This window comes from Thamnophis elegans, chromosome 14 (assembly GCF_009769535.1).
Source record: "Thamnophis elegans isolate rThaEle1 chromosome 14, rThaEle1.pri, whole genome shotgun sequence".
In the NCBI taxonomy this organism is placed as follows: domain Eukaryota; kingdom Metazoa; phylum Chordata; class Lepidosauria; order Squamata; family Colubridae; genus Thamnophis; species Thamnophis elegans.
Genome location: NC_045554.1, coordinates 37,984,333 through 38,056,421, shown reverse-complemented (window position 1 = coordinate 38,056,421; position 72,089 = coordinate 37,984,333).

Here is a 72,089-nt window from a genome sequence, read left to right as displayed (position 1 = left end):
AGGGCTAATGATTTGCCATCATTCTTATTTAATAGCCTTTTATTAAACAGCGTGCATTGAGTTCCTTGCCGTAACTCATGTTGCTTTGTTTAAAGCCCAATTCTGGGCAATAATTCCAGCAAAGAGCCATAGGTCAAATCAAACTAGTGTGTGGCCTCCAATATTTACACAATTTAAAATGCTATTTTTTTTATTAAAAAAAAGGTCTTAAATGAGAATTTTAATAACGCATTTGTAATATTATGAAATACTATCTAATATAATTTGTTAGTGTCGGGGGAAAAAAGGAAGAATGCAGGGAGATTTTCTGTTGCACAAACAATGCACAAACTCTCCTATTTATACCTCATTTTCGAATACATACCTTTGCTTTTCTTTTTTTTTTTCCTTCCTGCCCTGTTCTTTGTTTTTGTTTTTGCCTTAAGAGGTTGTTGTAATGCATGTTAAACCACAAAAGGCAATTTTAACTCTAATCTCAGAAAAGAAATATTATGTTAGTCTGGAAAACAGTAAAGAAATGAGGGATGTCGGATCTGCTACACACAAACCAGAACCGCTGCTCCGCTCAAAAGCGCCACCTACAGGCAGAAAGGATATCAAGTCATTTGCCAAAATTTTTTTAAAAAAAATCCTCTTGCGGTGGGGGGGGTTGGTATTTGAGCAGGATCTGAGTGTAAAAAATGAGCGTGCTTCAGGAGTTGACAGAAGGTTTTGATTGAAGTGACTGATCTTCACAGTTGCACCTGCAAAAAATTGATGATAATGCTGTCTAAACCATTCATTACAATTTGGAATTTTATTCCGAGCAACACGTGATTTACAGGGGTGTTGTAGATAATAAGACAAAGTACTGTTTTTGTATAAAAAATTCTTTTGACCTAATTCTCTCAGACACTCATACACAGACACACACACACACACACACACACCCTACTCCAGACAAATTGGAGAATGCTTGCCATTTATCTCTAACAGCTTTTTCAAAGAGCTCTTGGGATAGAGATGATAGATAGATAGATAGATAGATAGATAGATAGATAGATAGATAGATAGATAGATAGATAGATAGATAGATAGATAGATAGATAGATAGATAGATGATAGATAGATAGATAGATAGATAGATAGATAGATAGATAGATGATAGGTAGGTAGGTAGGTAGGTAGGTAGGTAGGTAGGTAGGTAGGTAGATAGATAGATAGATAGATAGATAGATAGATAGATAGATAGATAGATAGATAGATAGATAGATAGATAGATAGATAGATAGATAGATGATAGGTAGGTAGGTAGGTAGATAGATAGATAGATAGATAGATAGATAGATAGGACGATAGACGATAGATAGATAGATAGATATAGATATAGATAGAAGATAGATAGATAGATAGATAGATAGATAGATAGATAGATAGATAGATAGATAGAATACAGATAGATAGATAGATAGATGATAGATAGATAGATAGATAGATAGATAGATAGACGATAGATAGATAGATAGATAGATAGATAGATAGATAGATAGATAGATAGATAGATAGATAGATAGGCAGGCAGGCAGGCAGGCAGGCAGGCAGGCAGGCAGGCAGGCAGGCAGGCAGGCAGGCAGGCAGGCAGGCAGGCAGGCAGATGGTGGACAATGGATATTAAAACAGGCAAATAAGCAGAAAGAGAGAGGTAGGCAGGCAGGCAGAGGATGAAAATACAGATAGGCAGAGGGGGCGGACAGGCAGACAGAGGATGGATATACAAACAGGCAGATAAGCAGAAAGAGAGACAGACAGACAGACAGACAGACAGAGGATGGATATACAGGTAGGCAGAGAGAGGGGGGGCAGGCAGGCTGATAGATGATGGACAGATAGATGGACAGACAGCTGCATACAAACAAACAGGCAGATGGATGGGTGGATGGATGGATGGATGGATGGATGGATATACAGATAGGCAGATAGAATGGATGGATTGGCAAGCAGGCAGCCAGGCAGTTGACACCTTGTTGAAGAGCCAGACACCAGCAGGAAGCAATTGCTCTAAAGTCCCTCCAGCTGGCTGCTCTGCCTAAGGATGACTAGAGTCTGAATCTCCTTGCTACTCCTCTAGCACCTTAACCATGACACCACACAGGCTCCCTCTGCTATATACAATACAGGAAATTGCATTGATATTTATTTATTTAGTATAGCCTTTATTGTCATTGTACATCATGTATACAACAAAATTGGTTTTGCTGCTCATCTGCCTCAAGGGGATTCAACTATGCCTTTTGCTGTCCTACGTTTCAGCCCCACAATCTTTGTCTGCATTAACATGTTGTTGTTTTTTCCTTCCTGGTGTTTTCCCACAAGTTCAAGGAACTGAGCGTTGATCAACTGGTTGCAACAGGAATGGGCTGACTGGTTTGCCACCTGAGCCAGACATCTCAGGCTGAGAGAGATGGACGGGTTCAAAGTCACCCAAAGGGAATTGACTCATTCTCAAGGGGAATTGACTCATTCCCAAAGGGAATTGACTCATTCCCAACTGATTTCAAAAGTTTTGTTGGAGGGATATTGCAAAATGAGAGAGATGCTAATGGAAGCCACTCTGTGTTTCACAAGAAAGTGGAACCTTATTATTGTTGCTATCATCATCATCATTTGTTTTTAGCATCACCCTAATTGTGAGCACAATGACATGGTGTTATGTTAAGCAAACATGCTTCATATTGGCAAGCATTTACCTGCTACTCATTTCTAAGATATTGGCGGTCTGAGCCAGTGATGGCGAACCTTATCAGCACCAAGTGCCCAAACCGTGTGTGCATGTCCGTGGGTGCATACATGCTGAAAACCCCAAGACCAGCTGTCCAGCCAGCTAGTCTTCACACATGACAGAGCACCAGAAACCTGAAGCTGGCCAGCGCGTGTATGCCTGTTTTTTGGCAGTTTTTCAGGCTGTTTTTTGGGGGGGCTTTTCCAGGGCCATTTCCTGGGCCATTTTCAGGCTGTTTTTCAGGCTGTTTTTGGCCTGAAAAATGGCCTGAAAGTAGCCCAGAAAATGTCCTGGGAAAAAAGCTCAGAAAATGGCCTGTTTTGGGTTATTTTTGGACATTTTGGGGGCTGTTTTTCAGCTTTCGGTGCACCCGTGAAGACCAGCCAAGCAGCCAGAAGAGCAGCTGGCAATGGCACACATGCCCACAGAGAGGGCTCTGCGTTCCACCTCTGGCACGCGTGCCATAGATTCGCCATCATGGGTCTATGCTGAGGCTTCTACCTATCATTTTCTTATTATGCTGTTCTTGGAGCGCAAATAACCAGGAGCGTTTGTTTAATTCAAAGCACTGCAGAGTTTATTATTGCTACCTACACACAAGAAACTAGTCAACTAACAATCCACGCTAAACCGATGTGGGATAAGGATCAATAGAATTCACAGGAAGCTGGACTGTCATGTGGCAATGCAATGACTCCAGACTGATGACGTGGTTCACTCCGCCTTACAGCTCAGCCGCCTCTTCTCCTGCAGATTCTCATTGATCATGCTGCAGTAAGGTGATTGAAAAATCATGTGACTCGGCTCAGCCAATGGTCATCATTGCATTATCTTTTGATAGAAGCACATCACTAAAATTGGCACTGTTTTCACACCCACCTAGCTGAAGAGGTCCTCTGGGCAAATTTAGAAAACTAAGGTTACTAGCAGAGGTGGGTCTTACCAGTTCGCACCTATTCGGTAGAACCGGTTCATCAAATCTACTGAACCGGTTAGAAGAGGTTCCACCAGTGGACCCGGAAAACAGCATGACTACTGTGTTTGTGGTGCAATCAGAACATTGCGTGTGTTGAAGTTGTTTTAACGCAAACCAAAGGTGCCTTTTAAAAAACAAGTTTACATCATATTCTTATGCATGCCAGTGCTGTGTGTGAGGTAATTTAAGGTGGTTCTGACAAGTGTTGTCGGCATCTTCATATCCGTTCACATGGGCGGCAAACCACTCCCATCTGGTCACATGGGCAGCAAGCCACTCCCACAAAGGAGGCCACACCCACAGAGTAGGTTCAAACAATTTTTGTCTGCACCACAAACGCAGTAGTCATCCTTACCTTTCACAGAGGCACTGAGTTTGATAAATATGAGCATGATAGTGTAGAATAATCATATCCAAGGACCAGTGGTGGGTTTCAAAAATTTTGGAACCTCTTCTGTAGGTGTGGCCTGCTTTCCAGGTCCACTGGTGGGACCTCTTCTAACCGGTTCGGTAGATTTGACGAACCAGTTCTACCAAATAGGTGCGAACTGGTAGGAACCCACCTCTGTTGTGCATGCATTGTATTATGAGTGGATGCACTTTTGACACAAAAAGATTAGCCATCACTGGATTAGGGTATCACAGGTCCCTAATCCAAATTCTCAACCGTGCCACAAAACTCTCAAAGGCTAAATTTCAAATATTTAGGAAGGGTGTGTTGTAAATCTTAGTGACCTGCAACTTCCTATGATCTCCTTGAACAGAAAGCTTATCATCTCTCCTTTTCTCCCTCTGTACGTTCCAAATAATAGGTGTTATTACCCGTAACTTTTTTATTTTATTTAAAGGAATCGTGTAGCCAGGAAAATGAATGAATTTAATTACCAATGCGGTGGGGGGGGGGGGAGAAGGAGAAAAAAATCATTAGAGCAGGAGTCCGGAACACCAGATATTAAAAATAAACAAAGGCTATTAAAAACAGTTTCAAAAAAGAATGTCAGTTTTTCTTCCCCTTCAGTTCTAAAAATGTAAATATAAAATATAAAAGGGGACAGCGTATGTAAACATCCAGGAGTTACAGAAGAAATTGCTTTGAAAGAAAATGTTAAATGAAGGACTGGATCATTTAACTTTAAATCTATACTTTATGTGGCAATACAGGCAGGTCATTCAATTGCTATGCATAGAAAAATTAGAAGTGTAATAAGATCAGAAAGTTCCACCTTCATAAGAAGAAAAATTTCATTAGAAAATTATATTTAAGGGGCGATGCCTAGAATGCCTCCCTGATTGTGTAGTGGGCCTTTGGCAAAGATTATAGACTTTTTCAAAGGAAGTGTGTGGTACCTTCCCACTGAATTGTCGGGATGAGGACAATAGGATGCAGAAGTGACACCCCAATGCATATTTATTCTTCTTGACTATTGCTCCTCATTTCTTTTTGCATGGACCATCTGATGACATTATTATTGTAATAGGTTTTTTTTTTAATCTGGGGTGTTTTGTTTTGCTTTGTCTGTGCTTTTAATTGCTTTAATTTTGCATTTTGTAAGCAGAGTCTGTTGGAGTAGATAACTCAGGAAGGAAAGGAAAGGAAAGGAAAGGAGGAAGGAAGGAAGGAAGGAAGGAAAGGAAGGAAGGAACGAAAGGAAGGAAGGAAGGAAGAGGAAGGAAGGAAAGGAAAGGAAAGGGAAGGGAAGGGAAGGGAAGGGAGGGAGGGAGGGAGGGAGGGAGGGAGGGAGGAAGGAAGGAAGGAAGGAAGGAAGGAAGGAAGGAAGGAAGGAAGGAAGGAAGGAAGGAAGGGTCAGACTCCTATTTTTTTTTTCCTCTGTTTCTTTCCCAAACTGAGAATTCAATAAAAATCACCAGATGATCAGTGGAGAGTCAAAGAAAATATTATTCAATCCAAAGATTAAGTAGCTTTGAATGGGTAGCTGTGACGGAATAGCTTCTTCATGCCTTTTTTTTTGGTAAGTCTTTTAATTTAAAAATTTAGCCAATCATTACCAATATAAAGGAAACGTGTTAGCTTATTACAATTGTAATGTCTTTCTCCAGTTCCTTTCTTTCATATTCTGCTAAAACAGATGTTTCCTTGCCTTAGAATTACAGCAGATGCTTCCTTATGTATAGTGAAGCAGATGTCTCTTTATCTAGAGCTAAAACAATGGCCATTTTACCTTTCATTTACATGTGTTTTTTCTGTACATCTTCTATGCCTTCCTTTACACAGATTTTGCTACGTGATAAATTCACCTATTTATACTGAGAGAAACCAGCATTGCTATCTTTTCTATACAAGCTTTCTTTAGGAAGGGAAGAAAGATGGGAGGGAGGGAAGGAGGGAAGGAAGGACTGCAAAGAACTGTGAGATTACCACCATTGCCACTACAAAAAGAGATCCAGTTTGGCACAATCTCTCAGATAACTTTAAGGCGAAGACTTCCAGGTTTTGTGGCCTGAAGAGAAACTTTCTCTATCCTCTAAAAATTGTCTGAATTGGCTTAGGTGAAAATGAAATACTGTATCCATCCAGAGAGTGGGGAAATGAAAGATTGTCCATGGTTGAGGAAAGACCTCAATCTGGGTCTCTCCAGACACAATCCAACATCTTAGTCTCTTAGCAATTAATCAAACTATGGCTAGGTTCATTTATGCCACTAAGAAAGCTGGCTGGATTCTGGTGGTGGTGGTGTTTTCTCTCTTTAAGTCACAGTTGATGTGTTATAACACATTAAGCCACCAATTGTGGTTAATAAACCCAGGGGTGGGCTTCAAAAATTTTAGTGAGGGATTCTCTGCCTGGTTGCTGGGTGGGCGTGGCCTAGTTGGCATCCTGCACCGTGGCCGCGGGAGGTCTTTTTGCTGTCTCCAGGCTCCAGAGGCTTTCCTTGAGCCTCAGGGAGGGCAAAAATAGCCTCCCCAAGCTCCAGAGGCCTTCCAAACTTCCAGTAAGCCCATTTTTCATCCTCCCTGAGCCTCTGCATTTGCCCTGCACTTAACCTGCATCCCAACCGGGCCACGTGGGGACTCCTGGGAGGGGCGGGGCGGGCAGGGCCAGCCAGGAGTAGGATTTGGGGGTTCTCTGAACTGCACAGAATCTTAGCTGGAGGTTCCCACGAACCCCTACAAACCACTAGCAGCCCACTCCTGAATAAACCCACATCTTTATTACTTTTAGTACAACGTGTGAACCCTATTACATTGAGGTGTGGAACTAGTTGAGTTCAAAGCTGCGGACAGGTTTGAATGGTGGGTAGAAAGTTGCAGGTTGAGCATAAGAACTGGACTACTTAAAACCTAGTTTAAACCATGTAGCCCTTCATTAAATACAGCCCTTAATTTCAAACATACAGTTTTACATGTGTCAATAAAGGAGAATATTTGTAGCTCAGGGTTGAAATGAGGGTCCCTTGGTGCTTTCTGAGCTTTCCGTGTAAATATTCTCATTCAGTTAAGATAATGATGTTGAATGTGTTTTGAACTCATTTTACTTCTTCTTGATGGAAAACTTAAGTCAATCCTGCTCTTTGGCCTAAACAGAGATGGCCATTCTTCTGTCCTGGGTCTTCAAGGGGTCTCTAAGAAAACCCGCCTATGGCCCCTGGAGTTTCCTCTGAATGTGTTCTGACCCAGGCATCCTTAGAAAGCAAGAAGCAAAGTCTTGGTCCCAACAAAACCTCTTTTATTTACATGACTGTGAATTCCTTTCATTCACAGTCAGCAAAGCTTTAGCAAACAGTCTTTCAGAGGAATGTTTATCCACATGCACCTTATCTTGCTTAGAGCACTGCCAGATAACTAGTTTCCACACACAGGGCAAAGCAAAACTTGGCACAGAGTTTCTTATGATCACAAACAAAACTTTCCGGACCGAAGGAACAAATTGTTTCCTGCAAAAGCTTACTCCCCATTCATTCCTCTTTCGTTTCCTATGGGAAGGGCCAATCACCTCTAAGGTGTGGTTTTACTCTTAAGTTGACTCTGCTTTCTTAGTTGTTCTTATCTTCTGGACGCTCTGCACATGCGCACCCTGGGAACAGGCTCCAGCTGTTCTTCTGCCTCACTGCTGTCTAGCTCCCTCTCTGCCTCTGCTGCAGAGCCCTCATCTGAGCTTTCCTCAGCCCCCAGGATTGGCTCAGTTCCTTCCCAACCTCCTCACTGTCTGACTCTGCTGCCAGCTCCGCGGACTGCCGGCGGGCCACAACAGTAAATTACTATATACAAATGTTATTAAACCCTCACCTTCTTTAGGCAACTATTGTCCTAAGGAAGGACAGACGTCCATACTCCAGATATTTATGCCAGGTTTGGATAGACACAATCCAGACACTTAGCATTGCCTGCCAATTACCTGAGCCAGTTCTCAACGGTGAAGAAACCACGGCAAGTCAATAGGCTTGAGTCACGGAGGCCCTGACATTACGCAGGAATTAGCCACATACTTTGAGGCCGTCGTAACAAACCAAACTACCCTTTAATTTCTTTCTTCCCATTTCTGACGAACTGGAATCTCTTGGTTTGTTTCAGTCGCAGGCGTGCCAATAAGAGCATTTTTTCCCCCTCTACAGCTCTGCGAGTTCACTCCAAAATTACTGATAGAAAAACAGCAGACTGATCTACAACAGTGAATAAACAGGGGGGACAGGAAAGAGCTGTTCACAGTTTAATTGGATCAATTAATGTCTAGGAGAGGAAACAGGGAAATATCTGGACAATGCTGCTTTGGGGTACGAGAGCCTTGGCAGCTGAACAATTCCGAACATATTTCAAATGTCTATGTGCTTCTCGCCCTGCGCTGTGCGGAAGCTAAAATCTTTCTTCCTTAATCACTGCCGCGCATGGCTAGAGAGTCCTTTTAAAAGCGAAATCTTTTGCCACCTTGATGATTGAATAAAAAGACCAGAGAAACGTTTTTCAGAGGCAAGATTACCTATCTTAATTAGCCATGATGCCATTTGATCGGGTTTGGCGTCACATCCTATGTGAATCAGCCATTGTAGTTTGCAAGCCGTGATTTATAGTTTAGCGGAATGCATGAATCCATCAAGTGCAGTTTAGTCTATAACCACCGTTAAACCAAGATTTAGTAGAAAAAGGAAAGGAAAAGTGACTCCTGGATGCCTTACACAGTTCTCTTCTCTCTCCTCCCTTGAGCTCCTCTACCCCAACCTACAATCCCCGAAATGTCAATACTTTTAATTCAAACATTATGGAATAATGCTGCCATGCAAAATTTTCTGCATTTTTTTTAAATTTTCAGCCATCGGCTTTTGTAAGAAAGAAATTGCTTTCTTCTGTTCATTTTAGGAATAGTGTTTCAGTGCAATTGCCAGGGATGTGCATTTGCATAGTCCTCATTTTACAACTGGGACCGGCTTGTTGGAATCGGTTGTTAAAGAGAAGTAGTGGCTAAGTGAAACCGTGACTGTGCCTACAAATATTACTTCTTCTTTCCTTCCCTTTGCAGACCTTCACAGGTCATAAATACAAGGATCGGTCATAAAACTACTTTTTCATCACCATTGTAATTGCAAACCGTTGCTAGGCGAGGCATTGATAAATATTCATATTTGTATTTATTTATTTAGGAGAGTGATATGGCTGCCCAATTGAGTCACAGTGACTCCAGGTGGCTTACCGTTACTTGATTACCATTAGTTGATTAACATGATGGTTTAATTTACTACATACAAGATAATGGCTGGACAATGCATACCTAGAAAATACTGGATCTATATTACCATATTCTAGCATGTTATGTCAATGTGGGCGTTATTAATCTTTCAGGGCAAGATGTGGTCAATATTATTTAGAACTCTTCCTCCAAAATTAATGCCCCCCCCCCCGTGCAATATCAAAGGAGCCCAGCGCATTGATAGATGAGCTGCTTTCATATCTTTTATTTGTGGATCCCAACATGAAATACCTTCTCCCTTAAAAGCCGTATGCAAAAGCTAGCTTTTAGCCTCATATTTGCATAATAACTGGTCAGAAAGGATTAAAAACAGCTCATTAATATGTCAAGAGGTGTTAATTTGAACCCTGCCCATAAGCTATTGTAAATTTCATTTAGCAAATGTGAAAATGTAATGCAGTGCAAATTAGGGGGATTAAACCATTAAAAAAAAGTTTAGGGGAAAATAACCGGAAAGGATGTTTTCCCCCCCCCTCCCCTATCTTTGATTAACTAATAAATTCCAGAACATGCCTTGAATCTCAAGGCTGAGAACAAAACGTAAAAGAAATAGTGTGTGCTACGTTTCAGAAAAGTGACAAAAACATGTTTTAGTCTAAGTATTATGGACTGCTTCCTATTGACAAGCCTGAAAGTATTGAAGTGTGTTAATGTTGTTGTGCAACAGTCACACCTAAGTGATAAACATCCACATCCACCCTTTGCCAAAAACATTGATTGCAGCTGCTGGGACATTTTTCCATCACATCCTGATCTTTTAAACATTTTAATCTTCTCCAAAAAATACCTGCCTACTAGCGATAGATAAGATCCACCCCATAACCCATCTTCTGTTTGCTTTCCTTGGATACGCTGTGGATTTTATCCAAAATGAACAGTGCAGAAGCAGGAATCATATCTGCCAGAGCACGGGGGATTAGATCATTAATAGGTTAAAGGCAAAACCATGCATCAGCATAACATTAAGAGCTAACTGATTTCCAACCCTAAGCCACTTACTGCCAAGCATTTGCAAATCATGTCAAGATCTGTGTCACTGCAAGAGATGGCAGCATGGGGTGGGGAGGAGAGAAGGCATTCTCTGTTTTTTATTAGCCATGTACCTTATTAGAATCGTTCCAGTTCAGGCAATTTAAAAAAAAAATATTGGATTAATTAGGACACGCAACTTTCTATAGACACTAATTCAGTGACAGACCCAGGGAATCTGTCCATCAAATCACAGGACTATCAAACAATGGGATCAGATTCAAAGAATTTAACAACCGGTTCTCTGCCCTAATGACCAGCTGGGTAGGCGGGGCTTGGTAGTCATGTGAATGGGTGGGCGTGGCCAACTCAACGTCATGGGTGATCCAACGTACCTTCCTCTTCCTAGTTTCTCCATAATAACAACCCTGTAAGGTCAGTGGCTCAGTAGCTAAGATGCTGAGTTGGTCGATCGAAAGGTTGGCAGTTTGGCGGTTTGAATCTCTAGTCCCATGTAATGGAGTGAGCTCCTGTTACTTGTCCCAGCTTCTGCCGACCTAGCAGTTCAAAAGCACGTAAAAAATGCAAGTAAAAAAATAGGGACCACCTTTGGTGGGAAGGTAACAGCATTCCATGCGCCTTTGGCATTTAGTCATGCCGGCCACATGACTACGGAGACGTCTTCAGACAGCGCTGGCTCTTCGGCTTTGAAACGGAGATGAGCACAGCCCCCTAGAGTCAGGAACGACTAGCACAAATGTGTGAGGGGAACCTTTACCTAAATACAGGTAATCCTCAACTTACAACAGTTTGTAAACTTTGACTGCTCAAAGTAACAACAGACCTGAAAAAATGGGACTTACAGCCATTTTTCACAGTTACAATCTTTGTAGCATCCTCATGATCATGTGATCAAAACAGAGATTCCCCTAGAATCGGGAATGACTAGCACATACGTATGTGCGAGGGGAACTTTTATCTTTAAGGTCGACTGCAGAGAAAGAATCCAAAAAGGTGGCTAGTTTATTGGGAATCAGCCTTCCACCCTAATATGAAACTGCATCCTGGTTTGCTTCTTTTAAGCACAAGTGGCTGTCCACTTAACACCCTTTTAATGTTCTTCCAGAGTTGATTCATTTAAGGGCAAAGACTGGGCCCAAATTCTGTATGGACTTGTATCCTCAGCTACCTGAATATTTCATCAGGAGCAAAAGAACTTTCTTTTTTTTTTTTTCCCCTAGCAACTCCCATCTCCCTCCTTTCTGCATTTTCCATTTTATAGTTGCTCACTTGACAACTTGTCATAAGACCATCACTGCCACGTATGGCTGTCCTTGAAACCTGACCTCTGTAGCTCGTTGGGCCCAGTGGTCATGCTGTCCTTGTCTCACTCCAACCATTTTTGACAGGAGACATGCTGATTTTAACAGCCAGGCCTGGCACTTGGGACACCCAGGGATTACACAGGTAAACCAAAGTATTTCCATGTTGTCTTCTAGCCAACAACAAAAGGATGGGGAAAGAAAACATGACAACTAACATAGCAGGACTTACATTCGCATATTCAGGAGATTCCATCCTGCTTTCGCAAAAAAATGGGGAGAGTCACATTTGAATCCATTTAGCAGCGTTGAAGAGATGAGGCTGATGCCATATATTTTATTTGCAAAAGGGAAAGGAAAGGGAATTGCTTTACATGAAAAGGAATGTCAGTAATGGAAAGTTAGCAAAATGGGGAGAAGAATACTGAGCAATCATTTTTAAGGAAATGGGTAAAACATAGGCAATACAATACAATACAATACAATACAATACAATACAATACAATACAATACAATACAATACAATACAATAGCAGAGTTGGAAGGGACCTTGGAGGTCTTCCAGTCCAACCCCCTGCCTAGGCAGGAAACCCTATACCGTTTCAGACAAATGGCTATCCAACATCTTGTTAAAGACTTCCAGTGTTGGGGCATTCACAACTTCTGGAGGAAAGATGTTCCACTGATTAATTGTTCTAACTGTCAGGAAATTTCTCCTCAGTTCTAAGTTGCTTCTCTCCTTGATTAGTTTCCACCCATTGCTTCTTGTTCTACCCTCAGGTGCCTTGGAGAATAGTTTGACTCCCTCTTCTTTGTGGCAACCCCTGAGATATTGGAACACTGCTATCATGTCTCCCCTAGTCCTTCTTTTCATTAAACTGGATTAAGCTTTTTACGATCCCTCAGTCCATGTTTGGGTTATTTAAAAAAAAAAAATGAATCCAGCTTCCCTAATTAAAAGAGCAATTCGTCCTTTCAATATTGTAAGATATCCCCAAATGAAAGAGGAGGTGGTTTAATTTTTTGCTCAAAGAAAACATTTCCTTTTAAAATTATGTATTTTACTCAGTGTGTTTATAAGTGTGACCCGACAAAAGGGCGAACAACAAAACCGTGCCGACTAAACCGCATCGCTAAAACCGCGACGTCATCAACCTGCTGACAACGTGGCGACAACAGCGCGGAGACAGAAGGACGATTTCAGTCAACAGAGGGGCGATTTAAGTTAAGGTAAGGGTTAGGTTTAGGGTTAGGTTTAGGGTTAGGTTTAGGGTTAGGTTTAGGGTTAGGGTTAGGGTTAGGTTTAGGTTTAGGGTTAGGTTTAGGTTTAGGGTTAAGTTTAGGGTTAGGTTTAAGGTTAGGTTTAGGGTTAGGTTTAGGGTTAGGTTTAGGGTTAGGTTTAGGGTTAGGGTTAACGTTACATTTAGGGTTAGGTTTAGGGTTAGGGTTAGGTTTAGTTTTACAGCGCACTTCTGTCACCGCGCTGTTGTCGGCGCGATTCAGCGCTCATTCGTCGGAGCGCTTTAGAACACACGGTTTTGTCACCACGGTTTAGTCGGGCGCGGTTTTGTCATTCGCCCTTTTGTCGGTGAACCGTTTATAAGAGGAAAATGTGATATATTTTAACTGAAATACAGGCTTCCCCCTCCCCCCCAAAAAAACACCAAGTGGAAGATGTCTCTAGACTTTTCAAATCCCCCAAAATCTCTGTTATGTTTTAAGCGGAGGGAAGTCACCAACTGAAATGGGAAAGCTTAGGAAGTGAAATTGAAGGGGTGGTTTAGATGTTTGAACATCTCCCCCCAACCTGTGTCTGTTGGCATTTATCTTTTCATGTTCTATAGCCAGAAGCCAATTGATCACCAGGGCAATAGAGGTAATTAGGAGGATTCTATAGACGCTGAGCTTGTCGATCAGAAAGGTCGGCAGTTCGGCGGTTCAAATCCCTTGCGCTGCATAACAGAGTGAGCTCCCGTTACTTGTCCCAGCTTCTACCAACCTAGCAGTTGTAAAAATGCAAGTAGAAAAATAGGGATCACCTTTGGTGGGAAGGTAACAGCATTCCGTGCACCTTTAGTGTTTAGTCATGCCGGCCACATGACCACAGAAACATCTTCAGACAGTGCTGGCTCTTCGGCTTTGAAACGGAGATGAGCACTGCCCCCTAGAGTCGGGAACGACTAGCACATATGTGTGAGGGGAACCTTTACCTTTATAGTTTCATTTATTTATTGAGATGATTTATCTCACCTCCCAAATCATGTGATTGTGTCTCCTTTTCTACTGTTCATGCCGCTCTGTAATATGTTTCCTAGTGGTTGGAGTAATATTCCTAAGGTTTTCTTCAATTTTTTTTTTCTGTTTTCAGTGGAGGTTTTTTCCTCTTCTGTTTCTGACTTGTGAAATTGAGTTTCTCACCTGACTCTCCCCACAACAATGGAAAACATATTGTAGGGTCTTAGCTGCAGACACACTTAAATCTCTCAGGAAGCCACTATGTTATTTCCTTTTAAAAGCTTATCTATTTTTATTTCACGCAAGCGCCCACCTCAAGAATACTTTCTTATATGTTATATTCCTAACTTGAATCTTGTGTTCTCCATGCTCTTTTTATACCATATAAAGCTACCTGCTATCCAACAGTGTCTTCCATTTATGCTATACAACCTCACTTAGAACACATAGAATAATAGGGTTGGAAGGGACCTTGGAGGTCTTCTAGTCCAACCCCGTTCAAGCAGAAGACCCCATATCATTTTAGACAAACGGCTGTCCAATCTCTTCTTTAAAAATTCTAGTGATGGAACACCCAAAACATGTGGAGTTAAGCCAGTGGTAAAATTCAATTTTTTTTTACTACTGGTTCTGTGGATGTGGCTTGGTGGGCATGACAGGGGAAAGATACTGCAAAATCCCCATTGCCACCCCACTCCTGGGGGAAGGACACTGCAAAATCTCCATTCCTTCCTCACTCCAGGCAAAGGATACTGCAAAATCACCATTCTCTCCCTACTTCAGGGGAAGGATTTTGCAAAATCTCCATTCCCTCCCCCACTCCAGAGGAAGGATATTGCAAAATCTCCATTCCCTCCCCACTCCAGAGGAAGGATATTGCAAAATCTCCATTCCCTCCCCACTCCAGGGGAAGGATATTGCAAAATCATCATTCCCTCCCCACTCAGAGGAAGGATATTGCAAAATCCCCATTCCCTCCCCACTCCAGAGGAAGGATATTGCAAAATCATCATTCCCTCCCCACTCAGAGGAAGGATATTGCAAAATCTCCATTCCCACCCCTCTTCAGGGGAAGGATATTGCAAAATCACCATTCCCTCCCCACTCCAGAGGAAGGATATTGCAAAATCATCATTTCCTCCCCACTCAGAGGAAGGATATTGCAAAATGACCATTCCCACCCCACTCCAGAGGGAGGACATTGCAAAATCTCCATTCCCTCCCCATTCTGGGGCCAGCCAGAGGTGGCATTTGCCAGTTCTCTGAACTACTCAAAATTTCCGCTACCGGTTCTCAAGAACCTGTCAGAACCCGCTGGATTTCACACCTGACGTAAGCTGTTCCACTGGTTAATTGTTCTTACTGTCAGGAAATGTCTCCTTAATTCTAGGTTGAATCTCTTTGATAATCCCGTTACTTCTTGTCCTGCCATCAGGTACTTTAGAGAATAGGTCAATCCCCTGTTCTCTATGACAACCTCTCAAGTACTGGAAGACTGTTATCACATCGCTCCTAATCCCTCTTTTCATTAGACTAGGCGTACCTAGTTCCCTCAATTACTCATTTTATGGTGTAGCCATCAGAGATAATCTAAACAACTGGTAATAGCAAATTATCAATGACAAACAACCACTGGTAATAGCAAACTAACATTGTAGCTATCAGATCTAACCTTAACCCTAACCCTAACCCTGTATTAGGTTGAATAAGGCTACAATTACAGAGAAAAGCTGAAGAATGTTTGGAAACAGAATTTTTGGAGACAATTCAAGTTTCCTACGCAATTGTTGCAAACTGCATATAGCTTTGTTCTTGATAAGCATTCCAATATTAGATAATGCAGAAATAATGTTCATGGATAATTTTTTTAGCACCAAAAATGTTACCCTGCATTGCCCTCCTAGCCCTCGTTGTCTTTGCTTGCCATTCAAGGATCTCATAAGAGATCATGAGATTTAACTCCACCCAATAGGTAAAGGTAAAGGTTCCCCTCACACATATGTGCTAGTCGTTCCTGACTCTAGGGGGCAGTGCTCATTTCCATTTCAAAGCCGAAGAGCCAGCGCTGTATATCCACCTGCGTTTCATTTTCAGCTCAAAAAAATGAAAGCAAGATGCCTTTGCTTTATTGGAACTCAAGTAGAGTACATGAACAAGGCCCAATTTGATTTCTGCAGCTCGGTGCGTACAGCAACACCATCTACCTACTGATTATAAATGCAAGTGTTGGCATGGATATGTTTATTTCTATCATTTCACAACACCAACAACAGCCAATGCATATATTTGCAGAGAAAGGCCTCCGTCTCTTCCATTTTATGCTGTTCATTAAGTAAGAATACTTCGCTCTGGAGATTTATCACATTAATTAGCTCTGAAATTACTCATAGCAATTAAGTATATTGTTCTTAAACTCTTTGGAGATTATTGAAATACTTTTGTTGCTTCAGCGGGGAAGCATAAATAATGGGAGCAAAAACGTTGCTTTCCAAATGAACCCCACTATCTTCCCAGCCTTGAAATCTTACGATCTCACTTCCACTAGGGATTAGAAATAAACTTCATCCATCAGGGTTTTTTTTTAATAAGTAAATAATTTGGGATTTGCTAAATACAGTAGGGGATGCGGTGGCTCAGTGGCTAAGACACTGAGCTTGTAGATCAGAAAGGTCGGCAGTTCGGCGGTTCGAATCCCTAGCGCCGCGGAACAGAGCGAGCTCCCGTGACTTGTCCCAGCTTCTGCCAACCTAGCAGTTTGAAAGCATGTAAAAAATGCAAGTAGAAAAATAGGGACCCCCTTTGGTGGGAAAGTAACAGCTCTCTGTGCACCTTCGGCATTGAGTCATGCCAGCCACATGACCACGGAGATGTCTTTGGACAGCGCTGGCTCTTCGGCTTTGAAACAGAGATGAGCACCGCCCCCTAGAGTCGGGAACAACTAGCACATATGTGCGAGGGGAACCTTTACCTTTACCTAAATACAGGTAGTCCTCAACTTACAACGGTTCATTTAGTGACTATTCAAAGTTACAACGGCACTGAAAAACGGGACTCGTGGACTGTGCAGCATCGCCATGATCATGTGATCAGAATCCAAGCGCTTGGCAACTGGTTGATTCTTATGACCGTTGCAGCGTCCCAAAGTCATGTGATCCCCTCTTGTGACCTCCTGAGTAGCAAAGTCAATGGGGAAGCCAGATTCACTTAACAACCGGGTTCCTCAACTGCAGTGAGGCCCTTAACAACCGTGGCAAGGAAAGTCGTAAAGCGGGGCAAAACTCACTCAGCCAATGTCACGCTTAACAACAGAAATGTTGGGCTCAATGGTGACCGCAACTCAAGGACTATCCGCATACAGGAGCACCCAATAATATCTCTGCCGTTTGAGAGTCGTATATTCAATATTTTGGGATAAACCTTGGCAGCTCAGAAAACCCACACAGAATCTGAATGTTACTCCAAATGGGATTGATGGTATAATTGGGTAGAGCAGTGTTTCTCAACCTTGGCGACTTTGGGGGATTCTGGGAGTTGAAGTCCACAGGACTTAAATTCGCCACGGTTGAGAAACATTGAGCTAGAGGAAAGGAGGGAAGCAGGAAAGCAAAAAAGAAAGGAAGAAAGATCAATAAATTAAAAAACAACTACAAAACCGGGAAATGATTAAAAGATAGAAATACAAAACAGACTGTAGCAAATAAATAATGGGAAATAAATGTGAAACGATGCAAATGTAATAAAGGTTGTTAACACATAGAATATATAGAATGTTATATATATAGAATGAAGAAAAAAGAAGTATGAAATAATATAAATACACACATATATAAAGTAATAGCTATACATGACTTATATGTACAGATAAAAAAATCACAACAGATATGTAAAAGAAGTGTAATGTGTTGCAAAGATGTGAAGTTTGCATAAACAAAATGAAAAGTTTTTTTTTAAATCCACACAGCACTGCATTTTCCTATGGGGGGAAAATGGCTCTCAGGAAGCATGAATGCTAGATAAAGCGTGTACAAAAAGACCGACATTAGGAGAAACGCATGGAACAATACACATGAATGAGCCTGCAGGTCCTTTCCTGCCAATCTTCGGAGCGGTGGTTGCATAGGAAAAATAACCCCCTCTCCAAGCAACCACTAATATACAGGTAGTCCTCACGTTATGACTGCAATTGAGCCCCCCCCCCAAAAAAAAATTCTGTTGCCACGTGAAAGTTTTGCCCCATTCCACAACCTTCCTTGCCACAGTTGTTAAGCAAATCACTGCAGTTGTTAAGTTAGACACATGGTCGTTAAGTAAATCTGGTTTATCGGTTGACTTTGCATAACAGAAGGTGACCACATGACCCCGGGAACCTTGCATAAATCATACATCATCATAAATACCTGCCAGTTGCCAAGTGTCCAATTTCTGATTACAGCACAGGGATGATAAAACAGTTGTTAAGGGTGAAAAATGGCCGTAAATCACTTTTTTCAGTGCCGTCGTAACTTCAAAGGGCCACTAAATGAACTGTTACAAATCAAGGATTACCTGTATTTGTGCTTCAAGACACTCTGCCTTTTTCATTTTGCGTGCTGGAGTTGATGATGACCCAAAACATCCTACCCCTCAATTGGTAGAGAGATTATTCCATAACCATTCTTTGGGTACATTTACAAAGTCCTTCCTCCTTTTACAGGTCTAGAGGAGGGGGGAGACCACTGTGATTACAGACCTCCAGCCATCAAGTTTACAAAATGTTGTTGTAACAACAAGTTAAGAAACTTGCAAGTCACAATGGACAGCTTCACACAATTGGCTAAGCTAGGCATCTGCAACCTTAAACCCTCAAGGAGCCATTTGGACACGTTTCCCACAGAAAACACCGGGAGCCACAAAACCTGGGTGGGTGTGGCCAACTCGACATCACTCACTCCAACCCAGGAACATGACACACACACAACCAGCCATGCCTACCCAGGTTTTGTGGCTCGCGGTGTTTTCTGTGAGAAATGGGTATCTCTCTGTGTCTCTCTCTCTCTTTCTCTCTCACTCTCTTTCTCCCTCTCTCTGTCTCTCTCTCTCATCTCAGGCCAGGAGGAGTGACTGGAAGGGGAGGGCAAGGGGCAGGGCCAGCCAGTGGTGGGTTCAGCCGACAGGGAGCCACAGCAGAGGGATGAAAGAGCCGCATGCAGCTCCAGAGCCATTGTTTGTTTGTTTGTTTAAATCCAATAAACAAACAAACAGAGCCTTTGGTTGCCAACACCCGGGCTAAGCCAAAAAGAAACCAGCAGAATATCATCATCGCATTCACGTAACACCAGGGTTGTTTTGTTCTGCATTAGCCCACGAGGTTTGTAAATTGCAAATTTAGCAGATGGGAGTGAATTAATCACCTTGGTTATCTGAATGGGCTTTGCACAGGCCAGCTGATCATCTGGACAGTGGGGAAAGCGGCCAGGGCCCCCCTCGCTGCTTCAAGGGCCACAAATCAGACTTTATTCCTGGCCCTTGGACACCTGGCCTCGGGGACACCGGTTGCTCACCCCACGCTCTGTGGAACTATTTATAAGGCAGCTCCAGGGGGAAGCTTTCTAACGTTGCAGTCTGTTCTTCCCAAGAGATCCCTTGCCATCTCAATTCATGTCATCTCAAACCAGGCAAAGAAGCTGCTCCCAACCCCTTTGGTTTTTAAATCCTTCCCATTGCTTTTATGCTGCTAGGTGTCTGGTTCTATTTCTGCTTTTATAATTTGCAGATTTACCTCTTTCTTTCTCTCTTCCCCCCCCCCTCCCCACCTCAACGGTAATTGTCTGGGTTTTTTATCTTCCATTGTAATGTTAGCCTTCTGTAAAGCAGCAATAAGAGACTTTCCTAACGCCCTTGAAAAACACAAATGCATAACAGAACTGAGATTTAGGCCATCTGGATAGGGATAAAAACTTTCCCACCAAGTGCAAGAATAAAGGACAGGAAAGAGAAATTCCAAGAGTTTCCTATTGATTTATGAGTTTTTGAAAAGAAGGAGGGGGAGGGAGGAAATGAGGAAGGGGGGAGGGAGGAAAAAAGGGAGGAGGAAGGAGGAAGAAAGAAAGGTGGGAGGGAGGGAAGGAAGGAGGGAAAAAGGAAGGAAGGAAGGAAGGAAGGAAGGAAGGAAGGAAGGAAGGAAGAAAAGAAGGGAGGGATGAAAGAAGGAAAGAGGGAGGAGAGAGGGTGGGTGGAAGGAAGGAAGGAAGGAAGAAGGGAGGGAGGGAGGAAGAAAGGAAGGAGGGAGGGAGGAAGGAAAGGAAAGAAGGAAAGGAAAGAAGGAAAGGAAAGAAGGAAAGGAAAGGAAGAAAGGAAAGAAGGAAAGAAGGCAGGAGGGAGGGAGGAAGGAGGGAGGGAGGAAGGAGGGAGGGAGGAAGGAAGAAAAGAAGGGAGGGATGAAAGAAGGAAAGAGGGAGGAGGGAGGGTGGGTGGAAGGAAGGAAAAAGGGAGGGAGGAAGGAGGGAGGGAGGAAAGGAAAGAAGGAAAGGAAAGAAGGAAAGGAAAGAAGGAAACAAGGCAGGAGGGAGGGAGGGAGGAAGAAAAGAAGGGAGGGATGAAAGAAGGAAAGAGGGAGGGTGGGTGGGTGGAAGGAAGGAAGAAGGGAGGGAGGAAGAAAGGAAGGAGGGAGGGAGGAAGGAAAGGAAAGAAGGAAAGGAAAGAAGGAAAGGAAAGAAGGAAAGAAGGCAGGAGGGAGGGAGGGAGGGAGGGAGGGAGGAAGGAAGGAAGGAAGGAAGGCCTTCCAATTTCAGACCCAAATCTTTGTTGTTGTTGCTGCTGTTGCTGTTCTTTTATGTATAGACGAAGTCAGATGCGTGGCTTGAATTTCTCAAGCTTGATATCCCATCGGGCTGATGCGTCTTGTCCCTTTTTGTCGGCCTGTCTCGTCACACAGTGTAATGTGGCATTTCAGTGTAACAGGCTGAGACACGTCATGCCAATGACATGTCAGGCTAGTGAATTTCAAAAAGACACAGTTCAATGAAAAACATGGGTTTCTAACTGCCCTGGAGGTTTAAAAACCTTGGGAAAAAAACACAAACATGTGCATGCACAAATACACACAAACAATACACACACGGTACATATTACAGGCTCTTGTTGCCATCGGAGATTAGCTTTTTGTTCTGTTGTTTTAGCAGTACTGACCAGGAAACTATGGACAGAGCCATTCAGCTCTGCTCACTAGTGTTTCTGGGAAGTTTAATTCTAATTATCATCCATAGAGTCGTAAGTCTTCATTTTTTCAATGTTCTGAACCAATTGTTTCTGTACATTTAGGACATTTTCTCAATGTGAGAAGAAAAATGAAAGAAATCATCTCTTCTTTGTGTCTTAAAAGACTGAGTTGAAAAATATGCTTGTGATGTCCCGAATTGTTTAATACCTGCTTACTCCCTTTTTTTTAGGAGTCTGTAATCCCTTAATTCAGGCTAGAGTCAAGGCAACTGGATGGAGCTAAGCATTTACTGGCTGGATGCCCTTCCTGACACCTATGTGGAGTTTGCAGCAGATTTCTTTTTCTTTGCGCTCTAAGAGAGAAACATCTGCCACTACTTGGGATTGAACTTTCGACCTTTCGAGTGGCAGGCGAGCAGCTTCACCACTAGGCCACCAGGCCACTCATTTTACACCTGTTTCTCTGCTGAAATTCTTACAGTCTAGTTGCTGTGTAAGTGCTCTCTTCAGGATAATCCAACAGGAATAGAGGGATACAAGTCCTGCTCCTATATGAACCTAAGTAATTGTTCAGAGCATTTTCAGAGATGCTGCTGTGGGTGTGCCCATTTTACAAGACTGCCTTGCTGGAAGGAGCCTCCCATAAGCGTGTGGCTCCTAGCATGAGCATAATGCACCTGTTGTGCTAGACATTGTTATGCCCTGCCAGATTCAAATGGCAGAGCCACAGATCTAGCTGAGCATGTTCCCCCATCCAACAGCTGCCTTCCAAAATTTGGAGAAAAGTGAAATCCTTTAGAAGTTGGCATCTGTAGTTAAATCAGAGAACTCTGGATCAGAATAGAATAGAATAGAATAGAATAGAATAGAATAGAATAGAATAGAATAGAATAGAATAGAATAACAGAGTTAGAAGGTACCTTGGAGGTCTTCTAGTCCAACCCCCTGCCTAGGCAGGATACCCTACACAACTTCAGACAAATTGTTGCAGCAGATTGAGGTTTGTAATCTACTTACGAAAGACCAGGACTTGAGACCATGAAGGTGAGAGAAACAGGTTTATTTGATGCATCGAGTTCAGCGTGTTCACACACCAAAATCTGAACTGCCTGGGCTCTGCCCAGGATGCTACTTTTATGCTGAGTTCCACACTGTGCATTCTCAAGGCGTTTCCATACATGAGACAAGCATGACATTTCGAAAAGCAGAAGTTCATTTGGAATGTTGCAGCGAAGTACATAGGAGAAATACAAAAAAGAGAAGTTCCTATAATGTCTTAAGCTGTCAGCAGTTTTACCTCTGTTCTATCTGACACCACGCCTGGCTTCCTGTGCCCCTCCTTTACAGGGTCTTGCCACACTGTTCAGCTCTATTTTTAATACTTATGAGGAAGTTGGAGAGAAAGTTCACTCCAGCTAAAAGTCAACTTTGGAACTCCAGAGCACTAGAATGAAAAGCCAAGCTAATATGAATTTTTAAGGTCCATTCTATTAAGACCACCTAACCTGGCCAGCCACTGGTGGGTTTACCTGTGCACCCCCTCCTGCATCACAAATGATTATCCAACATCTTGTTCAAAACATCCAGTGTTTGGAGCATTCACAACTTCTGGAGGCAAGTTGTTCCACAGATTAATTTTTCCATCAGGAAATTCCTCCTCAGTTCTAAGTTGCTTCTCTCCTTGATTAGTTTCCACCCATTGCTTCTTGTTCTACCCTCAGGTGCTTTGGAGAATAGCTTGACTCTCTCTTCTTTGTGGCAACCCCTGAGATATTGGAACACTGCTATCATGTCTCCCCTAGTCCTTCTTTTCATTCAACTAGACATACCCAGTTCCTGCAACCGTTCTTCATATGTTTTAGCCTCCAATCCCCTAATCCTCTTGTTGCTCTTCTCTACACAGCAGAGCTCTGCTGGCTGGAGAATTCTGGGAGTTGAAGTCCACAAGTCTTAAAGTTGCCAAGTTTGGGAACCACTGGTCTAAATCATTCAAGGGATCATTCATCGTCCAAATACTCCAAAGGACATCCAGATCAAATTGTGTACGAGACATAACCTTCAGAAAAGAAGGTTAGTGAAGGGGATGTCATCCATGTTTGCATAGACTTGTGGAGTTTTTAACTATTCCAGACACACACAAAAAAAATAAAGCATAATTTTTGCCCTCTAAAATACGGCGCATTCCTGAGGCTCAAAGGCAGCCTACAGAGCAAACTAACATTGGTGTCTCCCACCTTTACCGGTTCCTTAATTTCACGGTTTAAAAAATACTCCGAGTTGACCTCACTTGAATTCCTATATTTTAGCCATTTTGATGTCACGGTTCAGTAATCGTTCATTAAGTACAGAGCTTTCAAATGAAGAGCCGAGACCAAAAAAAAAAAAAATTCTTAATGATGACAAGTGATGTAATTTAGTTTTATTCCCATCTTACGCTGGTGCCCTCTAGCGCCTCTGTAGTTAAGGGTCTGTCAGTGGGTCCATTATAAAACATTCCCCTGTTTGCGAGGGGCTTATATTTCAAACTGATTCACTCTGGGTTTTAAAACTGCCACGGAAATCTAAGCCCTGGAGGTTGTTTTTATATACAAATTGGAAAGGGTTCTAGGTTAATCGCCTAAATTGGAAGCATAAAAATCTAAATAGAGAGTGTCTTTCTCTCCTGCCCCTTTTTATCGTTGAAATATTGACCCGTGAGGCATCATTCAAAAAAAAATCTGGCCTGATGAGGCTTAGAGAAGCAAAATTTTGCTGTTAAAACAAAAAAATTATATGTAGTTGGTGCAGGAACTTTGCCCTTTTCCAGAGAGTGGAGGTTACCATTGTTGCCCACTGCCTGTTTTTTTTTTCTTGGGGGTAGAGAGGAGTTTTTTGTCAAATGTAACTCAGGGGCGAGCAATATTTTCTTAAGACTTGGATTTTTTTTTGGCTTCCTATGCATTTGGTTAACATCGGCATGGCTGCTTGCAAGCAAAATCTATCCATTCATCTGCCTGGATGAAAATCTATTCAGACCTCTCCATTTAGAACTGGATATTACGCTATTGTTCGTTTGTGTGAATAAAGTATAAAGGGTTATTCTCCACAAGTCCTGAGAATACTTTGGACAGCCAAGAAAAAACCACAAAGGATTGTCGGACGGCTCAGCCCAGAGTTCTCAAGTCAAGTCACATATGGCCAGGTTCAAATGATGCTACTTCGGATGTGTTATGTTTTCTGAAGAAGGTTTTGATGTTGGCAAAGGTGAAAGGAAAGAGGCAGAAGGAAAGAGAAGATGATGACTAACAGCAACAATTACCATGATGATGAGGATCAGGGGTGGGATTCAGCCGGTTCGAACCGGTTTGGATGAACTAGATATTAATTTTAATCTGGTTCGCTGAATCGGTAGTTTTAAGGATTGGCTGGCCCCACCCGCCCCTCCCCTCCTATGAGTCTCCATGTGGCCAATTTTGGATGCGAGGTAAATGCAGGGCCTACGTAGAGGCTCTGGGAGGGTGAAAAATCGGCCTACTGGAAGTACCGGAAGTCCAGAAATGGGCCTGTTTTCAGCCTCCAGAGGGACTCCGGAGCCCAGGGAAGGCCATTTTCGCCCTCCTGGAGGCTCAGGAAAAGCCTCCGGAGCCTAGAGATGGTGAAAACACCCCCCCACACACCATGGTGCAGGAACCGACTAGGACATGCTCCCCCATGGCCACACTCACCCAGCAATTGGGCAGTGAACCGGTGGCTAAAAATTTTCAATCCCACCCCTGATGAGGATTCAACTCCCAGAATTCCCCAGTCAATATGTCTTAAAGTTTCCAAGATTGAGAAACACTGATATGATGGTAAATACGGTTGTATATTAATCTGGGGAGCAGGACAAAAGAAAAGTCACTTCCGGGTTGTTTCAAGAAAACCTCTTGGAGCTTGGAATCTCAAATCAATGAGGCCTTAATCATATAATAAGAGTTTTAGGTATGGAATGATTGCTAAAAGCACAACACTGCATGGCTTCCATGTGTTTCCAGAGCCTAACATTTCTTACTATAAAAAGTGGGGTAAGTAGACATACCCCTCAATACTTTATCCAATTTATGTAGACTAGATAACTGTTCTGTCCCCCCTTCTCCACTTGTTCAAAGACGACAGGCAGACAGACTTAAAAGGAAATAACTTTATCAGTCCTCGGCTCACGCTGGCTGCGAGCCCAAAAATAAACATAAATAAAGTCTCTGGCAAGAAGATAACAGAATGCAAAACAAAACTCTTACAAAGCAATTCACTTCTCCATGTGTCTCCTTGAATCAGGGTTACAGAAAGCGAATCACTTCTCCAAGTGTCTCTCACAAACAAACCACGACCAATGAATGATGAACGTTGACTTCTGCAACCAGGGCGTGGCACCATCCATCCTTTTATCACCAGAAGACGACACTAACGAGCCCCAGCTGCATTGTTAATCTTGCATCCCGACTCAACTCACAGCAAACGTCTGCTGAGTCACAACAGATAACCATCATGCAAAAGATAGCTAGGCACACACAAGGAAAATGGGCATAGGAAGTCTTTCAGAAGGGATCCTCCTTAGTTTTGGGGAAAGTTATAAGGAGAGAAATGTCTGTGGAGATTCTCAATCATCCAGGTCATGGTTTTCTCAAAGGTGTTTCCCCCACCTCCAGAAAAATGGCAACTGGACTTTCTTGACAACATTTCGCTTCTGATCCAAGAAGATTCCTCAGTTCTCCCACCATTCAGTCAGAACTGAAGAAGCTTCTTGGATCAGAAGCAAAACGTCTTCAAAACAAAGGAAGTCCTGTTGTCTTTTGGAAAAAGCACCTTGGGGATAAAAGTAAAGAAGGGAAGAATGCTTTTTAGACTTGCAAGATTCTCTTAACGGAAATTCTTCCGCAACTTTGATTGTAACTTTGTGGCTTGTATCCGTACAGTTTATATTGATTGTTTCCTAGTATGATTTGATTGCTTATTTGTACCCTATGACTATCATTATGTGTTGTACCTTATGAGTCTTGACGAATGTATCTTGTCTTTTTATATAGACTGAGAGAATCTGCACCAAAGATGAATTCCTTGTGTGTCCAATCACACTTGGCCAATAAAGAATTCTATTTTATTCTATTCTATTCTACTCTAATCTGCTCTGCCCTTCTCTTCTCTGCTCTATTAATACATTGACCCATTTGCAAAAGCTTGCTTCCTGTCCCCACCCCCATCTAGCGTCTCTCATTCAAGCTCCCAAAATAGACAACTGCTTGCTCCTCATCTTTCTCTCCAGCCTGCCCCCCTCCCTTTTAAAAATGACAGAGTTATCAATGGTTGGATTGTCAAGTGACACAATTTTCCTCCCCACCCTGACACCTCCCAGATGCCCACACTTCCAGCGACACATTCCAAAAGGCACCCGGAGCCATTCAAAATGCCGCTCTTCCGTTTATTTTTTATTTTATTTTTAAAGAGCCGAATGCATAAATGAAAGTGAAGTTTCCCAAATTAAAACCGAATGAAGATCGGCTGCGGCATTGTCACCTCGCTATTTCGCTTACGCCTGGCTGTGGGACTGATGACAGCTACAGATGCCGATAGTTTTTTGACCTACTCCAGAAATCTGGCACTCTGGAAGAAAAAATTAAAAGAAGAAGAAAACGGAAAAAAAAGGAGTGGAGCACGGTTAAAAAAAAAAAACTCTGCAGAGAAGGAAAGAAAGAAAGAGAGAGTAGCTGACAGCTCAAACCGAAGAGGAAAATTAGAAAAGAAAGCTCGTTCTTTCCCACCATATGGACCCAGAGCATCTCAGGACAGCTGGGGGAAAAAAACATCACGTTTCCCTTTTGCATGTCCAAGATTGTGAGGCTCCTTTTTAATATGGCTATCAATAATGCTAAATGATTAACACCAAAGATTTATGTTAATTTCATTATAAGCTGCATTTGTCCTCTTGTGTTGAATTAAGACTGTCAAACCATCCTTCTTTTTGCCTGGCAAAGGACTTTTAAAATGCAAGCCTAACACATAACATCTGATCATTAATATGTTAATAATGTCCCTGTTTTCATAGATATACCAGAGACACAAGGAAGATGGGGAGGAGGAAAAAGATCTGTCTGGAGAAAGGAGACTTACATGGCGGGGGGGAGGAGGTGGAATTCCTGGGGCGACAGCTTCTGATGAATAGAGGCGAACATCTTTTGGAATAGTTTATTCTGGGAAGGCTATTTGCCAATAATCAGTGTTTGGCTGGCAGCCGGGGCTGAGATCCACATCCACACAGCTACTTTTGGAAAAGGTTAGCCACAGGTTGTGTGAACGCTAACAAATTCACGGTGCAGGAGCTTGTGGAAAATATCATAATGCCAAGTCCCGGGGCTGTAATCACCTCTGCATTCTATGCAACAGATGCCAAAGTAAAAGAGAATAGAGTATCAGAGTTGGGAGGGACCTTGGAGATCTTCTAGACCAAACCTCTGCTTAGGCAGGAAACTCTACACCACTTCAGACAGATGGTTATACATTCTCTTCTTTAAAACGTCCAGTGTTGGGGCATTCACAACTCCTGGAGGCAAGTTGTTCCATTGATTAATTGTCCTAACTGTCAGGATATTTCTCCTTAGTTCTAAGTTGCTTCTCTTCTTGATTAGTTTCCACCCATTGCTTCTTGTCCTAACCTTAAGTGCTTTGGAGAATAATTTGATTCCCTCTTCTTTGTGGCAGACTCTGAGATATCAGAACACTGCTATCGTGTCTCCCCTAGTCCTTCTTTTCATAAGACTAGACATACGCAGTTCCAGCAACCGTTCTTCATATGTTTTAGTCCCTAAGCTACACCCACCAAGCCATGCCACGCCCACCAAGCCACGCCCATAGAACTGGTAGTAAAATAATTTGAATCCCACCACTGATTTCCTCATTATCCTTAAAAACCATTCAACATCCCTTGCGTGAGAACACTGATAAACTCTCTTTATGTTACATCCTTTATGTTTTTACTTTATGCTGGCTGTATTTTAAAAAAGGTAAATGTATTATATTCTAAAGTGCTGCATTGTATAGTATCACATTGTGATTTTAAATTAATTCTAGCCAGACCAAGACAAATGGGTTTAGATGCATCCTCCTAGTTCTTGTCCATCTATTGATTTTTGTCCAGCAAATTCCTTTTCCTGAACTTGTCGTTTTTCTGACTTTCAGATTCTGAATGAAATTAAGACAAATTCTTTTTCTAGTTTCATTCAGTGGTGATCTTCAGACAGACTTCAGTCCCTGAAGGAGGCTAAAAAACGTCTACCTGTTTTACTACTGTGATTCTAGGCTTGTTACATGGAAAATTTCACCTTCCTTTACCTCCACCTTACTTTCACTATACACAGTAACATTAGAAGGCAATTTAGGACAGAGAGGAAAAAATGAATACTTGCTGGTAATCATTTTAATTGCATTGAATGAATTTAATTGAATTCTACTTAATTTAAATTAAGTCAAATTTCATTTTTTTGCTCTGATACCAGCCATTTCTTTTTTGGGAAATAAATTTAGGCATGAATATGGCCTTCCCCCTGAAAAAAAGGTTACAAAACAAAGTACAACTTCTGTTTATAGAGGAAGCTAAAGATAGATTTCCATTTTTTGGTTCGTTGCAAATTTGTGCAACGATTTAATCATAACTCAGTTCTGTTGAGTTTCTGAACTAGTCTGCAATTTCTTAACAACAACATTGTGTCAGAATATTGTACTTCTTTAAAAGTGTAATTTGTAAATCTGGAAATAGAAACAAGGGGAGACTAGAGCATGCAAGATGGGAACCAAAGACTTAAGAACAAACTGACCTGTTATAAAAAATGCCAGCTTTTCTCCTACAAGAAACAAAATAACAGCTGGGCGGATATGACCTCACAGACAATCCTCACACTATTAAGGACCACATCTCAAATGATCTAAGTGCCAGAGCTCACTGCAACAGTATTGCCAAAAAGGCATTAAGAGTTTTTTAACCTAATCTTGTGTAGTTCTTCTCCAGTAATATTGAACTGCAAATTAGGGCATACAAAACTTTTGCTAGACCAATTCTCGAATACAGCTGTCTGGAACCTGCACTGCATATTGGACATTAACACAATTGAGTGAGTCCAGAGATATTTCAGGAGAATAGTCCTCCACTCCTCTGCTCACAGCAGAATACCTTAATGTCACCAGGCTTCAAATTTTGGGCTTAGATAACTTAGAACTTCACTTCCTTCGATCAAACCTAAGCGTAGCACATAAAATTATCTGCTACGATGTCCCACCAGTCAATGAATACTTCAGCTTCAACCGCAACAATACACAAGGATGCAATAGATACAAACTTAAGGTAAACCACTCTAAACTTGATTGCAGAAAATATGACCTCAGCAACAGAGTGGTCAATGCCTGGAATGCTCTACCTGACTCTGTGGTTTCTTCCCCAAACCCCCAAAACTTTAACCTTATACTGTCTTCTGTTAACCTCACCCCATTCCTAAGAGGTCTTTAAGGGGCATGCAGAAGCGCACCAGCGTGCCTATCATCTCTGATCTAATATTCCCTTGTATTCGTATTCATTTCATGTATTCATAATCATGTCTATACTTATGTCTCTTATCTAATTCATGCTTGATGAAAATAAATAAATAAATAAAAATTGTTAAGGTAAGGTCAGAAGAAAGAGACGTAAACATGGAGTCAGATAGATAGGCAGGTAAAACAGAGGGATATATAGAGGGCTGGATGGACAGAGAGACAAAAGACATATATGACATAAATCTTACAGTGGGCAATAACTGGTTTTCTGTGTTATTAACCATTTTCTAGCATCTGCAATAAAAAATAACTTATCAGAGCTGTGTCCTTGAATCTCCAGCTGCAAGCTTTCCAGTTTCAAATATTGATCAGTGAAAAGCCTGACAGAGTGTTTGCACTCAACTTTCCCTGAACATTTTTTTTGGGGGGGGGGAGAGATTGCCTTTTTCTATTCCAGAAAGTGGGGTGCAAAACATTATAGCTGCAAACTATTCAAAAGACAATGGTATACCAATCCACTGTTGAGTGAGAATTAGTGCAGGTGGCCAAAAAATAATGCAGACCCAAAAAAGATTTGCCCTTAAAAAAAGATGAATAAGGAAAGTTATCATAATGGATGTTTGAACATCTCAGTTTAACCTAAACAAATTGTAATCACCTCCACTAGAGTCAACTCAATCTCTGGCCAAGCGAGGATCAGAAACTTTGTGAATAAGAAATTGAGTTGCAAAAAAAAGTTGTCCTGTTTACTCATAGAAAATACTGTCGTTTGCTTAAAATGCTTATATTATCCTAGATTTTTAATTAGCCCTGATCAGGCACATTAAGATGAGATAATGCTCTTATTTGGTTATTTCCTAAATAATATTAAAATCTATAGCCACTATAGGCTTAGAATGTTAGAAAGCATTATGTTCTACTTCTGAAATTTAAAATTGTACATATCTGTTAAAAAATGATCCTAAATAAGTTTTCATCTTCTTAAATATTAGCAGTCCGCTTTTCGACTACTCTTTTGCAATCATCCAGATTTTTGCAGCTCATATACCAGGGGTGTCCAAATTTGGGAACTTTTAAGACTTGTGGACTTCAACTCCCAGAATTCCCCAGCTAGCATGGCTGGCTGGGGAATTCTGGAAGTTGAAGTCCACAAGTCTTAAAGTTCCCAAGTTTGGACACCCCTGTCATATGCAGTACCTTTAACAGACTTGCAACCAGTCAAGAATCTCCCTTGGATTTGATTTAGGCTATACACACAGAGACACTCTATAGTTGTGTATAATGTATTTTATTTAAATTATCTTTGATGTACTACTAAGTAACAACATGCTAACTAGCAGAGCAGCATTTCAAATTTAGTTCTAAAAAGGTGTCTTGAAGTGCACAGAGATAGAACAGAGCAATTGTCCTCGACTCATTAAAGCAGCTGTATCTTTTTCTAGTATCAGGCAACTGTCATCTATGATGCTGGGGAAGATGCAAATGCTTTAAGGAGCTGCAAACCGGTGCTGTTTCTACCGCTACATTTTCCAAAAGCACTTTTATGAAACTGAATTTGAAGTTTCAAACAATCCTTGGAAGCAAAATGACATAGTGATAAGCAAATGAAACACGGTTCCCAGTAAAATTCAAGAATGTGTGTTATCATGGGAAATGGTAAAATGGGTGCATACTTAAATACACATTTAATAGCATATACATATCCAAACGAGAGTGGGTTTTTTTTTTTACACTCATTAGTTTTTCCTTTCTCCATTGTAGACTCCTTGGCATCTTAGGTTGCAATTAAACTAATGGGAAAACAGAGAGATGCTTATGCATGTGGCAGAAGAGGCAACAGGTGCAGCCAAGGAGGCTGGACGGTGAGGAAGAAAGAGAATTGAGTAAAAGAAAACCAGCAAAACTGTCAGGCACAAAGAATCAGGACCATGCATTAAGTTGCAGTTTAGAAGTTTTATTCCTCAAGCCTATACACAAGAATCTAGACCAACAATGATTTGGAAAGGAGGATTAGAAAAGTCTGTTATTAAATATTATGGATGTTTAGCTAGAATAGGACATAAGGATTCAGTGTTATTGGAGGATTTTAGAAATATTAAATGAAACACCAGTATGTGGTTATCTATTAAATTTTGGTATAGTTTATGATGAAGGATGTTTAAATAATTATAGTCAAACATAAATGGAGGTATAAAAGTAACATGTATAAATATTTGAGTTACAATACTTGAGTTAATATGAATTATGCTTGATGACTGTGGAAGAGATGCATGAAAACCTTTTGTAACCCACTGATACACTTTCTACAGTATGTATGGATGAGAATTTTTTTATGTTGTTTTTTATGTTTAAAAATAAAAAAAATTGCAAAAAAAAAAAAAGAATCTAGACAACTAGCCGCGATGTTGGAAATGCAATGTTGCACTAGGAACCTTTTATCATATGTGGTGGGAGTGCTCAAAAGCTAGGACCTTTTGGCACCACATAAGAAAGTGGTTGGAAGAGATGTTAAGTCAAAGGATAGAGTTGAGGCCAGAACTATTTCTATTAGGGATTTCAAAACGAAAATATAGCAGAGGTGGATTATATTTAATGTTGCATATTTCAACGGCAGCAAGACTGACCTTCGCACAAAACTGGAAAAAACAAAGATATTCCCCCAGAACAAGAAATCATAAAGAAGATACTGACATGCGCAGAAATGGACAGGCTGACTCTGGAACTTAAAGACAAGAGTGAGACGGAATACTACAAAATCTGGGACAAATGGTACCAATGGTTAGAATCAGGACAGAAAAACACAGATAAGTTAAGAATTGGAAAATATGGTATTAATATTGTACGGTAGGTAGGAATTGGATATGTATATGTACTGATTGTAACTATATAATGAAAGGGATTAATAGATAGATAATTAGACTGACTGCATATGCCTACAGAACAGATAGAAACTCTTATTGCTGTAAGATCAAAAAACTCTATGGAAATGATTATGCCTGAAATGTCGCACTATGTCCAACTTTCTTAATGTTTACCTAATAAAATCCTTTGAAGAAGAAAAAAGAATCTAGACAACTAAAGTTCAGCAGTGAATTGGCACCAGATAAGCATCAATGGAATTCAAGAAGGGTTGAGCTTGGACATTTGTGGGAACAAAACAGCTCTGGGCTAATGACTCATTTAACTCCACTCTCAGCTCTGCCTGCTCTTCCTACAAACCCGAACTAAATCAGCAACATCCTCTGCCATTTTTTATATACAGGCGAACATATTCTCACTCTCGCACACAAACGCACGCTCACAAATGCTGTACACGCTTCCATTCTAACCTGCCATTTCCTTATACTGGTCATTTTAAGACAGGAAACTGCATAAAACATCCGTTACAGTAATGACGTGCTTTGGGAATGAATCAAGTTTTTATTGTGGTACAGCTAATAATGCTGCTGGAACAGCCATTAAAGCTATTTTTCCCCCTCCAGCTTAATAAACGTTGCTAATTGAAAGTAGCAGATTAAAATCGCTACTAAGCAATACAAGATAGAGCCTGATACTATACGTTTCTGTTTCTCCCCCAATAGGTAGAAGAGTAAAAATGACTCCTAAGGAAGGGAGCACCCAGCTTCCTCCTGTATGAATCCCCCAGTCTCCCAACCTGATTTTATGTTTAGGCCTTTTAAATGTAAAATGAATTAAGGGGAAACGGACAGGCCACAAAGAGAAGAAAATGCTTCCGGTATTCCCTAAACTTCCTAGAAAGTCTCTGGGCTATACATGAGCCCTACAGGGATTTTTTTCACTAATAAAAATGATGCATAGCCATTTCTCAGCACCCTTTGTTTGGGAAGATATCCATTTGCTATGGGAGGCGGCAAAAAGTTATGAATGAAAGGAAACCTGCTAGTGAAAAAGACCCAAAGAATTTGCTTTGTGGTAAAAGGATTTTCTGTCTCCTCTTGCCCACAATGGCCATCGTTTTTGTTCTGACTGAGGCTTCCCAAGAGCATGCAGCAAACTCCTGGTCCCAACAAAAAAACAACATTTTATTAATTTACTGTGAATTCTGCTCAATCACATCCAAAAAAGTCTTTCAAGGGAGGATTTACAGTCACAGACCTTATCTGGATTAGAGAGCTACCAGGCTGATATCTGCAAAACTTGGCAAGGAGTCTCGAACCAATTAAGCAAACTAATTGTCTCCTGCAAACTCCACTCCCCTTTCACTCCTCTTTTATTTCCTCTGGGAGGGGCCATTCATCATCCACCTGTGGCCTTACTCCCAAGTTGACCCCTGTTCTTTAGCCATTCCCTTCCTCTGGCAACTCTGCACATGCACACACTGTAAACAGGCTCCAGTTGTTTGTCTGCCTCACTGATGTCTGACTCTGAAGGCAGCTGATAATTGTCAGACGGCCCTCGCCCCCTTCTCTGCCTCCGACACAGAGCCCTCATCAGAGCCTTCCCCAGACTCCAGGACTGTCCCATGTTCCTCCCCAACCTTTTCACTGTCCGAATCTGCTGCCAGCTTTGCTGGCTGCTGGCGGGCCACAATACTTTTATAAATGCCTCAATACTCTTTAACATAGCAGTTTTTTGCAGCAGCATCTGGATTACCAATGATACTGTAGACCAGTGATTCTCAACCTTGACAGCTTTAAGACATGTGGACCTCAACTCCTAGAATTCCTCAACCAACAGGAGTGGAAGTCCAGACATCGCCAAGCTCTAAAGGTTCAACAGCATCTGCAAAAAGCTGTCAAGCACCTTGTGTAGAGGGCAGGATTTCTGCAGCACCATGGAGAGCTCCTGATGGATGCTGTCTAAACCAGATCTTCTTTTTCTGATATTATCTAAATAGGTGGATTCATCCCATCTTTGGGCAATGAATACAATACGTTAATTACTCATTGTGGAAACTCTCAATTTAATAGTCTTTGTCACATTTCCCAAAGTGTCCCTATTATAGGAAGGCACTTAAAGAAAGCTAAAATTATTATCTTTGTTGTTGTTAGTCCTCTGGAGTCCATTTAAGCTCACGCCTACTGCTTTGGTGACTCCATCCAGCCACCTCATTCTCTGCCGTCACCTTCTTCTTTTGCCCTCCATCTTTCCCAGCATTAGGCTCTTCTACAGTGAGTCCTTCCTTCTTACTGGATGTCCAAAGTATTTCAGTTTCATCTTCAGGATCTGCCTTCTAAAGAGAAGTCAGGGTTGATCTCCTCTAGGACTGACCAGTTTGATCGCCTTGCAGTCCAAGGGACTCGCAGGAGTCTTTTCCATTATTATCTTAAACAATACTAATCTAGGGATATATATTAAATGGAGTCTATATTGTTGCTTCTTTGTTGTTGTTGTTGTTGTTTTCCTTCATCATCATTGCTTGAAAGGCAAGCTGTCTCTAAAATTACTCCCGGTGGCTCTATTTAATGGCCAAGTTTTCTGACATGCTGGGAGAAAAAATTGCTTGCGTTAATCTACCTTGTTAAATTTGGAGTCTGCTACAGACATAAGCTTTAACCCTTGATCATTACCCCTTCAATCCCTATACCTATGAATTTCTACCCTTATATAGAAACAGAAATATTGATATTTTAATCCAATTTAACCATTCCAACCTATTACTTTCAGCGTCTTCCCATAGTAATGCTAAATTGAGTACATTGTATTACGATTCCTGGATTTTGGATTCAGATTCTCCTTTGATCATAGGGAATTCCCTATTTCCCAGCAGAAATTTCTTTTCTGTGTTTGACAAGAACATTGGGCACAATCCCAAATGTCTTGAACATATGTAAAACCAGTTTAGGATCACAAAAATTAGCTGAAGTGACCTTAATATTTGTGTGTGTCCCACTCTTTTTTCCCCAAATAGCTTCAAGAAAATGAGAAGTAGACACAGATGTTTCCCTATTATTTGAAACAAGGTCACACCTGATTCTAAATTTCCATAACGCTTAACTGTGGTTAATGAAAATGAACCAGATTCATAAATAATAATTTGCAATAAGGTTGCATCCACAAACCATTGCTGAGATTCTTCAACTGAATTCAAAGAATCAGAATTCTCTTTGCTGTGGGAGTTGTGGTGGGGAAGGACTCCCAACACCTAGCTGCCTGGGGAATTCTGGAAGTTGAAGTCTACACATCTTAAAGTTGCTAAGGTTGAGAAACACTGGTTTAAGTGATGGAATTGGTCAATAGGAACCTGAAAATATAAAAACCTTCTAAACAATGCACGAGGGATGCAGTAGCTCAGTGGCTGAGATGCTGAGCTTGTCAATCAGAAAGGTCGGCAGTTTGGCGGTTTGAATCCCTAGTACTGCACCACAGAGTGAGCTCCCATTACTTGTCCCAGCTTCTGCCAACCTAGCAGTTCGAAAGCAAGTCAAAATGCAAATAATAAAATAGGGACCACTTTGGTGGGAAATGTTCCGTGTGCCTTTGGCATTTAGTCATGCTGGCCACATGACCACATAGACGTCTTTGGACAGTGCTGTCTCTTCATCTTAGAAACGGAGATGAGCACCGCCCCCTAGAGACAGGAACGACTAGCACGTATGTGCGAGTGGAATCTTTACCTTTACCTTAAACAATGCACATTTTGAAGTAGTTCACAAGGAAAGTACAGGTATTGAACATGAAGTGGGAAGGTCTTCATTCCACCTCATCAATAAGAACTTTTTTTCATTCAGAGTCTTAGCCAGAAATCTTAAAAGTGGACTCAATATCCTATTCCACCATTTTTTTCTCGTTCATGTTAATTATGGTGGCATGACTTGATCAACCCAAATAAAGTGTCTGACACCAGATTTCTGAAATCATTGGTAGTGTTCATATATATGAGCTAGATAATTACTTAAATCCTTAAAGTTCACCTGACATCATGTTATGATAAAACATTTTGTTCTGAAGATAAGCTTTTTTATTTTAAAAAAAAACCTACAAGGTGTAATTCCAAGAGGCCATAACTCAGAAGCTATTGGTCCCTTTATGGGTGAAAGCTGGGGGAAAGATGATTCTGTCAGCAGAAGTATAGAAATGAGACAAAGGAAGGAAGAAAAGATTTAAGGAGAGCTGAGCCAAAATTTATCAGATCACATTTTCTTGGGGGGGGGGGGGGAAATAATAATAATTCTGAGACTTTTCATCTTCCAAAACCCATCTTCAAGATGGCTACATGGCAGAACTTTCTCCAAATACCGTCCATCATTTTGTTCCCCCGCTCTTCCTCTGAATTGGCAATTGTGTCTTGTTTGTCCTGCCTCATTTAGAACAATGTTTTTGATGCATGGATCTGCTATCTCAGCCAAAATGAATGGACAACTTAGCAAGAGTTATGCATGGCTATCTGTGCTGAGTCCATTAGCTTCCATGTATTCTCTGGTACAACATTCAGACACACTTCTTTTTCTCCACTTTCTACACAAAGAGCAGTGAATGACATTTGACCAGGGGACAGCCGTTTCTTCCCATGATGCCACCCGAATTACTTCAATTTTAAGGAATTGTGGGGGATACCACAATTGTGGGGGATATGAGAATTGTGGGGGATACCACAATTGTGGGGGATATGAGCCGAGGTGGCGCAGTGGTTAAATGCAGCACTGCAGGCTACTTCAGCTGACTGCAGTTCTGCAGTTCGGCTGTTCAAATCTCACCGGCTCAGGGTTGACTCAGCCTTCCATCCTTCCGAGGTGGGTAAAATGAGGACCCGGATTGTTGTTGGGGGCGATATGCTGACTCTGTAAACCGCTTAGAGAGGGCTGAAAGCCCTATGAAGCGGTATATAAGTCTAACTGGTATTGGTATACCAAATTTTGGGCAGGATGTCAATGTGCTTTTAATGGAAAAACAACACAAACCTCCTGCCAAATTAAAAGATAAACATTTCCACACACAAAAATCCTCTGTAGGTTAAAAACAAAACTTCCTGGTCGAAGGTTTCTTTTGCCAAAAGACTGACTAGAGAGTCAAGAAATTTGAAAAGTAGAAAAGTATGGACAGAAGTGGAATTAAGATTCCCATCTCAAATGGTTAAACTGAGTTTGGGCAGAATTTAGGATGAGTCCTCTTTCATTTGGGATTTCAATAACTAAAGCCTTTTCTTGAATAATTCTCCTAGCCTGAGTGAAATCAAAAGAATATAGAGAGTCAAGGAGAGGCCACGTAATAAGTTATTTGGACTGAAGCCCGTGTATGACGACAAATAGGAAACTGAATGGGATATGGCAGGAGAAACATAGTAATGTTTACTGCGTGTATAAGGTAAAGGTTCCCCTCGCACATATGTGCTAGTCGTTCCTGACTCTAGGGGGTGATGCTCATCCCTGTTTCAAAGCCGAAGAGCCAGCGCTGTCCAAAGATGTCTCCATGGTCATGTGGCCAATATGACTTAAACACCAAAAGGCAACGAAATGCTGTTACCTTCCCACCAAAGGTGGTTCCTATTTTTCTACTTGCATTTTTACGTGCTTTCGAACTGCTAGGTTGGCAAAAGCTGGGACAAGTAACGGGAGCTCCCTCCGTTACGTGGCGCTAGGGATTCAAACCTCTGAACTGCTGACCTTTCTGATAGACAAGCTCAGTGTCTTAGCCACTGAGCCACCGTGTCCCTTTACTGCATGTAAACAAATGATTTATTCAAAGAAAGATGTTGACTGTTGCCTACCATTAAGAAATCCTACAACTGCAGAAGCTCTGGGGTTTAAAATCAGCCCCTCTGCTTCTCGGAAATGCAGCGTTCCTGTAGCACCAACCATCCTCTTTTGTTTCCAGCGATAAAAACTTGCTGTCGGAATTATCTCTCGTAACTAATATCACTCTTATCTCACAGAGAGAGACCAATTATTTTGCAAAGCAAACATTCCACAGGACAATCTTCATAAAGCTCCAATGTTCATGTTGCAATTAAAACTTTGCATTATTGATGAAACACGCACGCAGGCGGCATCTCTGCCAATGATTCATTAAATCCCATTTGGCCAGCCCTTTCGTAGGGTTGCCATTCCATCTGTGGGGCAAAAAGAAATAAAAGGAGGGAAGCTTAAAGAGACAGGGATGACTATCCTGACTTTTAAAACAGATCTGCCGTTCTCTTTGCCAAAGTTTTTTTTTAAAAAAAAAGGAAAAGGAGAAAGGTCTTCTCTGGGAAGATATATTCCTTGGTCTTATAATTAAAAATAAATTGAGGAAAGTGAAGCATTCAAATAGGTTTGCAGCACAAAGAAGAACTTTCAGCCATTTCTAAGTCTTTCATTACTTTAGTTAGATTGATTGGATTTATATCCTGTCTTTTTTTCCAGATATTCAGGAGAATGTAAATAGCATTCCCTTCCTTCCTTTTGTTTTTCACAACAGTAACCCTGTGAGGTGGGTTAGCTGAAAGAAGATAGGAGGATTCCCTGTGAATTTTCTTCTGCTAGTCATTGCAAACTACAGGGGTGAAGTTCATCTAAGCCATTGGGCTGTCTGACGGCATTTCTGCAGTCATGTGCCCAGCATGACGTCACAGGGCACTGTTACCTTTTGACCTAAGTGGTACCTATTTATCTACTTGCATTGCCATGCTCTAAGACAAGGGTGTCAAACTCAAGGCCCGTGGGCCGGATGAGCCCTGTGGGGTGCTTAGATCTGGACTGCCGGCCCACCCTGGAAACAGTGAAGGACCAGTCCACAGTGGCTCTGCCTGCAAAAACAGAGCTCGGGAGGGCCATGCGCAGCCCGCCCTGGCTCCATTTTCAGCCGCAACAGCCTCCTGCAATCCTCTACCAATGAAAATGGAGCTTGAAGAGACTGCACGTGACACAACCGGGCTCCGTTTTCACCCATGACAGTTTCCTGCAGCCCTCTGCCAGCGAAAATGGAGCCTTGATGAGTGACGTCGAGCTGGCAATGCCCACTCTGGCCACACACCCCAGCCACACACTCCCCGTAAACAATTTAGGTTAAACCTTTCCCTCTCCCCGGGTCCTACCGAGGTCAAACACAACCCTGATGTGGCCCTCAATGGAATTGAGTTTGGCACCCCTGCTCTAAGAAGTTGGCAGTGGGGTGAAGACAGAAGCTCAGCAGGTCACATGGCACTCTGGTCTTCAAACTGGGCTTTCCAGCCAACAAGTCCAGAGTCTTGACCACTGAGCTACGAAGCCTGGGCCAAAATCACTAGTGTGGCTCCATAATTATAGAACTAAAGTGATGACCCAATGGGGCATAGGTTGTCTAGCATCTGTACAGATAAAATAGACTATTCACTTTAATGCAAGGAGTGGGGGAAACACATCTTGTGGAATATTTTGCTTTAACCTGATACACCACTAAAGGAAAAAATAGGACTTTGGGTTGTTGCTTAAATGAGTACTAAGGGAAAGGTCAAAAACTGCATTAAAAAGAAATGAGGGTTAACACACAGCAGGCATAGCATTTCGGTGCATGCATTAATTAAAGCAAATAGAGGTAAGGAGGACCTAGCTTTGCCCATGAGGACTGAAAGCAGATGAAAGGGAACTGATCTTCTAAAATGCTCCCAGAATTTCACTCTGCTGTACTGCATGACTTTGTTCTGAGACAAATAGCTAACTAATCCATAATCCTGCCTGAACATCAGGCCAGTGTCGGGTGAGAGTATAAAAGAAAGATACTTAAAGGAAAAGAGCTGGTAAAATCCATTCAGGTGGACTTTGTCACAGAGCAGATGGTTGCAATCAATGTATTTTGCTACCACAGACTTGTTGTCCACTCCACTCCACTCCAATATAATAGCAGAGTTGAAAGGGACCTTGGGGGTCTTCTAGTCCAACCCCCTGCCTAGGCAGGAAATCCTACACCGTTACAGACAAATGGCTATCCAACATCTTCTTAAAGACTTGCAGTGTTGGGGCATTCACAACTTCTGGAGGAAAGATGTTCCACTAATTAATTGTTCTAACTGTCAGGGAATTTCTCCTCAGTTCTAAGTTGCTTCTCTCCTTGATTAGTTTCCACCCATTGCTTCTTGTTCCATCCTCAGATGCTTTGGAGGATAGTTTGACTCCCTCTTCTTTGTGGCAACCCCTGAGATATTGGAACACTGCTATCATGTCTCCCCTAGTCCTTCTTTTCATTAAACTATACATACCCAGTTCCTGCAACCGTTACTCATATGTTTTAGCCTCCAGTCCCCTAAACACCTTTGTTACTCTTCTCTGCACTCTTTCTAGAGTCTCCACATCTTTTTTACATCGTGGCGACCAAAACTGAATGCAGTATTCCAAGTGTGGCCTTACCAAGGCATTATAAAGTGGTATTAACACTTCACATGATCTTGATTCTATCCCTCTGTTGATGCAGCCTAGAACTGTGTTGGCTTTTTTGGCAGCTGCTGTACACTGCTGGCTCATATTTAAATGGTTGTCCACTAGGATTCCAAGATCCCTCTCCAAATCCAAATCAGAGAGAAGAAGAATGTCTGTTTGCCAAGAAAAAAGACATAATATTGTTCTGACTTAGGCTTCCCGAGAGCGTGAAGCAAACTCCTTGTTCTGACAAAAACTGTTTTTATTAATTTACTGTGAATTCTTTTTATTCACATCCAGCAAAGTCTTTCAAGGGAGGATTTACAGTCACAGACCTTATCTGGCTTGGAGAGCTGCCAGGCCAATATCTGCAAAACTTGCCAAGGAGTCTCGGAGAGTCACGAATCAATGAAGCAAACTAATTGTCTCCTGCAACTCCACTCCCCTTTTGCTCCTCTTTTATTTCCTCTGGGAGGGGCCATTCATCGTCCACCTGTGGCCTTACTCCCAAGTCAACCTTTTCTTTAGCTGTTCCCTTCACCTGGCAACTCTGTGCATGCGCACACTGGGAACAGGCTCCAGTTGTTTGTCTGCCTCACTGCTATCTGACTCTGAAGGCAGCTAATAACTGGCATACGGCCCTCGCCCCCTTCTCTGCCTCCGACACAGAGCCCTCATCAGAGCCTTCCCCAGACTCCAGGACTGGCCCATGTTCCTCCGTTGGTTGCTGGTAGGCCACAACAAATATTTGGCGGGCTGTATTGAAATCAAGGTATTAGGATCGCTAGCGCTTTAATAAGGCTTAGCTTTATTTACGTTTAAAGCAGTAAGTGTACATCAGGGAAGCCTGCATCAGAAAGCCGACAATGAGATATTCGCGTTTAAAAAGTGTATTGGGAGAAAGTCGTTAAATTCATTTTGGGAAGGCTTTATTAGAAAGCACTGAGTATCAGTGAAAATTGCTGATGACAAATGGATGCAGATATTTCAGCAGATTTTAAAAATAGCATAGATAAAGAGCTGAAGGCTGTGACGCCACCACCATCACCACAGGGTGAATTTTTACTGATTCATACCTTCCTAATATTAGGAGGTAAAGCATGCAACGGGCTGCAGAGTCTAATTTAATGCTTTGTCAACATCTGCACTACACTTTCTCAGATATTGTTGTGGCTCTCCAGCGGCCAGTGGAGCTGGCAACAGATTTGGACAGTGAGGAGTCTGGGATCCAGCCCTGGAGTCTGGGGAAGGCTCTGCTGAGGGCTGTGTCAGAAGCAGGGAGGGGGACAGAGCCATGTGCCAGTTATCAGCTGCCTTCAGAGTCAGTGAGGCAGACGAACAGCTGGAGCTTGTTCCCAGTGTGCACATGCGCAGAGTTGCCAGATGAAGGGAATAGCTAAAGAACAGGGGTCAACCTGGGAGTAAGACCACAGATGGACAATGAATGGCCACACCCAGAGGAATAAAAGAGGAGCAAAAAGGGAGTGGAGATTGCAGGAGGCAATTAGTTCACTTAATTGGTTCGTGACTCTCTGAGACTCCTTGCCAAGTTTTGCAGATATTGGCCTGGCAGCTCTCCAAGCCAGGTAAGGTCTGTGACTGTAAATCCTCCCTTGAAAGACTTTGCTGGATGTGAAGGAGCAGAATTCACAGTAAATTAATGAAAGGGGTTTTTGTCAGAACCAGGAGTTTGCTTCATGCTCTTGGTGGAGCCTCGGTCAGAACAGATATTTTTCTTTCCCTGTGAAAGCAAAGTGTTTGTTTTGCTTTGTTTGGTATTTTTCCATCATTCCATCATTTTTGACTTGTGCAAAATACACGTCCTCAATAGAAGGCAGGTTGGTAGTAATTGTTTTTTTCTGCAGATCTAATTATCCTCTGAAGTCTGTCTTTTTGGGTTGCAGAACCAAACCAGACAGCTATAGAGGTGAGTCTGCAGATGACAGACTCAATAATTCCTCTGTAGAACAGAATCAGCAGCTCTTTGGGCAGTTTGAACTTTCTGAGTTGGCGCAGAAAGAACATTCTTTGTTGTGCTTTTTTGATGACGTTTTTGATGTTAGGTGTCTGTTGTGGCCCGGCAGGAGCTGTTGGAGCTGCCGCCAGACTCCGACAGCAAGGGGTCTTATGAGTCAGCCCTGGAGGAGGTGGAGGACCCTGGATAGGGTTCCGACTCCGAGCAGGGCAAGGAGAGACTGATTGGCCACCATGTGGCATCTGAGCCTTGGATCAGTGGGGAGGAGACAAGAGTGAGTGATCCAGAAAACACCTGTGAGTTGTTCCAGGATGCATGCCGTCGAAGGACTACTAGGTATCAAGAACAACGGCGTAATTACAAGAGGTGACTATGCTCAGCTGATGCTCATTAAGATCCTCTCCTGATTATAAAAGAGACTGCTTGTGCCACGCCCCTCTGCAGAAGTCAACGTTAAGGACTAACAAGAAACAAACTTGGCAGGCTGGATTGCTGCCAAGTTTTGTAGGACTTGCTGCCAGAGTGCTTATCTCTTTGTTACGTGGCTTGCAGCCAACAAGAGTCTGGACTGATTAAAAGAAACCTTCTCATTTACGCTTTCGTTCCTGGACGGAGGAGGGAGGGTCAGAACAGGTGTCCATTTTAGGTCTTGAGATATGATAGAACCTAGAAACGTGAAGGTCTCTCATGTTGATACTGTGTTGTCTAGTATTGTAAGAGGTGGTAGGTTTCATCTAAAGTCTACCACCATTTCTATGGTTTTGAGTGTGTGGATAACATACTATACTGTATGTGGATAACATGTATATTTGGATATACATATTGTGGATGTACATATATGTATACACATATACGTGTGTGTGTGTGTGTGTGTGTCTGTGTCTGTGTGTCTGTGTGTCTGTGTTTGTGTGTGTGTCTGTGTCTATGTCTGTGTCTGTGTCTGTGTCTGTGTGTTTTGCAATTTTTCCTCAAAGGTTCACCCTGGAATTAGGATTTTCCCCACCCTCATCCTAGAACAATTGTCAGACAATTTCTCAATTCCTACTTATAAGAGAAAATAATGGCATCAATGCGTTGCCATGATGGTGATCTGGCTAAAACTTTAATAAAAGTTTTTTTTTAAAGAATTGGAATAAAACTTTACAGCTCTATACCCTTCAAATAAAATGAGGCTTTATTTGAAAAAATAAAGATGGTTTTAGGAATTGGAATCTCACCAAAGAAGGAAAGCCAATTATTACTGCCATGAAAGGCATCTTTTAGAACATTTCAACTAACCCTTTATTTTACAATATAGTATTACTTATGAAAATGCAAAAGAAGTTCCCATCCTTTTTTTAAAAAAAAGAGTTTATTCTCCTTCAGTTCTATTTCCACTTACCAGTGATGGGCAGCAAAAACAAAGCAAGAAACCATTTCAACAAAGTGGGTAACAAAGGACAAATGGAAACATTATGTTCCTTTTCCTTTTAAATGCTACCCCTTCACTGTGGCAAAAAGGGAGTTTTAAAATTCTGACAATCTCATCCAAGATATTCAACTCTGTGAAAACAAAGGGCCTATACAAAATCGGTCTATTTATACTGCGTAATTTGTAGCCCTAAAATACATTTATCTATCAAAGCTAGATAATGATACACAAATTGTCTGAAAGAAGCTGAAAATTAAAAGGTTAGACCAAATTTTGTAGGATAGCTTGAAGAGCAAACACACTTTTTTTTTAAACTTCCAAGAATTGCTTTTCTTCAAAGATAATTTGTTTAGGGTACCATGTCAAGTGGTAAATGGAGCTCGGCAGATGGCCCATCCCTGGGCTGAAAGGAGATGAAACAGCAGCTTTGCTGAAACCAAACAAGGTTTATCAGAGTCAACTGAATGGACAATCGCTTGAGAAAACTGTGCATGGAGCCTTGAAAGAGAAAAGCAGGGATTTTTCAAGATTTAGCTAGAGTTTCCTGTTCCCTCAAAACGTTTTTTGGCCTGAGGGATGGTGTTTATAGACGCAGAGGCTCAGTGGCTAAGACGCTGAGCTTCTTGATCAGAAAGGTCAGAAGTTCGGCGGTATGAATCCTTAGCGCCGCATAACAGTTGAGCTCCTCTTATTTGTCCCAGCTTCTGCCAACCTAGCAGTTCAAAAGCAAGTAAAATCTCTGTTTCAAAGCCAAAGAGGCAGTGCTGCCTGAAGATGTCTCCGTGGTCATGTGGCCAGCATGACTGAACGCCAAAGGTGCACGGAATGCTGCTCCCTTCCAACCAAAGCTGTTTCCTATTTTTGTACTTGCGTTTTTACATGCTTTTGAACAGCTAGGTTGGCAGAAGCTGGGACAAGTAACGGGAGCTCACTCTGTTACATGGCACTAGGGATTCGAAATGCCGAACTGCCGACCTTTCTGATCAACAAGCTCAGCATCTTAACCACTGAGCCACCAAGTCCCTACAGATAACCACCTGAGACAACAAGGGCCAAATTAGACAAAAACCAATGAAGTGGAACCATCTACACAGGTTTTGCTGTTCGTTTGAAGAATCAAGTCCCAGCATCCCTTCTCAAGCTTCCAAAGAATGTACCGTCTTCAAAACAACTTGTCACCCTACAGTAAGTAATAGCCAAGCTGGCTCCAATGATCTTCTTAGTCCTTCAACCACCATGACAAACGCTCCAGAAGCGGTAACTCTCTTCCCCCATGTTTGCTTCCGATGCCACAGTAAGCTCTTGGGAGTCGGGGCAAGGGGCATGCTTTGAATCTTCACATGCCAAGATGAGGGGGAGGGGAAATCAATTCTAATGCCCAGAGGAAGAAATTACTGCTAGAGAAGGTCACTACAAGCCTGAGAACCACTACAAGCCTGCTCTATTGTCATGTCACTTTGGAGAGAATCCTACAAAAGTTAGACAAAGTCTGGAATATAAACTGGAAAGCTAAAAATAACCTAGCCTAAGACAATAGGTACCAAATGGGCTAAAATCTTCAGCCAAGAATAAATGGTAAATGCCTGGGTGGGGGGTGGAGGTTTGGAAAGTGATGTACACACACACAAGAAGGCCACATGTTCAATTTATGTGCTCAATAACTGTACCACAGAACTGTTGCTATTATGCTTACCTAACAATCTTTGTTTTATCCCCCAAGTGCTCTCCATATTGCTTTCCAGAACACAACAGCACCCCTTCCCTGGCCAGTAACAAATCCCTAAAACAACAATGCCAACAAAATTAAGGCACACTTGCCCCCTCCCCCCCCCCCACAAAAAAATTGATGGTTTCTGTCTAGCTTAGCTGCATTTATTCACAACATAAAGAGGTTCTGCCCTTCGAGTTCCAGACTCTTAAATCAGTGCTCATTTTCTGATATTTATACTCCATGTTCTGGGCTGCCAGATTAGACTTGACTGTGAATGAGAGAGGAGAGAGGCTGAGCTAAATCACATCTGCCCATTTCTCCATTTAGTTCACTTTTTGTCTACTTGGTAAGGTAATGTCTCTCCGAGAAGGTTCCACCACAAAACCGCGGTCGACTAAAGCACGCTCGACGAAACCGCGTACCTGACGTCATCACAGCGCAACGAAAAAAGCACGCTGTGAGCTGTAAAGCTAAAATTAATGCGTAAACCTAAACCTAACCCCCCGAAACCTAACCCTAAACCTAACCCTAAACCTAACCTTTAACCTAACCCTAAACCTAACCCTAAACCTAACCCTTAACCTAACGTGAATCGGCTTGCTTTAAAAGTGCTTTTTAAAGCGCCCTTTTTTCTCCACGGTCGTACTTGTCACGCTGCTGATGATGTCAGGTACGTGCTTTAATTGGGCGCGTTTTAGTGGACCGCGGTTTTGTCGTGCCACGCTCCGAGAAGAGGACATTTTCCATCCTCTGCTACCTAATTCTTTGCAAGGGAGATGTCAGAGATTACTCGTAGGACTGATGTACAAGCCAGATATTCCAGGGCTCTGCTTCAGTCTCTACTGATATACGAGTCCCAACCTAATTAAAGTACAGCCGCTTTCCCCAAATGCCATCCTTCAGAAGTCTTTGCTTGTTTGTGTCATTTATTTATTATTCATTCATTTAATTAATTAATTTGTATGCCACCCACTCTCAAAGAGACTCATTTGTAGGTGGCCCCATCTGGTACTTAGAAGCAGTGATGAAATTCAATTTTTTTCCCTACCGGTTCTGTGGGCGTGGCTTTGGGGGGGCGGTCCTGTCACTCATGGCCATGGCCACTCAGTCACATGACCCCATCACCAAGCCACGCCCACAGAAGCCAATAGGAAAAAAAACTGAATTTCTATTCTACCTATTTTCTTCCCAGGAAGAAAGAGAATATTTTACAACATGGGACTCCTTTTATCAGTGGTTAGATAAAAGAGGTAGAAATTAGAAGATCAAAGATTATTGTTATGTAAAAGTAAACGATGAAAGATTATTATTGCATATAAGCAAACATTATTATTATCACTATTATTATAATTATTGTTACTGTGACTTCTAGTACAATTATTATTATTTTGTAAAAGTAAATGTACTCGGGCAATACACTAAGCACTTTTGTATATTAAAGGAAAAAATGTATAAATAAAAAAAATTATGAAAGAAAATGCTTTCAAACTCTTAGAAGATAAGATTAGCCTCAACTCAAAGCTGAGGCTAATGATGGGAACTCATCCTGACAAGCAGTGCTAGAGCTCAAACTACCAGAACTGAGACCAACCTTGGTTTCATTAAGCCATTGAGCCATTGAGCCATTGAGCCTCTTACCAGATTGAAGAAGGCAGCAACCAAATTCTCCAGACTATGGTACCCACTCTCTTTGATAAAACTGCTTTGTGAAAGTCTAATCTCAGCTAATCGGCTAATCTTACCTAGTAATCTCAGACTATCAGCTAATGGGGACGCAGTGGCTCAGTGGCTAAGACGCTGAGCTTGTCGATCAGAAAGCTCGGCAGTTCAGTGGTTCAAATCCCTAGCGCTGCATAACGGAGTGAGTTCCCATTACTTGTCCCAGCTTCTGCCAACCTAGCAGTTCGAAAGCATGATCGGCCACATGACCACAGAGACGTCTTTGGACAGCGCTGGCTCTTCGGCTTTGAAATGGAGATGACCATCGTCCCTTAGAGTTGGGAACGACTAGCACAGATATGCGAGGAGAACCTTTACCAAAATGGGACTCGGTGGCTCAGTGGCTAAGATGCCGAGCTTGTCGATCAGAAAGGTCAGCAGTTCTGTGCTTCGCATCCCTAGCGCCGCGTAATGGAATGAGCTCCCGTTACTTGTCCCATCTTCTGCCAACCTAGCAGTTTGAAAGCATGTAAAAATGTAGAAAAAGTAGAAAATATAGGAACCACCTTTGGTGGGAAGGTAACATTGTTCCGTGTGCCTTTGGCATTTAGTCATGCCGGCCACATGACCACGGAGACATCTTCAGACAATGCTGGCTCTTCGGCTTTGAAACAGAGATGAGCACTGCCCCCTAGAGTCAGGAATGACTAGCACATATGTCCAAGGAGAACCTTGACCTTTACCTTTAATCTCAGCTCAAATCTTTCATTTGGGAATTATAATGTCTTTAGCCTGGCTATATAAGCATTTCCAAAGAACAATGGGATAGGTGGGAGGACTATAATATCCAAGCTGTTTTCTTTGTTTGATTTTCTTTTAAAAAAACAAAACAAAACCACTCCTTATAAGTATCCCCTTCTGTTAAGAAAAGGCTTAAATTTTTACTTCGACTTCCAAGCTGCCAATAGCAACTTGAGAGCATACAAGATACATCACGACAGAATCCATATTCTTTAACGCCAGTGGCTGTCTAGAATTCTGTACATTTGTTTCATAAATCACCCTAAATCAGTGTCCCTTCCTGTGCCCTGTAGTCCAGCAAGTGTCACAACCTGGTGGAAAACATACTGTTTGACACTAATAGAAGGTTTCGCCAGTGGCTGCTAATGCTGAGATTATGACTTTCTGTGTATTTCCATTTCAAACACGGCTTGGAAAAGGGGTGGAAGAAAGGCAGCGGGCTCGCCTTTCCTTTCCATGGTCTGCTAGCAGGTGCAGGAATGAACACCGCCTAGAGAACATAAAACAAAGGGGAGACACACTGCGAACGGACCATTGAAAAAGAAAGCATGGTAATCATTCAGCCCCCCTGTGCACATTTGCAGGGCAAAACAGACAAAAAATTAAATTAATTTTTTAATTTAAAATTAGTTTTATTTTAAGAGCCATAAATTAGTTCCGGGGATCACGCTTGAGGAGCTCGCTTATCCAAGGAGCAGACCAATGTCTGTCTTCCATTAAAACGGCAGAAATAGCGGGCAGTTGGTTCGTTAGGGAGACCCACATTCTGTAACAGCGAGGAGGAAAAAAGATAACGCTCAGGAACGCATCTGCGTGGAGGTCTCCCCTGTGGCTTGACACGACAAGCCACTTGCACATAAGCAAAGAGCAAATCCCCGCTCCTTTCTAGCATTGATGATGTTACCTAGTTGGGTAATGAAATGCCCGCAAGAAAACAACCAAGTTCAGAGCACCAAGAACCCCATAGTCCCCCTCCTCTTCCTCCTCTCTGCAAACGCCACTCCCTTCTAGCACTAATGATGTTACCTAGTTCCAGTGGTGGGTTTCAAAAAATTTTGGAACCTACTCTGTGGGTGTGGCCTCCTTTGTGGGAGTGGCTTGCCGGTCATGTGTTTTCTTTCTTTCTTTCTTTCTTTTTTTCTTTCTCTCTCTCTCTCTCTCTCTCTCTCTCTCTCTTTCCTTCCTTTTGTCTCTCTGTCCCTTTTTTCTTTTTTTCTTTCATCTCTCTCCCACTCTTTTTCTTTCTTTTTTCTTTTATTTATTTATTTCTTCCTTTCTTTCTCTTTCTCTCTCTCTCTGTGTCTGTCTGTCTGTGTGTGGGGGGGGAGGCAGTGATGGGTTTCAAAAATTTTTGGAACATCTTCTGTAGGTGTGGCCTGCTTTCTGGGTCCACTGGTGGAACCTCTTCTAACCGGTTCGGCAGATTTGACGAACCGGTTCTACCGAATAGGTGCGAACTGGTAGGAACCCACCTCTGCCTAGTTCAGTAATGAAACGTGGTTATTTCTGAGCTCGGCTGTTTCCTTGCAGATGTATCATTACCCAAACTAGGATTGCTAATAACTGATGGTGTGTGTTACGTAGTTTGGGTAATGAAATGTCTGCAAAAAAACAACCAAGCTCAGAGAGATCTCTCATTTCAACCCTGAGCAACAAATATTGTCCTTTATTGATGCATCTGTGCAAAAGGAGCTTCCTGATTCAGTCTAAATAGTTTGATGGGAAAATGTCCTTTTTGGTATCTAGGATAACTTCACAGTGAAAGACAAAAGTGTCCCCAAGTGAGAAAGCGTGTAGTTTAAAAAGTTCTAGACTATCCTTCTTCACAACATGGTCATTTTCCTTGTCATAAGGATGATCTTGTATGGAAGAAGCCACAATTGTAACCCTAAGGAGCCTTGAGCCGAGGTGGCGCAGTGGTTAGGGTACTGCAGGCCACTTCAGCTGACTGTTATCTGCAGTTCAGCGGTTCAAATCTCACCGGCTCAAGGTTGACTCAGCCTTCCATCCTTCCGAGGTGGGTGAAATGAGGACCCAAACTGTGGGGGCAATATGCTGACTTTTTAAACCGCTTAGAGGGGGCTGAAAGCCCTATGAAGCGGTATATAAGTCTAACTGCTATTGCTATTGTTAAGGAGAATGTTTACCATTTTTGTAAGAAGTTGTCTTCCACTCACCTTCTCCAAACTTATGGGTTCTTTCAAAGCCTGGCCTTTGAACAGTGCAACTGGATGACTTTTGAATATCTCAATCATTAAAACATGCACTTGAAAAATATTAAGTCTTCCTATTGTATGCTATCATTGCCTGAAAAGGGGTAGTTCTCATTGATTAATATAGAGTGACAGATGTTTGCAAATTATACCAGTGAACTGCAGATACAGAGCAAGTCATGTTTTATTTTCCTCAACCTAGTATTAAACTCATGAGACTCATAATCTGTCAGCTGGCTGAACTGTTGTGGTGACAGTTGATCTAAACCAAACTTCTCTTCATTATTAGAAGTTCAGTGACTGGATTAAAAAAGTAAAAGTTCCCCTCGCAAATATGTGCTAGTCATTCCCGATTCTAGTGGGTGGTGCTCATCTCCGTTTCTAAGCTGAAGAGTCAGCGCTGTCCGAAGATGTCTCCGTGGCCATGTGGTCGGCATGACTAAACAACAAAAGGCACACGGAACGCTGTTACCTTCCCACCAAAGGTGGTTCCTATTTTTCTACTTGCATTTTTACATGCTTTCGAACTGCTAGGTTGGCAGAAGCTGGGACAGGAGACGGGAGCTCACCCCGTTATGTGGTGCTAGGGATTCGAACCGCCGAACTGCTGATACCAAAGTGACTGGATACCAAAGTTTAACTAAAGCATAGTATGAACACTGCATTCACTTCTATTACTTTTAGAAGAAGCTCCATTCTCTTGTCTCTACTTTTACCTTCTTTCGTTCCTCTCAATTTTATTTTGAAGGGATAACATCTGTATAATGAACCCTAATCTCAGCTTTATCTTCTAGACATTTAGGCAAAGAAAGTTTCCATAAAGTAGATGAAGGAAAACAAAACAAACACCATGTATTTCGGTGCTCAATCCACTGGATGGAGCAGTAAATGGAATGATCTATTCTATATTGTTATCCACTAAAGGACACATGTACTGTATATGAATTGATGCGTTAGAGACATGTGCAAAAATAAAATTAAAAAAACCATATGGGGTGGATTTTATAAAATGGATGGATTTAATTGCAAATAAACTGTCTGGCCTTAATATAATAAATAAATAATGAATCAAGCATGATCTAAGTATATTTTCTACCATGTGTTTAGAATACCCAATATGTAGGAATCTTCCTTTCTGGCAGTTTCATGCAAGCATTTGCTGCAAAGTAGATCTTAACGGACTGAATATTTGGGCAGCTACAAGGACCGTCTCAATGCCTCTTGTTCACTGAATATTTGAAAATGACAGCTCTACCTCCCCAAAGGGCTGCTGGTGGACTCACGTCACTGGCTGTAGAGTACCCTTGTATATTACTTCCAACAGATCACAAAATACAGCATCTCCCATCAGCTGCACTTGTTTGCAAGACATAATTTCCTAAAGTATTTAATCATTCATCTGGCTTGATTTCAATTAAAGTCAATGAAAGGAACCAATTACTTCTTAAAATTGCTATTTTGGAATTTAAGGACATGAATTATTTGGCAATGAGCAAATTTCTTCCAGTTTTAGTATGTTATTTAAAATTGAAACCTATACTCAGCTTTTACTTAGTATAAAACACTAAAATCAGTCCCATGGCATCTGTTACAAGCACAGGGAGTTTTAAAATGCACACACACTCACACATACACTGATCCTTGCAATTCTCGTTTTAAAAAAAGATGAAGGTTTAAAGAGGATTTCCCTCCTCAAAAACGTGATCAAATACATTAAAGAAGCAAAAAAAAAAATTACGAGGGGTCACAATATAATCTCAGGAGGTCTTGTTGGGCCTATAACAAGACCCGCACATTTAAACTCCAAAAAATATTACATTATGATCATAAACAAGGCGTAGGTCTATAACTGTATGAAGATCTATCCATAATTGTACAACTAGTCCAAGATGAATTGCAAACACCATTTTTCCCACCAAACTTCCTCCAATATAATTTTCTAACTAATCCTGTGCTTATTTTGATATGTCTCAAGAGAAGACACATCTCTGACATGGCACAATCTCTAGTCTTTCAGGATGAGCTGTAAAAAGCAGTCAGATGATGGTATAACTCTGCTGAGTAGACAAACCAGTTGTTTAATGTCTATTTCATATAATTCCCTTCTATTACAGTCAAGCCCAATTCATAGAAGTTTAAACCCATAAACCTCCAGAGACCTAATACACCACTCACTATAAGCTATCTTTTGACAGAAGCAAAGCCAATCAGACATTGCTGCAATAGTAACTCTGAAGATAATAGTAAACAGAATGCATGCGGCATTTCAGTGTCCATAGGAGACTTTGTGAAAGTATGTTGTCAAGCAGAAAAAGGAAAGGGTCTTTGAGATGTAACAGAAGAAACAACTTCTTTCTCCTTCTCCATCAGGCAGAAGCACCATGGTTCAAACTGGCACCATCATGAAGATACAACGAAGAGGTACCCAAGCTTCTAAATGCATAGAGCAGGGCTCCTCAAACTTTTTCAACAGGGAGCTGCTTCATGGTCCCTTACACTGTTGGATGGCCAGACTGGCTGGGTGGGCATAGCTAGCTGGTCATGTGACTGGGTGGGCGTGGCCAATTTAGCAATCCATTTTGCCTTTGTCCTTGCTTTACTTGCTCAACCCAAGGAATCTATTTACTTAAAAGCCCCCAGCCCCCAAAAGGGAAAAATAGCGCAAACTTTGTTGCCACTTGCCTAATTTCATTACAACGGCAGCTTCAGGCTTTTTAAAATAGGCCATTCAAAAAAGAATAAAACAAACAGATTTCCTTCAAAATAACTCCAGATCAGGTTTCAGATGATCACACAATAAACCAGACTGAGAACTGCACAGAGGTGGGTTCCTACCAGTTCGCACCTATTCGGTAGAACCGGTTTGTCAAATCTACCGAACCGGTTAGAAGAGGTTCCACCAGTGGACCCGGAAAGCAGGCCACACCTACAGAAGAGGTTCCAAAAATTTTTGAAACCCACCACTGGTCCTTGGATATGATTATTCTACACTATCATGCTCCTATTTATAAAACTCAGTGCCTCTGTGAAAGGTGAGGATGACTACTGCGTTTGTGGTGCAATCAGAACATTGCATGTGTTGAAGTTGTTTTAACGCAAACCAAAGATGCCTTTTAAAAAACAAGTTTACATCCTATTCTTCTGCATGCCAGTGCTGTGTGTGAGGTAATTTAAGATGGTTCTGACAAGTGTCGTCGGCATCTTCATATCCGGTCACATGGGTGGCAAGCCACTCCCATCCGGTCACATGGGTGGCAAGCCACTCCCACAAAGGAGGCCACACCCACAGAGTAGGTTCGAACAATTTTTGAAACCCACCACTGGAAATGCACCAGTTAAGACTGCAACTAAAACCCCTAAGATGGGCATTGAGAGACATTGGAAGCAGGCGGAAGAGGGCAAGAATCAACACACACACACACACACACACTCCAATGGTGAATTAAGGCAGGATAATGGTCCCTCAGACTGTTGGGGGCTGGAATACAGCTTGAAAAAAAATGAACAAATTTCTATGAGCACTGCACATATCTTCATTTCTAGTGCAAAAAAACATGAAATAATACAATATTTGAAATGAAGAACAATTTTAAACAATGTAAATATGCTACTAATTCAATGGGAAGTGTGGGCCTGCTTATTTGGGATTACGGGGCTAAAGGTCTTTTAAGCCTGGAGGAGAATTCACAAACTGATTTGCTTTGTGCCACACTTGTGTATGTGTATATATACACACATGAATATCTACCAAAATTGTTCAGCAACCAAGGCATATGATTATTCAACTACACATTGTCCTCCCTACAAATGAGTGGTGCATGTTTTCTTTAAAGGAATCCCAATGCTGTGTTTATCTATCATAATAAGCCATAAAGTGACCATGGTTTACAAACAGAAATTGAGTTCATACAGCAAAATAATCTCAAACCAAGGAAATCAGGTTATGCTTAGTGGGGAAGCCCGAATCTTGTCTGTATTTATTGCTAGCTTCTCTAAGTAGTTTATTGAAGGGAGAAATATAAATCTCCAAATATAATAAGTAAAATTTTTAAAATGCCAGCATCCTACTTCTAAGGTTTGATATAATTTGGATGGATTTTATGTCTATAATAAAAAGTAGACTTGAGGGGACATTGAATAGAGGTATCACCAAGCTTCAAGTGATAGAAGGAAGCAATTTAGTTCTTCACGCACCAAGGCTATGATCATAAATTCATGCCAATTAAGATTTTAGATCATAGATTTTAAGGCAATTGCTTTAAATTTCATGACTTTGTCCATATAAAGAAGGTAGAGGGTACAAGGCATGTTTTATATGCCTTCTCTGGTGCTGTGGAAAAGGAGAGCAATTACAGGAACACCCAAGCCTTGTCATTCATTTCCTGCTTCTCTCATTTGGAGATTTAAGGAAATATTTATCGAACTACTTTCTCCAATCACAATGAAATAATGCCCACTGCTGAGTTTCCTGCAAGAAATGTTGACGCGGCTGAAAACGCTGCATCAAGTGTCATCCTTAAGGACCGCGCTAGTCAAAAAAAAAATAATAATAAATCTAAGCCATTTGCTTATGTCCCTTAGTGGCATCTTCTGATTGAAACATCCTTCCCAATGCAGCTATGCTGTGAAGTGCACACAATTGATCATCAAGATAGCAATGACAAAAGTACAGACTAGTCAAGCTTTCTTAGCTCAACATCTCTTCGTTTCCAAGTTCACATCAGATGCAGCTTTCTGCTGTCAGAAAGTAAATGCATTGGCAGCAAACAAACAAGCAAACAAAATCCTAAAATTATTATCAGTTATATCTCCTGGTTTCTAGCCTGTGCCTTAACCACTAGATCAAACTGGCTCTGGTGGACATGCAAAGCAATCCCTAAATATATTTCGTCTGGGTCCAGGGTTAGTGTCTATTTCTCACGTAGTACATCTTTCCAATTCCATCTGTTCCCCATCCACCCACCCCCAAGCCAATATTACTGCTCCCTGCCAATAGATTTCCTTTCTCCCAAGATCCCAAGTATCTCTAGTAGGACTACTAGATTCTGGAATAGCTTTGTTCCTTATGCATCCATCTTGTGAACTTGCAGGATTTTTTTTTCCCTGCCATGTACATTCAAACTAGACTGAGATATATTTCTCTGTGTCATATCTGTGTGGGGGTGTGTGTGTATATGTGTAACGGTTATCTTTTGAGAGCTGAATGCAACAAAAATTCATTTTAATGCATGCTGATTAATGTACATTCTAAGTGACAATAAAGTTTTTATTCTATTCCATTCCATTCCATGAGCCACAGTGGCGCAGTGGTTAGAGTGCAGCACTGCAGGCTACTTCTGCTGCCTGCCAGCTGCCTGCAATGTGGCAGTTCGAATCTCACCAGGCTCAAGGTTGACTCAGCCTTCCGTCCTTCCGAGGTGGGCGAAATGAGGACCCAAATTGTTGCAGACAATATGCTGACAGCTGTGGCAGCTCCGGCCCTCTGGAATGAACTCCCCGCAGGGATTCGGATCCTCACCTCTCTCCAGGCCTTCCGAAAAGCCGTCAAAACCTGGCTTTGCCGGCAGGCCTGGGGGTGATGAGTTCCCTCCCCTCTCGACTTGTATGATTGTGTGATCCTTGCGTATTTTAATTATTTGTATTCGTTTTATGTTCCCCTTTTCCCCTTTTGAATTGTTCGCCGCCCTGAGTCCTCCCGGAGAAGGGCGGCATATAAATAATAAAATTCATTCATTCAATTCATTCATTCATTCATTCATTCATTCATTCATTCATTCATTCATTCATTCATTCTGACTCTGTAAACCGCTTAGAGAGGGCTATAAAGACACTGTAAAGGGGCGTATAAGTCTTAGTGCTACTGCTATTGCTATTCCATTCCATTCATATTGTATTCAGGGAGTTAAAAGAAAAGTCAAGATAATGACCACAACCATAATCTTGAAACTATCCCTTTGTTGATGCAATCAATATTTTTTCCCCCCGCAGTGCAGCTCACTGCTGGCTCATACTTGAGTGGCAGTCCATTAGGACACCGAGATCTCTCTCAGTTAGCACTGTTGAGCTAGGTACCACCTTCTCTGTGATATCCCATACTTTCCATGATAGAAGATCAAAGGTAAATACCTAGATATGAGAACTGGTGATGTTCTAGAAACGAACACCAGAAAAAAGCGAAATTAATCTAAATCCTGGTAAATTAACAATAGGCAGGATGATTTCCCCATGGCCAAAACCAAAAACTCCCTTGGGTTACTCTGTTGACACAATTACTGATTTGTGCCTTAGCACTAATGTAGATACATGTCCATGAATCTCTCTTGCATTTGTAAAATCAGTGAGCTCGCCCTACTGGAGAGGCTATTCAATAATAATTATAGCTGCAGAAGCTGTAGAAGTTGATAGTCAATGCTATTTAGATAACTGCTCGGTGCATAAATTTGGAGTGAGGAAAAAAAAACGAGCACTTGGAGACTGGAGACCCAAATATTAGTTTGAGAAAAAGCTACATATTTACCTTCTGAATAATTAACTTAGCATTGAAAGGGAAACGACACTTCAGATACTATTCCACCTCCGTTACATTGCTCTGTTCAAGCAAAAACACAATGGCAACATCTAGTTCAACATTTATCACATCATTACTTTCAGAGTTTAAGTAAGATGGGCTAACATCTTCCCTGGGAGATGACAAGTTGCATTAATTGTTTCTAATAATAATAATTAACATTTCAGGCAACATGCTAGAAGAACTCTGCTGCTTCTGCCATTTCGTTATATATGGAACTTGAAGGATTTCACTTCCAGTATATCTGAAGGGTGCAAGGATGGGAAATTGACCTTAACATTATGGAATCAGTCTGTTTGCAGTGGGCAGCCCAACTATAAAATGGCGCTTGTAAATAGCATAGGAATAGCATTTAGACTCACGTACCATGCCATAACATTTTACAGCACCCTTTGGGTGGTTTACAATGTAGAAATATTATTTGCGTATTGCCCCCAACAATCTGGGTCCTCATTTTACTGACCTCAGAAGGATGGAAAAGTGATTCAATCCTGAGTCCTGTCAAACTCCAGACTGTGGGCAGAGTTTACCTGCAATATTGCACTTTAACCCCTGCGCCAACAGAACTAATACATTTTCCAAACATGTACTTTGGAAACCTTAACCTTTATATAAAATAGGCCAATATTATTCTAATATTTGAGCAGCGGGGAAGTTCTGATCCAGAAGACCTCCAGATCTGACTTATGGACAACCAGGTTGATCCATAAATTCCACTTTCTTCATTTTCTACTCTTTCTTCATGGAGAAAAGTTACGTCTCCCTCTGTGTGAAGGAAGGGCTGCCAGAAACCAGCTTGAGATGGGGATCTCCTGACCACAAGCTACGTCCCATCTTGTAATTCATCTTGACCAACATGAGTGGGCAACCTGGCTTTTGGAGTGAATTGTTATCCTGTACAAATAGCAAAAGGTGGCTAAGTGGCTAAGACACTGATCTTGTCGATCAGAAAGGTCAACAATTTAGCGGTTCAAATCCTAGCACCGCATAATGGAGTGAGTTCTCATTACTTGTCCCAGCCAACCTAGCGGTTCGAAAGCATGTAAAAAATGCAAGTAGAAAAATAGGAAGGAACCATCTTTGGTGGGAAGGTAACAACATTCTGCATGCCTTCTGCGTTTAGTCATATGACGTCTTCGGACAGCGCTGGCTCTTTGGCTTTGAAACGGAGATGAGCACCGCCCCCTAGAGTTGGGAAAAACTAACACATATGTGCGAGGGGAAGCTTTACCTTTACAAATAACAAGCTCATTCTCCTCTAAATATCCTTACATGGTTAAATGGCAACACTCAACAGGGGAGAAATATCCCTAGACCAGGGGTGAAATGCTACCAGTTCGGACCGGTTCACCCGAACCAGTAGTTAAGATGCCAACTGTTCGCCCGAACTGGTAGTAAAAAAAAAATGCTATTGGTTCAGGCAAACTGGTTTTTTCTGATGATCAGCTGTGCCACGTGATTTATATTAGCTAGAAAGCAGGATTTCCTGCTTTCTAGCTAATCTAAATCATGTGGCATAGTGGATTCCCCCCACCACCACTTTGCTGTTCGCTTACCTTGCTGTTCACTTACTCGTTTGCCACGCACACTCAGTAGCAGTTTCTGCCCTCCCACCTGGACATCATTTTGACGCTCTGCGCATGCACGGAAAGTGCTGTGCATGTACGGAGGTGGTGCATTCACATGCTCACATAGCTACAGAACCGGCAGCAAAGGAAAATGGATTTCACCCCTAGACACCCCTGGCTTCGGGGGGAGGAGACTGCCGCCGTCGGGAGCTCAACGAAGCTCCTGTCAGGATTCTGGTTCGTATATCTTATAAGATCTATAGATATCTCCCCTTTCTGGCAGAAAGGGGCAGGGAGAAGGTCAGTCGTTAGGATCTCTTTGTAATTCATAGCTTTTTTTTGCTGTGAATGGAGAAGAGGTTCAACATTAGCTGAGCCTTTACTCCGGCCAGTTTTCCGCGCTGCCTTTTTTGCAGCCCCAGGCAGATTGCCCCCCCCCCCAGGACAAAGCTAAGCTATTTAAAAGTCAATCCGGGCGGGGACCATTCCTGAGGAATTTCTTCTATTACTATCTAAAATACCAGCTTCAATTTCGCAAAAGGCTCCCTTTCTTTTTTAGCTGCGTCACAAGATGGCGATCTCGTAGCTTTTGTGTTTGATGTGACGTACTTAGTCAGCCCTACCCTCCTGAAGGCTTCTCCGTACTAATTGCTAAAAGATTAACTGAGGGGAGCAGAGACTTTGATTTTTGGCTCGCTTGATTGTTTGTCTTTTATTTTTACTCTGGAATGGCTCCCAAATCTAAACAGAAGCGCTTCCTTAATAACATATTTCCAAAAACTGCTATGAAGCCGCTACCCTTGCCTCCTACACCCTCCACGGGAGATTTGTTAACACAAGAATTTCTTCTCAAAACGCTTAATGATTTCAGACAGGAAATTAATCAACTGATATCGGATTTATATGATCAATTTGATGCTAAAATTGCTCAGGCAAAGAAGGATATGATCGGAGTAATGACAGTCATGACAGATTATATTGCTGAAACGGAGGACAAATTGGAACTTTTGGAAGAAACTAATCTTAATTTGATATCCAAAATTCAAACGTTACAACAGGAAATTGAAAATGCTCAAAAACAACTTGTCATGATAAATTATAATAAGACTGCCTTTGCAATAAGAGTTAGAGGATTGCGTGAAAACCAACAGGAGAATTTGAAACAGATCTTCTTTGAGGCTTTCAGCCGCTTGGTGGGAAGTCCGGGATTTAACTTTGATTGGCAGATTCAAAGAATTTACCGCCAGAATTCGTGGGTAGCAAAACAGCGACAGCTTCCGAGGGACATAATTATATACTTTACCACAAGGGAATCCAGAAATGAGATAATACAGAGGCTTTACAGCAAGAGGTTGAGAATTGATGGACAGGACTTGATTGTTTTTAAAGAGATACCATCTCAAATATTAAGAACAAGGAGAGAGTACGCTTTCTTAACCGAAGAACTCAGAAATTCTCAGATTCCATACAAATGGGAAGTCCCAGCTGGTATTACAGTTACATTTGGCAACCAAAAACACCGCATTAATTCTGTCTGTGAAGCCCGAGAATTTTACTACGAGACCCTGAAGGCGGGACTTCCTGATTCATCCGGACCTGGAGAGAGACAAGGAGAAGGAGAAGACAAACAGCGAGACACGTGGCTACAAGGCGGAGGGTGTTGCTTTCCTCTTCCGGAAGGGCAGAAGACTAAAGAATAAAGACTTAGCGATGTTCTTAAAGCTTTATGATTTCCGTCTGGGATAAAATGGAAAAGTTGTATATCGATGATGAGACATGGAGACTGAAAGAAGCGTTGCTGATTGTGGACACATATTGTATATAAGATTTGTCTGAACTCTAACTCAAATTGCGCATGAATTATTTTCCTAGGCGAGGAGAGCGGAGATTGCGATCTTTTTGAGTTGTGGTCTGGGACGAACGGAGTTGGGAGGCGCGTGGGAGAGGGAAGGGTAGCGAAAGCTTAATTAGATTACCTGGGGCTAGAATGCAAGCTGATGTTTGTTTGAGTTGCTATTTCAATATAAGGTCAAGAAAGATTGGTCGGAGAGTCTTCAGGAAAGTGGAGTAAATATGGGAGGAGCAATGGATGCGGATAAAATATATATGTGGATATGGATAAAGGCAGGGTGGAAGGTAAAAAAATTTACATGTGGAGGTGGGTAAGGATAGAAAGGGAGGTGTTGGAAATGAAAAATGAAAGAAGTACTTGAGTTTAATGGTTTTATAGAAAGGTTTGGATATTCGGATAAAAAAGAGATAAATTAAAGGTCTGAATAGATAGACAAAGCAATGAGACTTTTAGTTGGGGAATCCTAATTGATCAACTTACCTGGCTCTAATACAGTTTGAAACCCTGCAAGTAGTAAAATAACCGAAATTTGGAATGAGCTACATTGTTTAAGATTTACAGATAATGGGAAGCTGTGTTAACGTAGTGGGTTTATTGACCCTTCTTGTTTCTCCTTTCTTTTTGTGTGTGTGTGTGTGTTTTTTTATTTTGTATTTTTTACTATTCTCTTTTTTTTTCTTTGGCTTTACTTTTATTTTATTTTTTTAATTTTAAAGTTAGCTGGCCTTATTATACTCAAATGCTTGTTAAAGAATTATGCCGGGTATGGGACCTGCGAAGCCGTAAGGGGGTTAGGGAGGGGGGATTATAGGGGGGAGGGGGGAGGGTGGAATTACAGTTTCAATTCTTAGAACAATAAGAATTCACTTGTATACTGCGGCTCGTTTTTCTTTTTTCTTTTTTTCTTTTTCTCCTTTTTTTTTTTTTTTTTAAAAAAAAAAAAAAACAAACTGAAATGTATGGATACACCAAAGCGAGGAGAAGAGGGAAAGAGGAGGGAGAAGTAAAGAGGGAGTGAGAGGGAATGTAAGGAGGGTGAGATGGAGGGAGGGGGAGATGTCTGAGGGGGAAGGGAAGTAGAAGAGGGGAATGCTGGAGGGGTGAAATGAAAGTTGGAGGGGGAGAAGAGAGGGTGTATGGGGGAATGAAGTGTCATGTTGGGTTTTTTTTTTTCTCTTTTTTTTTACGCACAGTATATAAGTGATTGTATAAAATGAAAATGAAATAAATAAAATGTATTAAAACCCCTAGACATAGAGGGCAAGGACTTAGGGCCTAACAATTTGATTTACAAATAAATGTAGAACTTAAAGGATGCGATTAAACTCTTCAGAATCTTTCCAAAGCAAAAGCCACGTTGAGCTCCAAAAGCACAAGGGGTTCCACCAAATAATTCCCTGTCTTTTAATCCAACGAAGTTTCAAATCTTTATAATACCATATGGAATGAGATCTTAAAACTCATCATGTAGAACTAACCTCCACTAAAATTAAAGAATTGTTTAGAATTGCCTGCTGACCTTTTTTTTTTTTTTTACTTTGATGCGGGAAGTGTTTTTGCATTTCTAATTAAAATGTCTTCTGAGTAATAAACGGACACAGAATTATTCAATTAAAGTTGAAATTTAATTTTTTCAGTTTATATACCTTGCCCCCAAGTAAACCTACCTAAATTCGGTGAGATTTCTAAGAAGGTACACATAGCCTTAAACTCTCTCTGAAATAGTCAGAACTTTTATTTAAATCCCTTTTGCCTGACATGTATAATTCCATATTAATCAGGGATAAACAGATCAATTCTTGAATTCATGACTACAGTAACAGCTTGAACCTTTGTTTAAGAAAGAAAAATAAATAAACAACCACTATTGCTTCTTTTAATAGTCACCAAAGTTGCCCCAAAGAGATTGAGAACTGCAGGATGCATCTGTAACAATAGCATATAAGGCGCATTGAGGCAATATTTCCATTATGGCTGGATTGGTGGGGCAAGTGGGGGGGGGGGACGAGAGAGAATATGATTGTCACATAAAGGATTCATGTGAGTGATGCAAACAGAATTATCCTGAGAAGGATAACACCCATTTCAGCAGAGGGAGTAAGAAGACTGAGTAAATTTTAAAAGCAGAGCTTCAGCCCAGCATGTCACAGAAATTAAATTGTCTTTGTTTATTGTGAGATAATGAATTTGAGAGGACAAGAAAGGATGGGGTTGGGTTTTATTTAATGCACACGTTAAGATGGATACATGTAGAGCTGGCGGATATAACATTGAATTATGTCCTGTCAAGTGCACATGATTCATTCAGCACTACAAATATTGATCTGACAGGTCACCTTCCCCGCACATACCTCTACACATCCTTCTCTGAATATGATGAACTCCATAATATTCCTTTGTTTAAGCCTTCCAACTTGAAAGCACCAAGGTACCCCTGGTTGTCACACAGTTGTAATTAGCGCACGGTGATTTGGAATTTCAATTTCAAGGCCACATTATATTTCTAAATTTCTTCCGCCTCCTCTTGCACCAATTAGTGTCAATCGGGCACACTAAAACACACCATCCTGACAGGCAAACTTTGACATAACGCTTGCCTGCCTCTTCCAGACCAAGATATAATGTCCCACTATTTGTTTTTTTGATAAATGGCTGCATTTAATAATGTTTGTTTGCATATTTGTTCATCATGCTAATGAGCATAATTACTTTTATTCACGTGGCAGCGCTACTATTACAGCTGATCTATGAGCACGTTGCTTAAATATGTATCATTAGTTTTTTTCCATGCACTGGTCAAGTTGAAGTGGGAAGCATTAGTAGATCAGCAGTTAAGCTTCCCACTTCCGCTTAATCACACTTGTTTCCTTTGGATAAAAGAATGGATTTCCAGTAGCAATAGACAAGATCCCCTTAGCCTTCTCTGGTGGATATTTTTATTGAGCAAGCAATCGAAGCTAATTCTGAATTTTCACCAGTTCCAGCCCATTTTATCTTTCTTTCTACTCCTCCTGCCATCTTCCCTACCCATTTCCCCCCCACACCCAAATGGATGGTGTCCAACTCACCAGGTTAATGCATATCAGCTCTGGCACATTGCATCCTACCCCTGGGCACTGGTTACCAGTATTTAGCAATATCATGCCATCCCATGTTACAAGACCACAAACTTTCATTCGGCTAGGGTCAAGGATGCTGAGCAACAAGGCCCTCCCTATTCCGCAAGAGAATGCGCAGCTCATTACAAGGTTGAAATCCCACAGGCCAGTATGGAAAACAGCTGTTCACTTAACATCTACCCAGTTTAGCCCTCAGAATGACCAGAGAGAGGAATGTGTTGTGGCCTGCCAACAGCCAGCAGATCTGGCAGCAGATTCGGACAGTGTGGAGGTTGGGGAGGAACATGGGCCAGTCCTGGAGGCTGGGGAAGGCTCAGACGAGGGCTCTGCGTTGGAGGCAGAGAGGGAGCCAAGGCCATCTGACAGTTATCAGCTGTCTTCAGAGTCATAAATCAGTGGGGCAGAAGAACAGCTGGAGCCTGTTCCCAGTGTGCGCATGTGCAGAGCTACCAGAAGAAGGGAACAGCTAAAGAACAAGGGTTGACTTGGGAGTAAAGCCACAGGTGGACAGTGAATGCCCTCTCCATAGAGAATAAAGAGGAGTGAAAGGGGAGGGGAATTTGCAGGAGACAATTAGTTCAATTCATTAGGGTGAAGATCTGTTCCTGACCTCTTGCCAAGTATCGTCTGCTACAGAGTAGCGTTTGGAAGATTTTAGCCTGGCAGCTTTCCAAGCCTGATAAAGGTCTGTAGTTGTGAAATCTCTTGAAAGACTGTTGGCCGGGACTTTGCTGGAGAGGAATTCCCTTTAACCTAAATAAAAGAGGTTTTATCGGGACAAGGAGTCTGCTTCGTGCTCTTGTGAAGCCTAGGTCAGAACAGAATGGTTTAAGGCACCTTCTTGTGGCCTGACCATTAGTGATCTTTCTACCAAACCTCCTGGTTTTGATCTATATCACTTGGCCTGGTTGAAAATTGAATGGAATTATGTGTGATACTGAAAGAAGTGCCTCTGCCCTTTATCAGTGGGATGGGAGGATTCCCCGTTTTGCGATTGTGATGCTGATGTGCAAACTATTAAACATATTGTGCAAGATTGCCTACACCATGCATTCCCTGGTTCTGCCTGAAACAACGCCAGAGGCAATCGCCTGGATAGCTGAATTGGACATCCAGATATGCGGCCACTGCCACAACCCCATAGAAGTATCACTTATAATTACATGGACTGGGTATATAGGTTTTGTTCTGACCCCCCGCTTCTCTGCCCAGGAACGAACACCGAAACCAACGTAAATGAGAATGTTTTTTAATCAGTCCAGACTCTAGTTGGCTGCAAGCCACATAAACAAAGAGATAGGCACTCCAGCAGCAAGTGCTACAAAACTTGGCAGCAATGCAAACAAACTCTGGCAGCAATCCAGCCTGCCAAGTTTGTTTCTTGTTAATCCTTAACGTTGACTTCTGCAAGAAGGGCATGGCACAAGCAATCTCTTTTATAATCAGGAGAGGATCTTAATGAGCATCAGTTGAGCGTAATCACCTCCTGTAATTACGCAGTTGTTCTTGAAGCCGAGTAGCCCTTTGACGGCGTGCATCCCGGAACAACTCACAGGTGTATACTAGATCACTCTCTTTTGTCTCCTCCCCACTGATCCAAGGCTCAGGCATCACCTGGTGACCAACTAGTCTCTCTGCACCCTGCTCGGAGTCGGAACCCTGTCCAGGGTCCTCCGCATCCTCCAGGGCTGACTCATAAGACCCCTCGTTGTCAGAATCAGGTGGCAGCTCCAACGGCTCCTGCTGAGCCACAACAGGTTTACATCTCTTCTGTCTTGTTTTCCACCATATGCTAAATATTATTACTCTTTTCCTGCCAACCCATCCCCTGGCATGTTGTTGCAGCCTACCAAAGGCAACTAGCTCTAGGAAAGGCGCCCCCTTGAATTTTGAAATATTCTAAATTTTAAAATATTGCTGGACTCCAGCAACTTCTTCATTTATACGAATGTCTCGTAGAAAATAAAGATTACCTCGACAGAGATAAGTCAGATCCACTACCAAAATGACAAGGAGAAAAACATAACTTAAGTCCAAAACAAGCAGAAAGTATGCACCAATGGCTGAGACAGATACCTCTCCAATTCCCATGGGTATAAGCAGGGGAGGAGGGCATAGCACAATCAGATTTAGCAAGATTCATGACCCGTCAAAGCCACGCTCGACTAAGCCGCGCCCAATTAAACCGTGTTGCTGACGTCATCAACAGGGCGACAACAGCCAGCGCGGAGAAAGAAGGGCGCTTTAAATAGCGCTTTGAAAGCAAGCCGATTCAACTTAAGGTAAGGGTTAGCTTTAGAGTTAGCTTTAGGGTTAGCTTTAGGGTTAGGTTTAGGGTTAGGTTAAGGGTTAGGGTTAGGGTTAGGGTTAGGGTTAGGGTTAGGGTTAGGGTTAGGGTTAGGGTTAGGGTTAGGGTTAGGGTTAGGGTTAGGGTTAGGGTTAGGGTTAGGTTAAGGGTTAGGGTTAGGGTTAGGGTTAGGGTTAGGTTTAGGGTTAGGTTAAGGGTTAGGATTAGGTTTAGGGTTAGGTTAAGGGTTAGGATTAGGTTTAGGGTTAGGTTAAGGGTTAGGTTTAGGGTTAGGTTTAGGGTTAGATTTAGGATTAGGTTTAGGGGGGTTAGGTTTAGGTTTAAAGGTTAATTTTAGGTTTAGGGTTTACAGAGTGCTTCTGTCTCTGCGCTGTTGTCACCCTGTTGATGACATCAGCGACGCGGTTTAGTCAGGCGCGGTTTAGTCGAGTGCGGTTTTGTGGTGGAACCAGCAAGATTCTGTTGTTTTGCCTATAAGGGCAGTCTTAGCCTTCCACTGGAGTTGAGTCTACCTGGTAGAGTTATCATGGACCTTCTTAGAAGACAAGACATTGGTAGACAGTTGCAGTAGACTAACCAGTTCAGAAAGGGCAGACTAGAATTGTAGAAACCATCATGATGAACAAAGGTATGGAAAGGAAGGTCATAATTTATCTGCTAAACTTTATACCAGATGTAAAACCTAGTTTTCTGGTTGTTGTTCATGAATCCCTTTGAATCAAAGCAGGGCAAATAACACACTATTTTGTCTGAAAATATTGTTAGTTATAATAGCTCTCTGTTGGGGTAAATCCAGGTTCTGACAGGTTCTGGAGAACCGGTAGCAGAAATTTTGAGTAGTTCAGAGAACCGGTAGTGGAAATTTTGAGTAACCCTAACCCTCTGGCTACCCCCAGAGTGGGGTGGGAATGGAGAGTTTGCAGTATCCTTCCCCTGCCAGGCCCACCAAGACACACCATGCCCATCAAGCCATGCCCACAGAACCAGTAGTAAAAAAAAAAATGAATTTCACCACTGCTCTCTGTACATTCTTCATTGGCTGTCTATTCATGCATACATTTTTCCATAAGTTCTTTCAGTGAGATCTTTCCAAACAATCCAACATAAGGACTTTAGATATTATTAATTTACAGTATACAGCACTTTAAGTCATTTATCAAGATAGCACAGAGTTACAGAAACAGCAACCATTAAAATAATGATAAAAGGAACACTAAGAATCAACAACAGTCAACCAATTTGAAAGCCTGAATGAAGAGATGCTCCAGTGACAAAACTGAACAGATACACCAGGAAAGATACCCTATTCCAGTGGTTCCCAAACTTGGCAACTTTAAGACTTGTGGACTTCAACTCCCAGAATTCTCCAGCCAGCTCTGCACATATTGAAGTCCACAAGTCTTAAAGTTGCCAAGTTTGGGAACCACTGCCCTATTCCATAACCATAAAGGGATTTTGTTCATGATCAATCAATTTTCCAAATCTTGGTGAGCTAGGACTACAAATCCTAGAATTCCCAGGCAACACCAGCATTCAGGAAAGCATCAAATGTTGCACAGCCTATCAGTTATTATATATGCCATACGTTAGTACAGTGTTTTCTTGCATCCCTCCCAGCCTCAAACAATGTTGAATTAGATTTACAGTGGGAGAAAATACAATTTTTTAAAAAATAATCTTTGTATCTTAAAATTATCATTTCAAACTCCACTTCAGAAAGATAGAATTAAAGTGATGGAAAAGCAGCCACAGCCAGAGCAGAATCCAGAGCTTGGCAAAAAAGACAGTTCGCTCTCTTATTAAAATGGTGATGGTTCACATTGAGACTCAACCAGGTCACATATTAATAATTATCAGTGACAATCTTGAACATCAGATGAGGCCCACTAGTGAAACAATATTACATCTCTCTCTCTCATTTATCTTTACTGCTTATGGCCCCTCTGTGGTCAACATACTGTGAGCACCATGGACATTTAATTATGAACACATCATAAATGTGGCTGACAAGGCAGAAGCTGGGGCCAGATGCTTGAGGGAGGAAGCACTGATGAAACCTCTTATACCTGCAATTCTCTTGCTCTCACAAGCCATGGTCCAAGCTGCACCACAAGATTCTGGGTACCAAATTCTTCTCCTCTACTTGCTTCAAGTTGTTTTCTTTCATGCCTCCTTAGAAATAAAATAGGCTGCTCCCCGCGATGTTCTTTTTGGAATGATGTATTTGATGTATGATCTACTTGGCTTTACATGAAGGTTTCTGGGGTCTTGATTTGGGAGTTTCAGTTTCTCCGCTGCTCAGATTTGGGGAAGGTGAGTTAAGAGCAGAGGTGGGTTCCTACAAGTTTGCACCTATTCGGTAGAACCGGTTCATCAAATCTACCGAAGAGGTTCCACCAGTGGACCTGGAAAGCAGGCCACACCTACAGAAGAGGTTCCAAAAATTTTTGAAACCCACCACTGGTCCTTGGATATGATTATTCTACACTATCATGCTCATATTTATAAAACTCAGTGCCTCTGTGAAAGGTAAGGATGACTACTGCGTTTGTGGTGCAATCAAAACATTGCGTGTGTTGAAGTTGTTTTAACGCAAACCAAAGATGCCTTTAAAAAAACAAGTTTACATCATATTCTTATGCATGCCAGTGCTGTGTGTGAGGTAATTTAAGGTGGTTCTGACAAGTGTCGTCGGCATCTTCATATCCGGTCACATGGCAGCAAGCCACTCTCATCCAGTCACATGGGTGACAAGCCACTCCCACAAAGGAGGCCACGCCCACAGAGTAGGTTCGAACAATTTTTGAAACCCACCACTGGTTAAGGGGTAGTTAAGGTCTCTCTAAAAGGGACGTGGTGGCTCAGTGACTAAGATACTGAGCTTATACATCAGAAAAGTTGGCAGTTCAGCGGTTCGAATCCCTAGCACCGCATAACAGAGTGATCTCCCGTTACGTGCCCCAGCTTCTGCCAATCTACCAGTTTGAAAGCACATAACACTCTGATGAACACTCTGATGGAGCGCAGGAGTTCATGGCTTCCATGACAGCCATGGGCTTGACTCAAGTAATTCGAGGCCCAACTCACTCAGCGGGTCACACGCTTGACCTCGTATTCCTCTCGGAGCAGTGGAGTTACGATCTTGGTCTGAGGGGTAATGAGATCATACCCCTGTCGTGGTCAGACCACTACCTACTGAGGCTAGACTTCCGGAGGCCAAACCTCCACCGTAGGGAGGAGGAACCAACCAGCTGGTTCCGCCCCAAGCGACTGATGGATCCTGTTAGGTTCCAGACGGAGCTTGGGGTTATTCCTGATACCCTCGCCCACAGTTCGGCGGAGACCCTCGTCGCTGCCTGGCACTCGGCAGCTTCGGAGTCTCTCGACCGGATTGCGCCGCTACGGCCCCTCCGGGTCAGCTGGTTTACTGAGGAGCTCCGGGAGGTAAAGCGCCGGAGGAGACGCCTAGAGCACTCGTGGAGGTCCGATAGGTCCGAGTCGAAACGGGCACTTTTGACAGCATGCACCAAGGAGTATATTCGGACCCTAAGAACAACAAAAAGAACATACATTGCCTCCTTGGTAGCGTCCGCCGAGTCCCGCCCAGCCGCCCTGTTTAGGATAACCCGCTCCCTCCTAAATAGGAGGGAGACGGGGGACTCCTTACAGGGTAAGGCTGAGGAGTATGTCCAGTTCTTGGCGGACAAAGTTGCCCAGTTTCGAGCGGACCTGGACTCCACCCCAGTAGATCCAGCCGAGACACAAGGAGAAAACTTGGCAAACCATCTCTGGGTTGAGTTTCAGGAAGTTGCCTCTGGGGATGTGGACAAGGCTATGCGAGCTGTGAGTGCCTCCACCTGCATACTGGACCCGTGTCCCTCCTGGCTGGTTGCCAACAGCAGTGAGGTGACATGAGGCTGGATCCAGGCGGTTGTTACCGCTTCTCTTCGGGAGGGGTACTTTCCCACCGCGCTTAAGACAGCAGTGGTGAGACCCCTCCTGAAGAAGCCGTCTCTGGATCCAGCTGTTCTTAATAACTATCGTCCAGTCTCCAACCTTCCCTTTGTAGGGAAGGTTGTTGAGAAGGTGGTGGCTCTCCAGCTTCAGCGTACCTTGGAGGAAGCTAACTATCTTGACCCCTTCCAGTCTGGCTTCAGACCCGGTTACAGCACAGAAACCGCTTTGGTCGCATTGACTGATGATCTCTGGAGAGCTAGGGATGGAGGCCATGCTTCCATCCTAGTTCTCCTGGACCTCTCAGCGGCTTTCGATACCATCGACCATGGTATCCTTCTGCGACGACTGCGGGAGATAGGGGTGGGCGGCACTGTCTTGCAGTGGTTCTCCTCCTATCTCTCGGACAGGTCGCAGTCGGTGTTAGTGGGGGGGCAGAGATCGTCCCTGAGGCCCCTAACCTATGGGGTGCCGCAGGGGTCGGTCCTATCCCCCCTACTATTTAACATTTACATGAAACCGCTGGGCGAGATCATCCGAAGGCACGGGATAAAATATCACCAATATGCGGACGATACACAGTTGTATCTGTCCGCCCCGTGCCAACTCAATGAAGTGGTGGACGTGATGAACCGGGGACTGGAAGCCGTTAAAGACTGGATGAGAGCAAACAAGCTGATACTCAACCCAGACAAGACCGAGTGGCTGTTGTGTTTCCCTCCCAAAAATTTGACCACCATACCATCACTCAGGCTGGGGGGACAAAATTTAAACCCCTCAGAAAGGGCCCGCAACTTGGGAGTCCTCCTGGATTCACAGCTAACTTTTGACCACCATCTCTCAGCTGTGACCAGGGGGGCATTTGCCCAGGTTCGCCTGGTGCGCCAGTTGCGGCCCTACCTGAATCGGGAGGCCCTCACAACAGTCACTCGAGCCCTTGTGATCTCTAGGCTGGAATACTGTAATGTGCTCTACATGGGGCTGCCCTTGAAGAGCATCCGAAGACTTCAGCTAGTCCAGAATGCGGCCGCGCGAGTGATTGTGGGCGCACCACGGTTCGCCCACATAACACCGATCCTCCGTGAGCTGCACTGGCTACCTGTTGGTCTCCGGGTGCACTTCAAGGTCCTACTCACCACCTACAAAGCGCTCCATGGTAGTGGATCTGGCTATTTGAGAGACCGCCTTCTGCCAATTACCTCCCTGCGTCCCATCAGATCGCATAGAGTTGGCCTCCTCCGTATTCCATCCGCCAGTCAGTGCCGACTGGCGACTACTCGGAGGAGAGCCTTCTCTGTTGCGGCTCCGACACTATGGAACAATCTCCCCATGGAGATTCGTACCCTCACCACCGTCCAGGCCTTCCGCACAGCCCTCAAGAACTGGCTAACCCGTCAGGCCTGGGGATAATCTTATTTCGCCCCTCCCGAATGCTGAGTGAATGTTGAGTTTTATTGTCTAATTTACTTTGTGCACATTTCTTTTTTCGTATTGTCCTACACTCCCCTTCCTTTTTTGATTGTAAGCCGCCCTGAGTCCCCTCAGGGAAAAGGGCGGCCTATAAATAAATAAATCCAAATCCAAATCCAAATAAAAATGCAAGTAGAAAAATAGGAACCACCTTTGGTAGGAAGGTAACAGTGTTCCGTGCATCTTCGGCATTTAGTCATGCCGGCCACATGAGCATGGAGACGTCTTTGAACAGCGCTGGCTCTTCGGCTTTGAAACGGAGCTTCAGCTTTGAAATGGAGATGAGCACCACCCCCTAGAGTTGGGAATGACTAGCCCATATGTGGGCCCTCTAGTTTGCTCAGAAATATAGCTCATGAGATACAAAAGGAAAACAGCAATGTTTCATGACATCTTGGTCCTATTATTGCAAACCCAATCAACTATAATGGAGGAGAAAGAGGAGGAGGAGGAGGAGGAGGAGGAGGAGGAGGAGGAGGAGGAGGAGGAGGAGGATTATTTTGGCCCCTATATCCTAACA